This window comes from Neolamprologus brichardi, chromosome 9, assembly GCF_056152115.1.
Source record: "Neolamprologus brichardi isolate AB-2024 chromosome 9, ASM5615211v1, whole genome shotgun sequence".
NCBI lineage: Eukaryota > Metazoa > Chordata > Actinopteri > Cichliformes > Cichlidae > Neolamprologus > Neolamprologus brichardi.
Window position 1 is genome coordinate 39,514,824 of NC_142112.1, and position 71,845 is coordinate 39,586,668.

General features: G+C 45.1%; 3 protein-coding genes across 3 annotated transcripts; all 3 read right to left on the minus strand.

Annotated features, from left to right (window-relative positions):
• Window positions 1–8,488: 8,488 nt before the first annotated feature.
• dipk1c (divergent protein kinase domain 1C) lies at window positions 8,489–52,432 on the minus strand. The gene is made up of 9 exons (XM_087846650.1): window positions 51,784–52,432; window positions 48,247–49,058; window positions 21,043–21,246; window positions 20,913–20,966; window positions 20,660–20,841; window positions 17,655–17,964; window positions 13,915–14,079; window positions 9,966–10,040; window positions 8,489–9,509 (listed from the first exon to the last, which is right to left on the minus strand). The coding sequence occupies exons 2-9, from the start codon at window positions 48,466–48,468 to the stop codon at window positions 9,285–9,287; spliced, it is 1,437 nt and encodes a 478-aa protein (XP_087702776.1). The 5' UTR covers window positions 48,469–49,058; window positions 51,784–52,432; the 3' UTR covers window positions 8,489–9,284.
• Window positions 52,433–59,762: 7,330 nt separating this feature from the next.
• On the minus strand, window positions 59,763–64,873 carry tubb6 (tubulin, beta 6 class V). Its single transcript, XM_087846651.1, has 6 exons — window positions 64,316–64,873; window positions 62,138–62,246; window positions 61,922–62,032; window positions 61,429–61,544; window positions 60,761–60,889; window positions 59,763–60,642 (listed from the first exon to the last, which is right to left on the minus strand). The coding sequence occupies exons 1-6, from the start codon at window positions 64,370–64,372 to the stop codon at window positions 59,824–59,826; spliced, it is 1,341 nt and encodes a 446-aa protein (XP_087702777.1). The 5' UTR covers window positions 64,373–64,873; the 3' UTR covers window positions 59,763–59,823.
• Window positions 64,874–66,067: 1,194 nt separating this feature from the next.
• On the minus strand, window positions 66,068–70,437 carry hus1 (HUS1 checkpoint clamp component). The gene is made up of 8 exons (XM_087846653.1): window positions 70,302–70,437; window positions 69,557–69,684; window positions 69,281–69,457; window positions 68,877–68,984; window positions 68,727–68,801; window positions 66,786–66,885; window positions 66,454–66,588; window positions 66,068–66,362 (listed from the first exon to the last, which is right to left on the minus strand). Exons 1-8 carry the CDS (start codon window positions 70,351–70,353, stop codon window positions 66,280–66,282), a joined length of 858 nt encoding a protein of 285 aa, XP_087702779.1. The 5' UTR covers window positions 70,354–70,437; the 3' UTR covers window positions 66,068–66,279.
• Between the last annotated feature and the right edge of the window lie 1,408 nt (window positions 70,438–71,845).

The window sequence follows — 71,845 nt, forward strand, 5'->3', positions numbered from 1 at the left end:
CTGATCTAAAGCGTCCAACACGTATGATTGGATATAAAGAGAAAACTGATTAATTCTAACAATCTGGAGGCCGTCGCGGGCTCAGCAGCGTGACAAACATCCTCCTCTCGTCTGAATGTTCCCGGCTCAGCTGAGTAATGAAAAAGCCGGCAGGAAGCTGAACTCTGCTGCTGGAGTTTGATTAATCAAGAGGAGCGAGCAGATGAAAGTGGAGGCCCGAGGCTTGCTCTGGATCCTCCGCAATTAAACCTTTTCTGTGGATCCGAGGAGCCACCGCTCTCCTCCTTCAGAGGACACCATTATTGCCACGTTCACCAGGAAGTGCTTCAAATCACAAACTGTGGTTTGACCTCAGGTGTCTGCATCTGACCTACACGTTTTGTCTCCGCCATGAGCCTTTGGGTGTGTAAGAGGCCTCCTTTAGACCTGGGCAGGCCTTCAGAGGACTTCCTGGTCTGTGCACAGGCGCCGGCTGCTCTGGCTGGATGCTTGGTCTCGTCATCCTGCAGCAGAATAAATCTGGGAGGAACACAAGTCTTAGTTGTGTAGTTGGTGTTACAGCTTTAAACTTTATGTGAGGGGAGGCCGAGAGCCGAGTTAACTGAAGCAGTTATGTCTGAACATATATCTCTATAAAGTCTGTAAGAAGACTCCTGGTTTCCATCTGCAGCGTGCTCCTGAGAGAGATTGCATTTGCCAAACTGTAGTTGTGAAACCATCTTTTCATTTTGATCTGAGATATCTGACATCCTGACTCCACCAGAAGCTTCAGTTCTCAGTCCAGCTGGCCTCAGTTTGAGGCTCAGCTTTATTTCCTCTCAGCGATGCAGTTAAATCCCTAAAAACATCCAGTTTAAGTCCAACAAGGAAATTTTAACTTCTGCATGGAAAAAACCCTGAAGATCTGAAGTAAAAGTTCTGCTTAAGTTTCCACCGGAGACACACACACACACACACTTAACCGCTGCAGCAGGCGTAGTCTGCAGAGTTCAATGAGCCGATCAGTGGATGGTGTCTGATGTAAGAACACAAATGGATCTCTGAGGGAGGAGCGAGCGCGACCAGGCTCAGTGTTCTCTTAGTTCTGACTGGATCCTCTGAAAGACGAGCACAAAGTCGTCACACGGAGCAAAAGCTCTTCAAAGCCGTTCAGAATCAGGTTGTTTCTGTTGCATGAAGCTGAAATCGTCTCTCCTGAGCTCATGAAATAAACATGGCGTGCACATGTTTCTGCAGGCTCTGTTGTTCATGGCTTTTAGCAAAACTTTCTTCTTGAAAATTCGTGATAATAAAAATCTTGTCGTGGATCTTGTTGACTCCATCGGGGTAAAGTGTGACTCTCTCAGGGCCTCGGTGTGGGTCAGGTGGGGAGCTACAGCCCGAGGCGGCTGTAATATTACACCAACTGTTAGTTTGACCTTCTGGCTTTAAAGGGTCAGGAGTCCCACAAACCACTGTGGGAACTTTGAGGGCCAAGACGCTGGCATCCATGCGCTTGAAGAGCCGAATGATTAGAAATCAAAACAAACGCTGCTGCCTACTGCTGAGCGTACAGCTGTAACCTCCAAACATCTGTAAAGTGGAAACCATCAGCCTATTTCTTCACTGGGAAGTCTGTATCAGCATCAGGCCTCGCCGTCACCAATCACCCTGCACTGATTTCAGAAACATCTGGAGGCATCGTGGACATCAAGGGAAGAAGGACAGATGAGAAGTGATGTGAAAAGGTGGCTGAAATAAAGCAGACTGTAGTGCTGCAGGCGTGCTCAGTTAAACCCTCACCTTTTTAAATTCTGGCTTCTTCCCCAAAAACCTCCAAACTGATGTTTGAACATGAACTCGCCCAAACTGCACCTCAGATATCTGACAGGAAGCGCTGAGCAGCGGTCTACATGTAACAGTGTAGGTCTCACTGCAGCAGGAAACAACCTCTGGATGTGCGAGGACATCACGTCTGCCTCAGCTGCTCCTGTCAAAGCTCTGGGTAAATCTGATCGTTGCAGTATGCGAGTAAAGCAGGACGCAGTGGCTCACAGTCGGTTTGCTTTGGGAGATCTGGAATCATCCTGTTCTGCATCGTGGATGATCTGTGCATGAATGTGAAATCAGAGCAGCAGCTGGTTTGAGTCAGCTGCAGGAAAAATCAATTAGTGATGGAGAACGTGATGCATGCTTGTGTTTCATGGTGCAAATACACATGCATGTGTAACTGCATGTTAATGTGTGCTAACGTACAGGTGTAACTGTGAGGCTGTTCCTGTGCAGGTGGACACATCCTACAGATTTCTGTCCTTCATACTTTAGTCTTTATTTTGCATTCTTCCCGTGCTTCTCTCCACTCTCTGAACCGTCACCTTCAAATAGAAACGACAGCAGATATGAACAGCCGGCTCAACTTTCTAATGAAGTCCAGAATCCATAAGAACACCTTAACATCTGTGAACCTACATGAGCTTTTACCCAGATCATCATTTTTCAGCCTGCAGGCTCTTCATCAGCTCACACACTTTAAACAAGGAAAATATGGGGCCAGTGAGGGGTGGGAAACTTCTCCAGAGAGAGGCCCTTTGGGTGCATCCATCCATCCACAGTCTGAGCCACGGAGGTGGCTTTAGCCATAAGCTGAAACAGGTTAGACCAAAGGCAGGTCATCAAACCGTCACAGGGCTAATACAGGGAGACAAACACCTCCTACATCCACGCCTACGACCAGTTTGGCTTCATCAGTTCACCCACACAGCCACAGGGGGACATGACAGCACCACACATGTCTTAGCTACCTGCTCACAGCAGTCTGCACTTCATCTTATTGCGTACGAACATCCTCCAGACAAAGTGTGCCGATCAGGTCTGAACTCATTGAACATTTCCTGAGATCACGAGAACTCACGCGTGTTCCTGAATACATCAGTTTATCTGTGCAATAAGCACAGGTTACAGAAACTCCACCTGAGACCCCAAAACCAGCAGAGAGAAACCACGAGGTCCAAAACCAGTTTGAGTCCTTACTGGAGTCTGAAGACGAGCACAGCTTCAGTAACTCTTTAAACGCTTCAATGTTCGGAATAATTTGTGCCTTAAACAGGAAGCACATGTTGGACAGATTTAATACACTGATATCAAACAGGCTGATCAGTGAGGCAGGTCGTTACCGCGGTAACCCACATCCCAGCACAGCTGTTCTGTAGTTTCAGACGAAGAACAACTCTGTGACGTTTTCTCTCTTTTCCTCTTTCAGCTTCTCTTCCTCAGTGAAAGAAGCTGAAACAGTTTTCAGTGACGCTCCGTGCAGATGACGCCGGACACGGTGAGCAGCTTTAATGTTTCACCGCTCGCCCGCCCTCCTCTTCATCACAGCTCAGAGGGTTTCTGGCTCCCAGCTCAGACCTAACGCGCTGTGAAATGAACTCGTGTAGAACAGAAGCAACGCTGTTATCAGCTTTTATCTCGTCAGCTTTAATTGAACGCGAGCAGAGCAGCCAGACTTCATGATTGGTGAATTAAAGGCACACAGTGATGCAGAGCACGCAGAGTGGAAACGTGTGGGGCGGCCATGGTGGGCCTAACAGACTGTACACGAAGGATGGACACCACCTCTGAGCTGAGAGTTCATCTTTGCTTCAAACCAAAACGTCCATTTGATTTGAAGACGTGGTAACGAGCAGATGTTGAACTCCACAGATGTTTGAGCTTTCCTTACTTCAGCTCTCCGTCAGCTGCTCTGCTGTGATTGATGTCTCCGTGATCGTTTCCTCCTCTGTCGGTCTGCTCACTCGAACTCGTCTCTCTCGTGTCACTAAACTGATTTTGTTGTTATTAAAGCCCAGGCGTGGCTCCTCTCTGGGATAATGAAGACCAGTTTGGTGGCTGCTGGAAACATTAGATATGAGCAAAGTGGATGCAGATGACTTCCCTGAAACCGTGCGGGCTCTTTCAGGCCAAACTGGCTCACATTTCTTCTTTTATTTCCACTGAAAGTGAAATCCCATCTGGGGCTGCAGCTACGTCCTGACCCGGTGATGGAAACAGATCACATCAAATATCATTGATTAGAAATCTAAAGAGGAGCCAAGAATCCTTTTAAAACAGGACGTCAGAGCTCATCTCTGTTCAGACGTTTGGAGACGCTGAACGAAGCCCGAGGACTGAAACAGTAAAGCTCTCACAAACAGCTGGACCAACACTCCCACTGGAGGCTTTGCTGCGCTTAGTTTGTCTCCATGTGGGGAAAACATCCAAAAATCCAACATGAGACACTAAAAATCCCACAAACATAAATCTGTTATGATCTCGTGCTGTTAAAGAGAAATCTTTCTTTGGCAAACAGCCGGAGTTGCAGCAGCACCGAGCTGCACGTCTGCACCCTGCATGGACGTCTTCGTCTTGCTGCTCTCCTTCCTGGCTGAAGAACGTTTGCTGTTATCTATTACAGCTCAAAATGATTCGAACCCAAGAAGCAATAAAACTATGAAAACAGCTCCATGCACACAAATCTGTATCTGTGATGTCTGAATATAAAGCTGCTGCCTCTCAGCAGCCTTTGGAGACGCACACGCTCGTGAGACGGAGACATAAAGCTGGGTGACCTTAGTTCACCTGGTCAAAGGAGCTTGCAAAGAAAAGCGTCTGGACTTCTTTAAGTTGCTTGAAGACGTTTCACCTTCATCTGAGAAGCTTCAAATGGTGTTAGTTCACCTGCAACTATTGGCTATTTTTGCAAAACTACACACAAATAAGAAAACTCTTCACCCAATCAGCAAAACATTGTAGTTTCTTGTAAAAGCGAATAACCCTGCTTAACTCTCCACACCTTTGTAAAAATGGTATTTTCGTATCCAACAGTTAACACAAGCCATCACATTAATAAGCACACAATGCACCAACTACACACTGATGGTATGAATAAAAAACACATCTGGCTTTTGCTTCCTCTGTGCACAAGGTAGGCCATGTCAGTTTGAGCTCATACTTTTGTCATAGATCCGTAAGCATAGAGGAATCCAAACTTCAAGTCCTGGTGTTTATTCACACACATCAAAACAAACACAAGTGTTTATTTCCAAGTATAGGATTATTTGCAATCACCATGTTGACTATATGGGTTTCTTGGTCTGCAGTGAACATGCGTCCTCTGCCCCCAGCATCTGCTCGTCTAGCAACGCTGTAAAGTAACAATTTCAGTATTTTTACATCTATGGTATTGTTGTGTTTCTCATTAGCATACAGCAGTGCTACAGATCTTAGTGCAAAGTGACTGTGCTAACCGATTCTCATTTCTAAATGTCCTCATGATGCTACAGTGTAGCAGCTCGAGTTAGGCTGAACCCGTCGGCCAGCTTCCCTCAGGGTCACTCCACGGTTGATTACATGGTCCACTATTGTAGCTCTGATGTCATCAGCAATTCTATTTCTTACTCTTCTTACCCTTCCTCTCCCCCCTCCTCGTCCTCCTCTTGCTCCTCCTTGTCCTTGTCGTCCTCTTCATCCTACTACTTCACCTCCACGTCCTCTTCCTCGGCCTCCTCTACTTCTCACTCTTCCTGCTCCCTCCATTGTTCTCCACACACAGAGCTTACCTGTATTATAGAGCTTGGGCTGACTGCAAAGTGAACTAATTATCTAAAACAGTTTTCACATGTGACAGTGTGCCAGACAGTTGTGGTGTAAATAATGGCCATAAACGTGTATAGTTTTGTTAGGAGTGTGTTGATCATTTGGAAATTGAGTGTAAAGCAGTGAGTTGTGTTTACAGTTGTGCTGTGCAGTGGATTGTAGCTACAGGTTTGCAAAGTGTGTGTTACAAAATGGCAAACTGAGTGCAAAGCAATGTTTGTGCTTTTAGCTTTGCAAACTTGCTATAAGTTGCTATAAGTATTAATGGTTTTAGAAATTGTGCTGTAAGAATCACAGTTAGGGTTTAAGCTGTAATATCAGTCTGCACATGCTCCAGAGAGCTTCTCTTCAAATTCCTTCATTCTCACTCGCTTTTGCAACTTTTGTGTCCATCTTTTGTGTTACTCGCAGCAACAACTCCACCTCATTGTTAGTCCATTTAACAAACTCGCTGCTTTTCCTCAACATTCTGCTGCAACGACTCAAAGACCCGGGAAGTAAATAAGCTGCAGACAGAAATGAGGCTGAATCTTCTTGTGTTTCACGCATGTGCAGGACTGGAACGTAAGATGAACAACTGTTCATAAAACACTGAAAATGAGTGTAGACGAAGATTTTTAACCTTTGAAAGGATGAAAGGCTGCTGGGTGACGCCCACACCGGTCATGATGACTGGCCTGAGGCAGCGCTGCTAACAGGAGGTGGCAGCAGAAAAAGGCTTTCAGGTGTGCAGCGTTTCTTCAGATCAGGTCCATCATGTGTGCGTCACCATCCAGTTTGTTTTAATGAGTTCTGATTAACACAGCGGTCTTCTCGGGTGTCTGGACCTCCTGCACTGCTTCATCAATTTTAATAAATGAAAAGTTGTGTAGACAGGGTGAAATAAAACGCCTCCTCTGATCTGCTGTGAAATAAAACTGTGAACAAGACAAACCGGCGTGTTGCCAGAAGGAGAATATGAACTTAAAGCAGCAGCTTAAGCAGCTTTGCATGCCGGCAGCACAAACACAGCGTGTGGCCCAGTGTTTAGCAGCGCCACGGTCGGTGTGCTGCTCGACTTAAATACCCACAAGTCTGTGCTTCCACCACAGGGAGGCCTGTGGTGTTTGATATGACAGGAAGGAGATCAGCGTTTGAATCTGCAGCACACATCATGCTCTCCGCTCTGCTTTCCAGTGAAGTCTCTGGAGCGTTTTCAGCGTGAGGTTTGGAGCTTTTGGTTCGAAGAAGTGAAAGAGTGGAAAGCTGCCAGGCTGAGCTCTGGAAGCTCTCCAGCTGAGTCCTCTCCATAAAGCTGCTGTGGTGACACGTCCAGGAAGCCGACTGCAGTGGAATTAAAACACGCCAGGGACGCATCAGCAGCTCGCTCACATTTCTACACCTGTAACATAAGGCCTCAGGCGCCTGATGAAAGAAGCTGCAGGGATTCAGTTTGTTAGCCTGGAATCGTCTCTCTGGGGCTCCGAGTTAAAAGAGTCAAACAAAGAAGGAGTTTCCTGCCAGAAGGACCGAATCCCAGCTCGGAGATCTGTGTGTGGACAGTCTGGGCGGTTAGTGTTACAAGCTCTTAACATGAGGTCATCAAGTTTGCAGATAGATGCATGACAGCTTTCCACAGTTGGTGCATGATTTATCTGGCATCAAGCCGGCACTGCTGGCTGACTTCTGGCATGATAAGATGTATTTCATCCAGATGTGGTCCATGCCTGGCATAGATGGCACTGTCTATGTGATGGCATGCCACATCTGGCTCGATTGGAGTTTGGTTTATGTGGCCCAGGCCCATAGCAAACAGGTCTGGCCTGGATCTGGCATCAAGCTGGCACTTCTGACTGACTGGTGTCATGGCAGGGTGTGAGCCAGATGTGGGCCAGGTCTGGCAATGAGGCACTATTTATGTTCCTATTTTCCTATTTTAGTCAGAAGCCCCAAATGCCATGTTGCAATACTATACTGCTATGATAGCCAATGTTTCAAATGCAGGTTTGACAGGTTTGTGAGTGTACACTTTATCCAAACCTAGTGAGGGTTTACTCATCTTTGCCAGTGGGTGGCTGTAGCTCAGGAGGTAGAGCAGGTCACCCGCTGATCGGAAGGTTAGTGGTTCAATCCCTGGCTCCTCCAGTCAGCATGTCAAGAGTATGAATGTAGTTAGGAAGCACTCAGTTTAGAGAAAGTGTGTGATTGGGTGAATGTGGCATGTTGTATAGAGCACTATGAGTAATCTGGGAGAGTCGAAAAGCGCTATATAAGAATCAGTCCATTCACTGTCTGAACAGAGTTTCATCATGTTACTTTTGCACCATTATGTTCCAGCACATGTTGTTATTACATGGCTTGATTAAGGTACACATTAGGCTGACATCTGGGCCAGCACAGGGCCAGCAGTGTGTCTGCAGCTGGCCCATGTGTGGGCCAGCACAAGGCCAACTGCAGACACACTGCTGGCCTTGTGCTGGCCCATGTGTGGGCCACCTCTGGCAAACCAGATCTGGGCCACCAAAGGGCCGTCATTCTTTGCAGTATGTGGGCCATGTGTTAGCACATTGTGTGGGCCATACCCATTTTGCTAGGTTACTATAGTAACAGACCTTCCAAAAAGTCCGAGCCCAGGTTTGGTGGGAGAAATTCAAGAATTTTTACTGGATGTTGCATAGTAGTAATAAGCAGGTGTTTGTGACTGCTGAGGCTCATATTGGTCTTGTTAAACAAAGAAACTTCCCGGAGGCCTCGGCAGGCCACAAATGTCTTCTTCACAAAGACATTTGACCAAACTATCAGTACATTTGTCAAAATCTGTTATTTTAATACAACATGGAACAGTACATTGTGTTTTGTGAGACAGACGTTCTGTACAAATCAAACACACTTTGGATGGATGATATATGTTTTATTGGTATCTGTCTTTGGAACCTGAAAACAGTCGACGACGGGACAAAAACATGTCAAATAAACCATTAAAAACCTTTAAAAGAGGCCAAGAGTTCATTCAGCTGTGAATCAAACATCATTAGTCATACATGTTACATTGTATCCCAGCATTTATCATTCAAACACATTTATTTTCTACAGTTTCTCTTCAAATGAGAGAGCTTCTTTTGAAAAATCTCACTGAGACTAACCAGTTACGTGAAAGGATAATAAATCTGCGAGGATCTGCCCACACTGGATCCCTGGTTCTGTGACGAGAAGACATGTGAGGCTGAATGTTTCCACGCTCGCTGTGACCCAATCAAACGTTCCCAAACGAGCACCTGGACACTCGTGAGCTAAAGGTGATGGATGGAGCTCAAGTTGTTCCACAGCAAACCAGTTCTTAGATCAAAGTTCTCTTTATTGGAGGCAAAGTTGGACCTTTCCTGAACTCCACGTTAAGTTCTGCTTAAATTTTACAAACTGGGTAGGATGAAACGTCCGTCACTGGGAGCGTGGCAGCGAGAAAGTCTCACTGTTGTGAGTCTTTGAGATGGGACCTGCTGAAGGAGTCACTTTAAGTTACAGGAGTGGCTCAAACTGTGGTTCTGGACCCAAAAATGTGTCGGTGGATGAGTCCCATCAGTGAGTGGCCAGTCTTACCTGGGGTCTCTGCCCATGAAGAGACCTGTTGATAGTTTTAAAACATTCTCTGGTTTTCTGAGATGCTCCGCCCACATCGACCTTCTCATTACAGCTCAAAAGTTCAGCGCAGTGTGGGCGTGGCCTTTCCCCTCCCATGCCTCTCCGCTTTCATCTGAAGCCCCTCCCTCCTGGATGAGGCGCTTCAGGACACTGAAGAGGCGCTGATGGACGCCCCTGCCTCCTCCTCCTCCTCCACCACCACCACCTCCATCCTCCTCTGACTCCTCCACGCCCCCTTCAGTCGCTGAACACTCCTGCAGAGCTCGCTGCAGCTCCACCTGATGGAAAAAGACAATTTCAACACCAACATCACGTCTTAAACTCTCTAATCCACAAAACTCAGGACTTTAACTGCTGTCCTACATTAGATCATTTGCAGTTCATCAGTGTTTGCAGGAAAGCTGGGATTAAAGTCAGCTCGGAGTCGGATTTGAAACCAAATTATTATCCCTCCGTCACTGGAATTCCCGAATGATGCTGGTGCCAGTTTCCCTTTCACGTTGGAGCTTCCTGGCTGAGGTTGTATTAAATCTCTGAATCTACAGAAACACTACTGGCTGCTTTGATTGACAGGAGTCCTCCACATGTAACTGTAATTAACCCGGACCTCTGCACTGTGGATGCGCTGGAGCATTTTTAATGGCTTGGTGTGGAGCTGAGAAGGTTCACAGACACAGGAGGACATGCTGGCGTGGGGTGAGATGGACCTCTGAAGATGTTTTCAGATACATTACCTGCAGAGGGAGCGCTGCTTTGGCCCCAAGCAACGTGGGAGAAAACCACGGTCTAAAAATCTTCTCACAGATCACCTGAAGACGAAGAGGAAAAAGTCACAAATTACACATCGGACTCTCGAATTAGATGAAAAAATAATAATAAGAAGAAATCTGCAAAAAACAGGGAAAGTTTCCAAGTAAAGAAAAGTGAAGAAGAAGAAGAAGAAGAGCGCATCAGGTAATCACAGAGGAGGAGGAGCAGTGAGTCTGGGCAGCACCTGATTGGTTTATCGGTATGCAGACGACATCTCACACACACACACACACACACACACACACACACACACACACACACACACACACACACACACACACAATGACTTCTTTCTCTCCGGAGATGATTGGCAGGTCGAGGGTCATTGCTGGGTGCGCCCAAGAGACACCTGTGGAGCCTCACTTTGGCCAATAGCAGAGCAGCATGTTGTCAGCATGTCATCATCACTCATCTTCATCTTCTCCTTTCTTCTTCGTCTCTTTGTTCTTCGCCTCCTTTCTTCAGTTTTGGTTCCGTTGTCAGTTCATCTGTTTTTTCTCCTCTTTTGTCTCTTTGTTCCTTTGTCTTCATCACCTGACCTCGTTCCCACTTCCTTCCTCTCTGCTCTGACTTACTCTTATTTATGGTGAGAATTGATTTTGTTCTGTCTCTGGTTCCTGTTACTTTCCTTTAAATTTCAGCTTCCTGTCCTCTCTCCTGTGATCCGTCCACTCCGTTAGTTTCTAAGGTCCCCGCCTCGGACACCGCCGTGTTTGCGCCTCCGGTCGTCACCTGTTAGAGAAACAGTTTCCGTCCGTCTCATATTTAAACGTCCTCTTTTGGTGGATGAATGCAGGTATCGCGTATCACGAGTCATGTGATACGGGGCGATGAGAGTCTGTCCTGGTGTTGTCACGGCGATGGCGATGGTGACAGAAACGTCGGCTCAGCTTCTTGTGTCCTTTGTCCTCTGAGTTTGACGGGCTGATGAGTCAAAACAACTTCAAGCTAACACAGATCATCATAATACTACTACTGGTAATAATATGATATGATATAATATGATATGATATGATATAATATAATATAATATAATATAATATAATATAATATAATATAATATAATATAATGTAATATAATATAATATAATGTAATATAATATGATATGATATGATATGATATAATATAATATAATATAATATAATATAATATAATATAATATAATGTAATGTAATGTAATGTAATGTAATATAATGTAATATAATATGATATGATATGATATGATATAATATAATATAATATGATATGATATGATATGATATGATATAATATAATATAATATAATATACTATAATATAATATAATATAATGTAATATAATATGATATGATATGATATGATATAATATAATATAATATAATATAATATGATATGATATGATATGATATGATATAATATAATATAATATAATATGATATGATATGATATGATATGATATGATATGATATGATATAATATAATATAATATAATATAATATAATATAATATAATATGATATGATATGATATGATATAATATAATATAATATAATATAATATAATGTAATATAATATGATATGATATGATATGATATGATATAATATAATATAATGTAATATAATATAATGTAATATAATATGATATGATATGATATAATATAATATAATATAATATGATATAATATAATATCATATATTATAATATAATATAATGTAATATAATATTATATGATATGATATAATATAATATAATGTAATATAATATAATGTAATATAATATGATATGATATGATATAATATAATATAATATAATATAATATGATATGATATGATATGATATAATATAATATAATATAATATAATGTAATATAATATGATATGATATGATATAATATAATATAATATAATATAATATAATATAATATAATATAATATAATATAATATAATATAATATAATATGATATGATATAATATGATATAATATAATATGAGATGATATGACATAATATGATATAATATAATATAATATAATATAATATGATATGATATAATATGATATGATATGATATAATATGATATAATATAATATAATATAATATGATATAATATGATATAATATGATATAATATAATATAATATAATATAATATAATATAATATGATATGATATAATATAATATGATATGATATAATATGATATAATATAATATAATATAATATGATATAATATGATATGATATGATATAATATAATATAATATAATATAATATAATATGATATGATATAATATAATATGATATGATATAATATGATATAATATAATATAATATAATATGATATAATATGATATAATATAATATGATATGATATAATATGATATAATATGATATGATATAATATAATATTAGAATTGGCTTTAATTTTGTGATTATAATTTAATTTAAAAACAATTTAAAGGTAAAAGTAATTTATTAAAAGTAATTTATTAAAAGTAATTGTAAATGATTTAGAGAAATTCTCGAGGTTATTTCACTTTTTCGTTTCTTGCTTTAATTCTTTAATATTATAAATAATAAAAATACTTTCCTAACATCTTCAGTTTAATAATAAAATAATTTTGAACAGCAATGAAACAACAATAACAACAATAATCATAATTCTGTAAATAAGTAAAGAAAGAGAGGAACCACAGCACAGAAACTGCTGGAATAATAAAGATGACAAATATTTTAATCCGAGCCTAAATCATGACTTCGTGCTGTAACTAATTTTGTGTTTTTGTTTCCAAGCAGATGACAAATGTAACTTTTTTAGAGAATAAAAATGTGTCCAATGTGAAGCTGCAGAGCGATGAGCCAGAATCCAAATTTATGCAGAAGTTTAGATTAAAAATGGACTTTTGATGTGAAATACAATCAGATGAAATATTAAGAACATAAATATTTTATTCCCATCAGAGGATCTCAGACATGTGAGAGCAAAGGTCACGACCCCCACACCTCACCGCTCTTTAACGATCATAAACAATAAAAAAGTGAATGAATTCATAATTAAAGTAATAAACTCTGCATGAATCGTGTCGACTCTTCAGGTTTAATTTGATGCAGAAATAAAATCGACAGAAATGAAAATGAATTTTTCAGTATAAAACTTTTTTCTTTAAAAGTTCTTTTATTGATCAAATATACGAAATGCATTTTAAAAAGAGAGAAAATCGTTTCCTCGGCAGCAGCGAGCGTGCAGACAAAATCACCTGCACAGGTAAATAAACAGGTTGAAACTCTGCCTGTCAGCAGGATCAGGCCGGTCAGTAATTATCATTCCACACTTTTCCACACGTGTAATTAGAAGTTGTGGACGATCGACGGTGGAAGAGGAGAAACAGACCAACCCTGTAATTTGCTGCAGAGCGAGCCGACGGCTCAGCGCCGCTCCGACGAATCAAAAACATCCACACAGGTGGAAAAAAGACTCGGAGAGGAACAAAGACACTTTTAATTTTAGACGCTTTTGTTTCTCTGCTTAATTAAACAAAATGATTTTTATTGATTATAAAACAGTTTATTTTCTCTGCAGACTGAAAGTTTTATTATTCACTATTATTTTACAAAAACACAAAACTCGTCTAAAACCTGATCATTGTGTGCAGTAAATAGATAAACATAAATAAATACATATGTAATAATATTAATAATAATAATAATTTCATAGGAGGGAAAAATAAAAGTGTTAAACTGAACGGACTGGCGATGGTTTAGTCATGTGACCGCTGCATTTGAGAGAATAAAATCACACCAAATTAAAGTGTCACAATAAAACACATTTTCAGCAGATTTTTACAAAATAAAAGCCCAAAGCTGAAAGTGTCACAGTGAGGTCACAGGGCCTCGCTTACCTGCAGGTTGCTGTTGCTGCGGCGCGGGCTGCACCTGCGTTTGCTCAGGTTACACCTGGACGAGCAGTCGAAGAAGTTGCAGTCGTCGTCGCTGCTGCAGTTCTGTTCCAGGATGTCCCTCATCTTCGGCTCGAAGAACGCCATGTCCACGTCGATCGCCACCACCTGCAGGACACACCAGAGGACACCCGCCCTGTGTGAGCCCATCCCGCAGGATCATCCACACCTTATATTTGGTTTCATGACACACAGCCTGGATGTGCTCACGCCACCTCAGCACACTACATAAATAAAAAACGTCCCACATGACGAGCTCAGATCTGCCTGAAATTCTGCCCTCGAGCTCAGAAAGCTTCAGGCGCTGCGGCTCTATGAACACGGACTCTGTGGGCTGAACACAAACACAGTGATGCCTGAAGTTCAAATATTTGGATGTGTGAGCTGATACGGCAGATTTGGAGCTCTGTGGAAACAAAAAACTGAAGTGAAATCCTGTAACAACCTGTGACTGATGCACAGAAAGTGTTTCACACAGTTACACACAGTGAAGTGGGTTTGTTTAAATGTTTACACATCATGAAATTATTGTAACATTTTAAACTAATCAGAATTTTAATTTGCTACAAAAGAGACGAGAATCCAATAAAAACGAGCCACTGACAATAAACTCCACTAAATTTGATCCAGTTTTTAGGAATCAAAATAAAAGAAAGCTTCTGATAAAAAACTACAAAAAGACTCTTTTCATCTTTATTATTTATTATTGATCAGACTTTTGCAGCTGATCAAACACACAAACCCACACATGTGCAATAAGACTGCTATATGTGCAATTCTTCTGACGAAGTTGTATTTTTGTATTTTCCTACTTAGTTGTATGTTTGTATTTCTATTTTATTCTATTGTATATAGATAGAATAATTTTATTGTTGACTTACAAAGCCCTGAATGGACAGGCTCCCGGGTATTTATCTGAACTCCTGCAGACTTATACCCCCTTTAGATCTCTTAGATCAAGTGATCTTTTGCTTTTAGCCGTACCAAGGTCGAGGCCGGTTCATAGAGGTGATCGAGCATTTGCAGTCGTAGCGCCCAAGCTGTGGAATAATTTACCCCTACACATCAGACAGGCTCCCACTGTCAATCTTTTTAAATCTTATCTTGAAACGCATTTTTATTTACTGGCTTTTAATACAGAGAGTTATTTGTCAATTCGTATTTGGTGTTTGCTTTTAATACTCTAAGTTGTTTTATTATGTATGTTGTATTCTTGTACAGCACTTTGGTCAACGCTCTTGTTGTAATTAAATGTGCTATATAAATAATTATTTATAATTATAATAATAACTATTAACTATATAGTATTTGTATTTCTATTTTATTCTATTGTATTTTATTGCATTCCAGTGTTTTCTAATTTCTGCTACATAACTTTGCACTTTTGCTGTAACAAAACAAATTTCCCACCTGTGGCTCTAATAAAGGTCATCTTATCTTATTCATATGAGACGTTGCAGAGATTCTCTTGTGGAGGAAAAGTGAAAGGAGTTTTAAAGGCCAAATGTCCTCCAGCAGTAAAATATGAAAACATGTTTTTCAGACTTTAAAATCAATCAGACGAGTGATAAAAATCTCACACAGTTTAAATGTGTGTGTGCGCCTCACTCCACCGTTCACGTTTCCTGCAATGAGTGTTTTTCGTGCACATTCACGACTTCATCGTCTCAAACTCTTTCTCTCCCGAGCTCGTGAGATTTTTATATTTATGACGTCAAACTGAAGTTTGGTTTTCTTGGAGTAATAATCTGCTGGTCTGAATTATTTAAATCAGCCCTGACGCAGGACAGACGCACTGACAGGGCGCTCGTTTGTTTTTGGCCCGACAGAGATGAAGATCTTCCACAGGCAGTTTCATTTTTCACAAACAGCTTTGATCATCTGGAACTATTTTCTGCGGTGGATTAATCGTCACGCCGTGCTGTGTGTGTGGATTATGTTACCAGTTTGTAAGCAGCAGCTTGTCTCTGTGGCTCAGAGCCTGGCGGTGCTCGGGAGGTCCGCTGGAAATAATCTGCAGATAAAAATCTCTTTAACGAGATGAAATGAGTCCACTCACACCTGGAGTGAACGAGCGCAGGCTGCACGGTGGTTTTACGGCGCTGGCGTTATTAAGTGAGGGCAGTTAAACATGTTCCATGTCAGCACTTTGACAGGAAAAACATTAATCCTGCGAAGCCGGGAGAACAATTGTGAGCCTCTGCTTTACTTGACTTTTGTTGGCGCTACAAACGCCTCATTTTTTCCCTTTAACTGCTCATTTTCCAGCGATCAGGGGGCCGAACAATGAGAGATAAAATAGCTTAGGCTGAGCTGTGATTGTTGGCTGGAGTCCAGCGCCGACCTGAAGTGCTGCTGATTTAACGACAAACCATAAAAGCTTCAGATAACGCTGAGAAAACAAACCCTGCTCGGCTCCCTCCATCCCCGGCTCTGATTTATGACCGCAGGAAAAACACCAAAGTCCACTTCTCATTCTAGAGTAAGCAAGCTTACACTTTTAATTTTAACATTACAGATATTAATAAAGACGGATGAGAAGTTTGATCACGGGGTGATTAATGGGGACTTGGAGATGAGGACGTCTGGCTCCAGCTCATGGAAAACTTTATTTTTAGTCTTTCGTGTGACTGATGGGCCGACGATCCATCAGAGGTGACAGGAGAACGAGAACAAAGATGCTGAGATTATTGCATCTTTCTCAGAGTTCAGGGATCTTGTTGGGTTTGAGGGTTGAATGAATGAACAATCATCAAAAATCATCAACAGTCCAAAAACTCCACCCTCCAAGGTCTCCGTGTCCTCGTTCATATCTGGCTTCCAGGCTGGTGCCCGTTCCTGGAAATCCGCTCTGATCCTTTCCCTCTGTGAGGCTGTGAGGCCTTCACTCAGGCAAAGCCATGACCTGGTGTCCGTCAAGTTGCAGGGCGGTAAATCTCAGCCTTCATACAGGAACAGACTGCCGCACACTGTGCTCTAAAATCATCGGCCTGCCTGTCAGAACTCCGGCAGGTTTTCAGCCAACAGGCCCTCAGACAGGCAGCCAAAATCATCAACGACCCCTCTCACATTCCCCTCTGGGCGACGCCTCCGCTGCATTTCCTGCAGGACTGGGAGGAGGAGGAGCGCCACCTTTGTCCCCAAAGCAGCTCTGCTTTTTAACTCTTGCCGATAAGAACATTTCCTACACCAGAAACATAAACGACTCTCTTTTTATACTGCTGACACTTTACTCACTTACAGTTATTTATTCACCTTTCTGTCACTTTTGTGTATATACTGTATATTCTGTGTATCTTAATTGCCCCTTAAATAAAGTCTTTCTGATTCTGATTCTGCGTGAACGTCCTCACAAAGACAGAAGTACCCAGGTGTGTGTTTGCACAATGACCTTCTCTCCCCAGCAGCAGCGTCACATCTTCTTCCTTTAGCTAAAAAAATATCTGTTCAAGAAAAACCTCACGTAATCCGCCGTCCAGCATCTGATTTCCATCTTTGCTCTAATAGCTTTCTAAAAACACGTCCCTTTTATCTCTTTTCTCGCAGCTCCCTGCTCTGCTTTCATCCTTCTTACGTTCATTATATCCTCAGCCAGCATTAAGGCCATTCAGCCCTCCTCCGTGGTGAGTCACTGCGAGGACAAAGCAGAGCGAGCGTGTTCAAAGTCACACCCGAGGACTTACCGTGAGGTCCTTCCTGATGGCAAAGTTCTCCGGTTTGATGTCGCAGAGGTGTAGCTTGTGGGTGAAGTCATTGTCAAAGTGCCACACCATGTCCAGGAAGCTCAGCGCGATGCGGTGCATCATCTCTCGGGCCGTCCACCTGGCTCGGTCTCCGCCTTCACCCTGATCCTGACCTTCAGAAATGGCCACGTCATGCAGGGAAAAAATGTTCTGGTCCCAGGCGTGCCCGGCTGAGAGGTACTCCACAGCGTAGAAGTGACCACAGGAGCCCAGCACCTTGGCCACGTGGGTGCTGAGGTCCTGCAGGACTCTGGGGACCAGAAGGAACAGAAAGCAGATACAATGAGGCCAAAGTGATGTCACAGGAAGTCATCATCAGGACAAACATGGAGACAATGAGCTGAAAACTGATAAAACAAGTGTCTTTACTCAGAAGAAGGTTCAAGCTCCAGAGAAGAGTCAGTACTGGAGCTGTTACACTGATCTGTGGACCAGACTCTACCAGAGATATCATGAAGTCTTTCTTCATAACTAAACTCTGAGGTGTTCTGGCAGTATCGGGGTCATTCCTAAATCCCAGTTCTTTTGATTTATATATATTATGTTTGTTCCATCATTTATCTGTGAGCGCCACGCTACGTTCTCAGTTTGTGTTTGTGATGGATGGATGGATGTTGGATGGATGGATGGACAGATGTTGGATGGATGGAGGAATTTGAATAGATGGATGGATGTATGGATGGATGGACACATGGATGGACACATGGATGGACAGATGTTGGATGGATGGATTAATAAATGGATGGATGGCCACATGTTGGATGGATGGATGGACACGTGGATGGAAAGATGTTGGATGGATGGATGCATGGATGGATGGATGAATTGATGTTGGATGTATGGATGGATTAATGGATGGATGGATGGATGGATGGATGGACACATGGATGGACAGATGTTGGTTGGATGGATGCATGGATGGATGGATGGTTGGATGGATGGATACATGGATGGACAGATGTTGGTTGGATGGATGGATGGATGGATACATGGATGGACAGATGTTGGTTGGATGGATGGATGGATGTTGGTTGGATGGATGGATGGATGGATGGATGGATGGATGTTGGTTGGATGGATGGATGGATGGATGGATGGATGCATGGATCGATGGATACATGGATGGACAGATGTTGGTTGGATGGATGGATGGATGGATGGATACATGGATGGATGGATGGATGGATACATGGATGGACAGATGTTGGTTGGATGGATGGATGGATGGACAGATGTTTGTTGGATGGATGGATGGATGGATGGATGGATGTTGGTTGGATGGATGGATGGATGTTGGTTGGATGGATGCATGGATGGATGGATGGATGGATACATGGATGGACAGATGTTGGTTGGATGGATGGATGGATGAATTGATGCATGGATGGATGGATGGACAGATGTTGGTTGGATGGATGGATGGATGGATGGATGCATAGATACATGGATGGACAGATGTTGGTTGGATGGATGGATGTGTCACGTCGGCTGCATGTAGCTTACCGGCCGCCAAAGTTTGTATCGACATTCGTTTGAGTCATCATTAAGTATGTGAAGACTGTGAAAGAGTGTCTCAGTAATAAAATAATAAGTGAATTTTAAAATAAAAAATAAAAGTAAAACTGAATTAAAGGTGTGTCTTTAACTTCTAAACATATTCCAGTGTCTTTCTCACTGCCATCGTCACTTACAGTCTGATTTCTCTGCACTATCTTCACTGCAGTGAGTTTCTCTTTGTCGCTCTTCTTTTTCTTGATTTTGAATTTTTTTTTTATATCAGCTTTGACGAGCAAACCTTTTTATTTCCCCCTGAGTCACAGAGAGAGTCTCGGGGGAAACGATATTCAAAAGCTGTGGCTTCCTCCTCAAACACTACTGTCTCTGCTTCTTCAGATTACACTTGTTTCTTTACACAGAGAAATGCTGCTGTGCTGCATGTAGATTGGATAAGCCTGCTGGGTCACACACACGTGATGGTCCAGTGTTCATGCTTCTGTTTTTGGTGCAGAGTGAGAACTCTGTGCATGAACGCAGCTCCACCAGTCTAAGTGGAAATGTGCAACCTCGCTCATCTGTGCTTTTGTACCCCTTCACAGAGGTCTGTGCACACAGCGGTTTGCACATTTCCAGCAGTGGATGCGTCTTTGTGGACCGAGCAGCTTTGGTTCGTTACCTTCTGGTAACTTGAGTTCTTGAACTTGAAGGAATCGTCACGGATGAAAATCTGGAGACCACACAGGTGTTTTTATCTGATCTCGTTTATGAGCCATTACTTGACTTCCTGTCTGTTTGTTCCCTCCTGCTCAGTGAAGGTGAACAGAGCTCAGACACCAAAACACTTGACTGTGAACACATTTGTACCAGTGATGTAAAATAATGTTCTCTATAAAACAGCCGGTGATGAATGAGTTCTTCTTCAGGTGGGGATAAAATGTGGAGCTCCAGCTCCATGAGAGCTGATATCAGACTCTGTTGTGTCTGACCTGCAAAGCTCCACATTCACACAGCTGCTTTCCTCCATTTGTCACTGCAGCAGCACAGGTCACCTCCACTCGCTGCTTTTATTTTGGGATGCCAGCCTGCCGGTGTCTGAACGTCTGTGCTGTCAGACTGAAGCTAATTTCACTCGTTTTCTTTTTGTTCTCCAGTTGTGCTCATGAAAAATCAGACAAGTGAAATGTGAACAAAGAAGCCACTAAAACGTCAGCTGCTTCACAGGAAAAATCACAAAGTGTTTTACTTTGAAAGTAAACTTTGGCAGTAATCCTGTCTGTGCTGTCAGGTTCTCAGGTAAAGCCCTGAACCTCGAACTCGATTTAAACCCTCGATTAAACAGGCGAGCATCGATCTTCAATAAATGCATCTGTTTATTGGAGCATCTCAGAACCTCAGGAAGAGCTAAACCTACTGACACCATCCAAATCCTCCACCCGTTCAGGGTTTACCTGAGGAAGGTGTACTCCTCCTGCTGCAGCAGGGCCCAGAGCGAGGCCAGCTCCGCTCTGGAGTAACTCATCTCTCTGTTTTTCAGCTTTTTGCCCAAAAGTCTGGCCAGGGAGCTGTTGTTCACTCCTCCTCCTCTGTCTTCATCCTCGTTCTCCTCAGCCAGTCCCAGGGAGTTTCGTACCTGAGGTGACAGGAAGTGAAGTTTGACTCATAGAAACTTTGACTCGTCAGCACCAAACTGAAGCCGCTTACCTCCAGAGTGGCGTAAAAGACGACATCGAGCGGGGAGAGCTCTTCGGCTGCGTCCTGTGGGGGCAAGGACAAGCAGGAGAGTTATTTTAAAACAAGCTTCCCGAGGTGGGCACGAGGGTGGTGACATCACCTGGTAGTCCAGAATTCCCAGAGGCTCGTAGGAGGAGAAGTTCTCCAGCTTGGACTTGAGGATGATGGGGCTTCCTCTCCAGCGCGCCTCGATCACCTTCTTCCCGTTCTCGTAGTAGAGGCAGCGCTTGTACTCGACCAGGCCGAGCACGCACAGGTCCTCGCACATGTCGCCCGTCACCGAGCCCTCGCTGAACTCCAGACACTGAGACACAGAGCAGAGGTCAAAGGTCACTCGGCAACATCTTTTCATTCAGTCTGATAAAGTTCCTTTCAGCAGCTCCGAGGTTTCCCCTGCAGCGAGCACGCTAAAAACCAGCTGTCAGCAGGTTTTACAATGAAAATATTAAAACCCTGAATATTTATTCATGTTAACTAAGACTTTTTATTTATTCATGAACTTAAATTTATGACTTTAATCTCAGAAAACATAAGATTTGTTTCTGCTCTCTTAGAAAATCTAATTTTTCCTCAAATATTTATGACTTTAATCACACATGATGTCATATTTTGTCCTAATAACTTCTCAGATTCTCTGAACTTCAGCTTTACTTCAACTTTCTGCTGCAGGATTTCAAAGTAATCTGACTGAACTGTGATGACAGTTGACTTTAACCCTTTAAGACCTACCATAGAACCAAGTCCGCCAGAGCTTATATTATATGTTTACATGCTGTGGAGCCATTTTTGGGAGCATTTCAAGTTGCTATGCATCAATACAACCATTATAGCCCAGATTTTAATAATATGTCTGCATTAAGTGCGTAGTAATTACATAAATTGCAAAAAAGTGCAATAAACTACAAAAAAATTGAAAATCGTTTTTGTTTTTTAACATATATTTCTAGTTAGAGAAATTTAAGAGGCTTATCCCTCAAAACTGTAAATACAAAAAAGTTGCACAAAATAGTTTCCCACCACAGGAAATTTATTTTGAGTGTCTTCATAGTTTTATTTTTGAAATACACCAATTTTTATATACTGCAGGAAAAACGAAAATAAATATTATGATGCAAATTTGCAAAAAAGCAGCATATGCATCAAAATAAACTATTTCCAGCAGTGCAATATGAGTCCTAAGCATCCCAGAAACCACACAGAAAGTCATAAAGTCAAACATAACTTTTAAAAACACCAGTATAGGCTCATGAGGCCCTGATGGCAAAAAACTGCATTTCCGCAAAATGACGTCACTTCCGGTGTCGGGCAGGTCATGGCGGACATGTGATAGTTCGCGCTGATGGACGTAGGAAGTGTTACAAACAGCTGATCGGATCGGCAAAGCGTGTTTCTGGAATATTATGTTTGTGTTGCTGCAAGTGCTTTTTATGCAGTTTTTGCAAAGCTATATGTGGAAGGAAACTGTGACCGAGGACAAGCTGATGGCATAAGATGTAAGTACAACTCCTCCGGTTTCATATGCAAAAACAATTATTGCGCTAGCTTACGTGGTTGCAGAGCTACCGGGATTTAAAAATAGTTACGCAAAACGGAGCGTGCTGCTCTGACCGGCTTTAAAGGGTTAAAGATCAAAGAAAATAAAGTTCATGGCAGCAAATCGCTTTTTTGCTCCTCATCTTCCCTCCAGCTCCTGATTTTCTTTTTCCTAATCTCTGAAATCCTGCAGGAGACGATCTCACATCTGAGTGAGAGAAATGACACACACACACATGCACACACACACACACACACGCACACACACACACTGTGTCTGAGCAGCTCCGTGTCCGGAGGTGTGAGCGTCGGGTTGTTCTTCTCGGGGATTAGGCGCTTAATCCTCTCTGCTCACATTCCAACACAAACATCAGTCGGTAAGAAGCTCAGACCGACTTCACAATCACACACCTGCACCTGTCGCTGCCCGCCGTGCCATAACTCTTACTCTTACATTACCTGCGCTTTAAAACCCAACTTTAACCCTTAAGGACCCACAGTGACACTGGTGTCACCGCCCCTTTACACTTAGAGAAAAACTATTTATAATGGTTTAACTTTGACTTTTAACTAATAAAGTCCCTAAGTGGCGTCTACTGCACAAACTAGTTCAGTCATGTGACAAGTGAGGCATTCTGGGTGTTCAAGACACCATTTTCAAAGTCTTGGTCCACCTGGTTAGCTAATGAGACCACTACGCTAATTTTAAAAACTTTCTTTTCTTTTTGCAAAGGTAAGCTTTTACTCATTTAGCAATTCTAAACTTTAGATAAGATGTTATAGGTCACTTGTAACCTAGTTTGGTAATATTTCTGAAACAATTTGATCTAGAATCAGTTTGTTAAATATCGCTGTGACAAATATGTCACATCGGGCATTAAACTCCAAATTTTCTTAAAAAAACTGATGTGACATATTTAGCACAAAAAGACAAAAACTGATCATTTGCTTAGTCAGTTTAGCTCATTCAGTTATTTTAAGAAAATGTATTCTTTGTTGTTAATTCTCAGTCATATTTAACTAAATTCAAGCATAACTAATTTATTAAATTACCTAAATTTGTGATGGAACTTTACTTTAGCTTTGTCGAGGCACTTTTCAGTTACCCCCCATTTTTTTTTTATCATTTTCACTCTTTTGTAGAATGGATAAAAAGAAAAAATTTAGTGTTCAAGATGCGCTGGAGTTTATCACTGCAGAGGACAGTGAGTATGAGGGATGTGAAAGTAGCTCAGATGAAGATTCTGAAGACCCTAATTACATCCCCCACAAAGACGTGGAGAGTGATGAATCAAGTGAATCCAGTGATTCAGACAGTTGTGATTCAAGTGATTTAGAGACAGAGCCACATTCAAGCCATATGGACACTGGGCAGCCCAAGGCAGCTATCAAAGGACAAAAATTCTCCTGGAGAAAGAAAATGTTCGAAACCCCTGAGACCACATTCAAGGGACCCTGTGCCAAACCTCCAGATGAGATCCACACTCCACTGGAGTACTTCAAAAACTTCATCACAGATGATATGCTGCTGTTGTTAATGGAACAAACAAATTTATACAGTGTACAAAAATCCAACCATCTGAGAAATGTAAATACCACTGTTAAAGAACTAGAAATACTCATTGGTCTCTATCTGAGGATGGGTCTATGCCAAATGCCTGGAAATCGAGCATACTGGGAAAATGACACCAGGTGTCCTATGGTAGCAGATAACATGTCCCGCAACCGATTTCAAACCCTGTTGGGATCTCTACATTTCACTGACAATACAGATTTATTACACAGAGATGCAGAAGACAAGTGCTGGAAGATCCGTCCATGGCTTGAAATGTTTCGCAAACAATGCCTGGATATCGTCCCAGAGGAGTACAACTCTGTTGATGAGCAAATGGTACCCTTCAAGGGGACACACAGCCCAATAAGGCAGTATGTGAAGGGAAAGCCCCACCCCTGGGGATTGAAAATCTGGGCCCGGTGCTCATCCTCTGGTATGCTCCATGATTTTGTTGTTTATCAAGGTGGTACTGGGAAGAAGACTTTACTTGGGATTGGAGGAGATGTTGTGGTGAAGTTGTGTGAAACTCTGCCAGCTGAGCAAAACTACAAAGTTTTTGCTGATAACTTCTTCTCCTCAGCCCCACTTGTGCTCACACTTCTTCAGCGACAGATCTACTTTGTAGGAACACTTCGTGGAAATCGCTTAGCAGGTTGTCAGCTTGAAGATGAAAAAAGTCTTGCCCAGAGAGGCAGAGGATCTGTTGATGCCAGGGTGAATAAGGAGGAGAGCATGGTTATTGTGAAGTGGTATGACAACAAATCTGTTACCCTCATCTCATCCTATTGTGCAACTGAGCCTCAAGATACAGTCCGTCGCTGGAGCAAATCGGGCAAGGCATTCGTTGAGGTCAAAAGGCCACACATTGTGAAGGAGTACAACACATTCATGGGGGGTATTGACCTGCTTGACGCCTGCATTGCAAGGTACAAGTACCACATGAAGTCACGGAGGTGGTATCTCTACCTGTTCTGGCAAACCATCATGCTCGGTGTTGTCAACGCATGGTTGATTTACCGTCGTGACTGCAAGCTACTTGGTGTCCAAAAGCCACTGAAACAAAGAAGCTTCCAGGCAGAAGTTGCCACAAGCCTGATCCTTTTGAAATCACACAGGGGGCGCCCATCACAGAACATCTCATCACCACCTCCACCACCCAAGAGAGTTCGTGTTGGAGTTCCAGAAGATGTCCGGACTGATGAGGTTGCACATTGGCCTGTAAAATGTGAAAAGCGAGGTCGGTGCAAAAATTGCAAGGTGAATGCAACTACCACCCTCTGTGAAAAATGTGATGTACGTCTTTGTTTCACAGAGGAAAGAAATTGCTTCAAAAGTTACCATTACCAAAGGTAAACTTCTAACAACTGTAATGAAAAAAGCCATTTGAGCAAGTTATTGACTTCATGTAACATTCTTTTCTATTTTGGCACAATGTTTTATATGCTCATGTTTTTAGTTCATTACACCTCTCTAATGTTAATGTTTTTTCAGTGACATTTTCAATTGTACCTCCAACATTGGGCTGATTTATTTGATTTTTTTTCCAAAATGCTTGTTAAAGTAAACCAAGAAGTGTTACCATCAGTATCCATGTTAAGAAGTTAAAAATAAAAAGGAAATTCTGTTTTTAAAAGCAAGAAAGTGTTTACAGAATTACTTTCTAAATATGGAACAAATGTACCTTGTATGCCCAATGTGACGCATATTTGACATTTCAGATCTGGGGCAGTGGGCGGAGCTATTACAAAAAAAACTTCAGAAATGTGTTATATATGATTCATTTGATATAACTTACAACCCCCATAATTTTCATGAAAGTAGAAATAGGTCTGGGTTCTTAAGGGTTAATAAATCAAATCCTCACATCACTTCGCACAGGGACGAGAAATTTATGCTCCTAGAGGAGCCACAATCAGAGACTCTCTGTTTAATGCTTCTGCACGATGCTGCTGTCTGATACCTGTCAGTGACAAATCCATTTATTTTGATTTATAAACTCTTGGTCTTGCATATCTCCTGTGTTCCTCTCAATAAACAAAGAGGTTTCCATCATGAAGTGATGCTTAACATTCAGCAGAAGTTGAAGTGAGGGATGCTCAGGAATAGTTAATAGTTATTTATCTCCTGCTGGACCACGGCGCTGTGCAGCTGAATAAAAAATAAAAGTATGAAAATGAAGCTGAGACGGTAACGTGAGTCGTGTTAGGGAGGCAGGAAGTGCAGGAGACAGAAAAGCGGAGGACGAGATAGCGCAGGAGGACAGATAAGGCGGGCAGGTATGCAGACGGGTTAATTGGCCCGGGAGAGAGAGGCCCTGATAACGGCTGATGACAGCAGAGCGATGATGAACGAGCCTTCATCCTCTCAGCGTCCCACGGTTAACGTGCTGAAGGGGAGAGTTTAGATAACAGGATGTTCAGCCCTTCGTCTGTTTCCTGACTCATAAACATCTGCACATGGTTCATAAATCCCGATGATGGTGACGTCTCTGTGAGGTGCTTGGCTCAAAGTGACACTGAGCAGGCTGTTAGAGACCGGAGTCAGCTGCTTTCACACCGACCGTGGGAAAAGCAGCACACACAGGGATTTAAAGGATGTGAAGCTTCCAGGAATAAAACCTCAGAGAAGACGGCCTTCATGCTGGATGGGAGTCGCTGACATTTTAGCTTTGAAATCTTTCTGCTTCAACACGCCAGAATTCAAAGGTGTCACTCAGTTTTAATATCACCAGAGATGGTTACTGCCCATTACAGTAATTACAATTACAGATTACATATAATTAAATTTTTGCTTGATGCATAAAGTTAAAAGATTAAAACTAATAAAACAAATTTTAAAAAGAGACTTTTCCATTTGATTACATTTTGTATGATGGATTATGCAGAAAAAGTAGAATTGGGCTGAAAGATCTATCACTTTATCACCTATTCAGGTTGTAAATCATGTTTTTAAAAGGTAACTAAGTAACAAATTACTTTTGAAAATAAGTAATCAGTAAAGTAACAGGATTACTTTTTGGTGGAAGTAATTAGTTGCTGATTATTTTCATTTTCAAGTAACTTGACAACACTGAATATCACAGCCACAAACTCTGAAGTCCACGAAAATGTACAAAACACTCAAAGCAAGCTGTGCTCAGACTATTTTCACATCACTCTTATTCCCAAAGATGTTGGATGTTGGATGGATGGGTGGATGGATGGAAGGACAGATGGATGGATGGATGTATGGATGTTGGATGGATGGATGTTGGATGGATGGATGGATGGGTGGATGGATGGATGGAATGATGGATGGATGGATGGATGGATGGATTGAATGATGGATGGATGTTGGATGGATGGGTGGATGATGGAGGGTGAATGGATGTTGGATGGATGGATGGATGGATGGATGGAATGATGGATGGATGTTGGATGGATGGGTGGATGGATGGAGGGTGAATGGATGGATCGATGGATGTTGGATGGATGGACGGATGGATGGATGGATGGGTGGATGGATGGAATGATGGATGGATGTTGGATGGATGGATGGATGGATGGGTGGATGGATGGAATGATGGATGGATGTTGGATAGATGGATGGATGGATGTTGGATGGATGGATGTTGGATGGATGGATGATGGATGGAATGATGGATGGATGTTTGATGGATGGGTGGATGGATGGAGGGTGAATGGATGTTGGATGGATGGTATGATGGATGGATGTTGGATGGATGGGTGGATGGATGGAGGGTGAATGGATGGATCGATGGATGTTGGATGGATGGACGGATGGATGGATGGATGGGTGGATGGATGGGATGATGGATGGATGTTGGATTGATGGATGGATGGGTGGATGGATGGATGGAATGATGGATGGATGTTGGATGGATGGATGGATGGATGGATGGAATGATGGATGGATTTTGGATGGATGGATGGATGGATGGATGGAATGATGGATGGATGTTGGATGGATGGGTGGATGGATGGAGGGTGAATGGATGGATCGATGGATGTTGGATGGATGGATGGATGGGTGGATGGATGGTGGATGTTGGGTGGATGGATGGATGGAGGGTGAATGGATGGATCGATGGATGTTGGATGGATGGATGGATGGATGGGTGGATGGATGGATGGAATGATGGATGGATGTTGGATGGATGGATGGATGGATGGATGGATGGAATGATGGATGGATGTTGGATGGATGGGTGGATGGATGGAGGGTGAATGGATGTTGGATGGATGGATGGATGGATGGATGGAATGATGGATGGATGTTGGATGGATGGGTGGATGGATTGAGGGTGAATGGATGGATCGATGGATGTTGGATGGATGGACGGATGGATGGATGGATGGGTGGATGGATGGAATGATGGATGGATGTTGGATGGATGGATGGATGGATGGGTGGATGGATGGATGGAATGATGGATGGATGTTGGATGGATGGATGGATGGATGTTGGATGGATGGATGTTGGATGGATGGATGATGGATGGAATGATGGATGGATGTTGGATGGATGGGTGGATGGAAGCAGGGTGAATGGATGTTGGATGGATGGATGGATGGATGGATGGATGGAATGATGGATGGATGTTGGATGGATGGGTGGATGGATGGAGGGTGAATGGATGGATCGATGGATGTTGGATGGATGGACGGATGGATGGATGGATGGGTGGATGGATGGAATGATGGATGGATGTTGGATGGATGGATGGATGGATGGATGGAATGATGGATGGATGTTGGATGGATGGATGGATGGATGTTGGATGGATGGATGTTGGATGGATGGATGGATGGATGGATGGATGGAATGATGGATGGATGTTGGATGGATGGATGGATGGATGGAATGATGGATGGATGTTGGATGGATGGGTGGATGGATGGAGGGTGAATGGATGGATCGATGGATGTTGGATGGATGGATGGATGGGTGGATGGATGGTGGATGTTGGGTGGATGGATGGATGGAGGGTGAATGGATGGATCGATGGATGTTTGATGGATGGATGGATGGGTGGATGTATGGATGGAATGATGGATGGATGTTGGATGGATGTTGGATGGATGGATGGATGGAATGATGGATGGATGTTGGATGGATGGGTGGATGGATGGAGGGTGAATGGATGTTGGATGGATCGATGGATGTTGGATGGGTGGATGGATGGGTGGATGGATGGATGGAATGATGGATGAATGTTGATGGATGGATGGATGGAATGATGGATGGATGTTGGATGGATGGGTGGATGGATGGATGGGTGCATGTTGGCTGGCTGGCTGGATAAACAGATGGATGGATGTTGGATGTTGGATGTTGGATGGATGGATGGATGGATGGATGTTGGATGGACAGATGTTGGATGTTGAATGGGTGGATGGATGGATTAATGGATGGATGGATGGATGATGGATGGATGGACATCAGGTGTGAATTTAAACTCAGACCAGGATCTTCTCACAAACCTGACCGAGCTGTGTTTAGTGCCAACTGACAGCAAAATAAAAAAGTGAATCATGCAGTGGAGAAAAGCTAAACTGAGTTAAACACATCCAGCTCCTCACACGATCCAAACTGCTGCCTGCTGCAGTCACACGTAAGCTTACAGTCTCTGAACAGGACGATTATGTGACTGCACAGAGCAGCATCAGAGCGCCAGGAGACGAGGTCGTTATGATGTTAGTCTTCTCTGTGTTGCAGAGATCTCAGAAACGAGATTCATGTCAGAAACAAACTGAGATACTGCTGCACAAACAGCAGCTCCAGCTCAGCTCGAACTTTCAGACTCATTTTATTTTATGTTTGTAATTCATAACTAACCTGCAGTGAGATCAGTAAACAGTTTTATGGAGAACACAGAGTTTCTGATGCTGAGGCAGCAGAAGCATGAATTGTAAAACTGAGACCTCAGAGACTCAAACAAACACGATTTCATCGATTCTGAGAAAAAATTCATGAGACGCTGCAGCTGGAGCTGACTCTGTAAGCGTCCTGCATACCTGAAATATCCACAGCACCTCCCCCGCCTCACCTGCAACCCTCAGCTGCTACTCAGATAAAAGCTGTGTGTGTGTGTCTGTGTGTGTCAGTGTGTGTCTGTGTGTGTGTGTTGATGGACTCAACAGGTGTGGGAGGGGAGCTGTTGAGAGTCAAAGGAGGCTCAGCAATTATCGCCCCCCTCCTCCCTTTTTAGTTCCTGCTGCCTCTCTTCACTGTGAATGATAACCACTGTGTGTGTGTGTGTGTGTGTGTGTGTGTGTGTGTGTGACAGACGGAGGGTAAACTGCTGATGTGTGAAATCACAGATGTAATGTTTGCTGCACGCTGACGGGTTGCTCTGCATCGGTCATTAGAAACACTCACACAGGTGTGTGTGGACACCTGTCAGAGCGCCCTCGGTAACACAAACACATCCAGCCTGATGTCGTGGAGCAGACGTCAGATATGATCCATTTGTTTGTTTTGCTTTAAAATCATTTATTTTCATTGACAGTGCTTTTTATGAACTTTTACTGTCACTGTCTTCACCCAGGCCCCCTCTCAGCTTCCAAACATGTGGTTGAAAGAGCGACTGCAGCCTGAACCCTGATCCTTCTGCTGAAGCTGACCAATCACAGGAAAGGAAACTGAAAAATGAGAATAAAACTACGTGTTTGCTCATGAGCTGGAAACCCGAGGGGACAGAGTGGTGTGTGCTGGTGGATCAGGGGCTCCAGCTTTAACACTGTTTTTTTAGGATGACTTCCCACTGGGCACATTGCCATGGTAACCTGTGCTGCAGATAACCACCACCCACTGACAGAGCGGCTTCCTGGAAAACTGCAGCCTCCCTGCTGGGAGAGCCTGAGCACCTCGAGGTGCATGCTGGAGACACGAGCGCACGTGTGTGTTTGAACGATGCTTCTCCACACGAAGCTCTGAGATGCTGCAGCGCTCGGAGCGAGTCATCTTCCCATCAGGAAGGGAAGGCCTTCAGAGTCCTATGAGACCATCTGAGTGCAGCGAGCTTTAAATACACAGTTTCTCCCTCTCTGGCTACAGCTCTGAACTCCTTTATGTGTTTACAGTTTAACACGAGGCTGAAATCATCTCACACACTGGAAGAAAACATCCAATCAAAGCAAAATGCTGACTGTCATCTTTCACCTCGCACAGTCGCTCAGGTGCTCTGCTGATGGTAGAGCTGTGTCCTGTGAGCGTGACTCGTCATGATGATGACCACTTCCTGTGCCTGCACAGCCAGATCTCAGAGCAACTGAAGCCAGATCACAGAAACACAGAGCGTGCTCAGTGATGGTCATCCTGTCAGTCCACCATCGTCAGACAGTCAGAGCTAACTGCCCGGGTAAATCTGAGAGTCATTTGCTACAACAACACACACAACATCTCCAACATCGCACCCTGAAGGTCTACCAGGAGGTGATCAAATGAGAAGCTTCCCACAGCCGGGATGAGTGTGACCGATTGTTTCTCTCACTATGACAAACTGTTCCTTCAGAGAATCAGCTGCTTTATGTCCGCCATGTTTTTACACTCGCCAATTAGTCGCCAGCCTGGAAGTATTCAAGAACATGGCTCAAATTTCAACCAGTGAAAAGGTTTTTTCCAGGTGAAGTCATGAAATTTTAGCCTCTGTAGTCTTACTGCCTCGCAGACACATAAATACTTCTTGTTATAATCGTGCCACACAGCGCCCTCCATGGAGGCTCTTAACTCCTTCAGACCTCTGTCAGCTGTGTCCTTGGATTCAATTTCAGGTTCGCACTCAAAGCAGAGCCAGAAAAGCTCTTGGACATACAACGAGAAAGCAATTACCATGGCAACAGCCCCAAACCGCCCCCATTTGTAGTAATAATGGAAGCACTTAAACTCAAAGGGTGATCGTGAGGTTCCTTCCTGCCTCGCCGGCCTTACTCTCACAAAACCAGAGATTTGAAAACAGGTCGATGGGACCCTGAGCGGGACAAGGATCCCTGAGCCGAGGAATACCCCCCCACTCGGACATCTGGTCCCTCTGCTCTTATATCCGCTCTAATTCCCTGGATTTCCTCCACCCTACATCAGCCAACACTCTCCAGCTGCCTACAGACCTTCCTGCCCAGTTTAGAGGATCAGATTCCCTCCAAGTGTGAAGAGAAACGTGACTCCTGGAGTGAAAACGAGACCCAGATTCCACTTTTTAAATCGAAGCAGTTATTTAGCCCCATGTTTGAGGTGCACGATCAAACAAATGTATATGACTGTGACGTGAGCTGCTTTAGAAATACTTGAGAATATGTTGATTATACTGCTTTAACCTAAAGTACTTTTACTGCAGGGTGTCTCCCTCTGTAAAAGCATTCGTACCGACGGTTTAGAGTCTGTGAGGTGGATTTTGGGCCTCGGCACTGAAATCTGTCTTCACCTGAAACGACTTGTCCTCCTCGTTGTGAACAGCGCCCTCGGGTACACATTTCCCTCATCTTCATCATTAACCAGAGCAGCGTGTGTGCGAGCTGACACACGCGTGCGGTCGCCCACCAACCAGCCGCGGTCTTTAGTGCTCCACTCAGTCAGCACCTATAAAAACACTCACCTGCTCGTTGGCTAATTACGGAGGCTAACCGCTGCCAAACACTCGCACTGTTAGCGTTAGTGTTAATGGCTCGGGGTGTGTACCTGTAAGTGTGTGGTGGGCGTTTATAGCGTGTTGTGGCCTGCGGCTGCTGGCTCATCGGCTGCGAGATCAGCCTACGCTTCCAGCGAGCTGACCCCGAGGTCAGCGGCTCCGCCCACGCCGCGCGCATGCATCCGTGCCGCGCGCTCGCAGCGGTGAATACGAGCCATTCAGCCCACACCGCGCTCACCCTGCAGGCTGCAAAAGTCACACCATTGTTCTCGGAGTGGTCAGCGTGCTCAGCACAACAGGAGGTGCTGCTTTACACCGCCAGCCTGTGGGGATACTGTACCGACCTCTGACCTCCTGTCACCAGTGATAAATCGCTCGCTGACGCCTTTTTGAGAGCTTTTTCTTTTTTATACGGCATCAGCATGGGAAGCTTCCTCTTTCTGATGTACCACGGTTCAGAGGTCGCGGTTTGCTGCTGGTTTGCTCAGTGTTGCTCAGAGGCTCTGGTGCATATAACAGAAACCCAGCACAGATTATCAGGGACTTCCTGATCACTCAAACGTGTGTTTAGTTAACCGAGCACACTGATCTCAGCTGTCACACCTTTGTGGAAGGACCAAAACGCTCATCCTTAAGTTTGCTCGATCACTTCACTTCTGCAGAATCTTTTTAATTTGTTCCAACAGTTTCCACTTAAGCGCTCCGGGCTCCTGATTCTTCAAAAACCTTGACAACCTCTGCAAGTTCAGGCAGAAAAAGCTCCAGCGCGACGCGCTCGGCCCGTCACGGCCTCTGGGCTGAATAAACATAGGAATGTCATTAAAGCCTTTTAATGTTCCTCGTGTGTTCGGGCTTCGCTGTTATGGAATGTAATGGTGAGAGCGCAACAACAAAGACCTCCTTTCACTAGAAACGAGACCAGAAACTTCTCGTCTTTCTCCGACTGCTCGCCAATGTCACACGAAGCGGAGGCGGAAAGGCAGAATTAACCCAGTGTAGAGTACTGCGCTCACAGCACAACAACAACACATGAAAGCTGGAAAACGCTGCAGAGATGTGAGGAGGAAACATCTGCACTTTCCTCCTCAGTTTAATCAGGTTTTAATCAGGTATTAAAACCTGATTAAACACCCTTTAAACAGGTAGCATTAGTTACTGTATCATTAAAGTCTTTAAGTGTTATTATAATGACAGTTTTGCTTTTATAGCTGTGCAGCTAAACGAAACACGGCCAGAACAGGGAAAGAAGGAAGAAGATCCGAGCTAGAAATGAAAGAAAAAGACAAAGAACTGAAAATTAAAATGTTGACCATGGCTGTTTATCTCAGGAGGAATCCATAAATTAAGAGGAGTAAAAATTAAATAAAGATCTTGGAAGTTCAAACTAGAAGTAAAAGCCTGCAGTGACATTTAAAACCTCGCCGGCAGACCCCAAGTTCATTAATGATTCTTAATGATTCAGTCTGGAGCTCATTTACCTTCCGTACTCATTTATTTCTGTCATTAGCTCGACACGAGGCGCCACATCAGCTGCCTGGACCGCTCTGCTGCTCGCTGGCTCGGTTCACCTGCTCTGGCGCTACATAAACAAGGATGAGATTCAGACGACAGCGACCGACGGGCTAATTGAAGCCAGCTGCAGCTTGGAGGGGAGCTGAGAGCTGGAAGCTTCCTGAACAGCCACATGTGAACATTGGTACACATACAGCAGCTGAATTCAACAAAAACCAAACTACCAGAAGAATACCAGACCTGCTCCCAGATACCAGCAGATCCACTGAGATTTAGTGTAATACTGGTGAACACGCATCGTGGTTCTGGCCTGTAATTTCAGTACATCACACACTGCAGTGTTCAAAAGTTGAGTACTTTTTTGGGCTTTATTTTGGTCCTTTTGTAACTTTGCAGCTGCAGGTTTGAAACCATTTCTCGTGGTGCTAACGTGCGCAGGCAGAGGTTGGACGCTCAGCGGTGATGGTCGCCTGCTCTGACCGATAAACCAACGGTCCATTGAAGCTCGGCACCGTGACGCTGTCTGTATATTTCTCTCAGTCTGACAGCCTCGTTAAGCTCTCTGAAGTGCCTGTGGTCGCACAGCATGTCGAGACTCACTCCAAGTGTCAGGGTGCTTATCGCGAACCCGAAGGCACAAAACTCAGAGCTCACCCTGCCGGAGCGTGCCTGAATGTAAACAAATCCAATTAAAGCAGACTCGCCGCTGCCAGGACGCCTGCACAGAAACACACTGAACGTACACAGCGTGCACGTCTTCTTGGCTGCCACCTCTGCCTGCAGGCATCGCCTCGCATTTGAAGTACGGAGAAAATACCGAACACCAATTACAGAAATATGTCTGAAGGGTGTTTCTCTCTTCAGATGAAATATTGTTGACGAGAACAATGACTGTTCCAGATTACACCATCGCACTGATCTGACTCTAAGTTCAGCAGTGTCTAAAAAAACGGAGTAAACTTCAGGTAGTTTTGAATGTTCTGCCCGTTGCATACACGTTTTAGATCACAGAGCTCCATCTTCCAAATAATAAAGTCTGTTTTTAGACTGATTTCTTCTCGTCTTTCTCTCAGTCAGCAGCTGGCTTTAGGTCATCGGCTCCCCTGAAAATCAACTTGCGGAGACTTGAAATCTCTGATGAGGATTTCCTTGTTTTTGTCAAACATATCGGAGCACGGGCATGTTGCAGCAGGCGACTGTTATTAAGACCTCTTCCTCTTTTCTTCAGTTATATGTTGAACTCCTGAGGTGTCTGATTTGTGCCACTTTCATCAACGACTCTTCAAGTTTCCTGGCTGCATACCAACACCCACTGTCCTTTATATACGACGGACTCTTAAAGGAAATCTGATCTCACCTTGAGATCAAATTCTCCTTCAGTTTTCTCCCAGCTGTACACACCTGGATCACCTCACCCAGGAGTGCAGGAGGTCTGGTGTAGAACCATTTAAACTGACTGTTTTAAATATAGAGAACTGGTGCCTCCACTCTGAGCTCCTTCTGATTGACCAAGCGCTTCACAGGAAACTATAGAAGTTCAATGACATTTAGCAACTTAAAGTGAAGGTGGGTGAAAACCTCTGTTTACAAAAAGTTAAACTGTTCAGAGAAGAACGACTTATTGTTGTGGTCACTACCCCACAGGTCGTAGCCACTGGTAAAGGTAGGACCACAGATCCACTGGTAAACTGAGAGCTTCATTGCTACGCTCTTTACAACAGACCAGTACTATGAGACCAATCTTTGCCATTGACAGACCTGTATGAAGGTTAAAATTAGCTATTTAAAAGCAGAAACTTCGTAGTTCTGATAGATCTGGTATTTATACCCACAGGGTACTGCATGTCTTGGCCTTCCAGTAGCCCTGGAATGGTTCAGATGGCACTCAAGTTCAAGCTCTCATCTATTTTCTGTTACCTTTCTCTCAGAGCACATTTGTTTAATATTGGGATCTCCATTCTTCTTGTCCTTAGTGGGCAACCAGCGGCGGTGGTCTGCCGCGCAACCAGTACGCTGCTGTAGGTGCCGCAGGTTTTCTTGCTTGACCAACGATTATCTTCCACGCTTTTCGATCTAAGGCGATGGTTCTTGCCTGCTCGAGGTCAAGTCGAAGGGCCTTCAAATCATCCTAGATTTGTTTCATCCATGTCTTCTTTGGTGCATTTCGATGCACCCTCCAAATGGTGGGGCAGGTCAACCAGAGTAGGCCATGAGGGTAGCGGCTCGGGTCCATTTGACAAATGTGGCCAAACCAACGGAGTCGGCGGCGCTGGATTAGGTCGCCCATCGACGGTTGGCTGCCGCAGCTGGTGAGGATTGTGTCATTCGAATGACGGTCGCGAAGGGAAACGCAGAGAATGCATCTAATTCAACGCATTTGGAAAACTTCGAGCTGGCTCAGGTCGTGTTTGAGCACTCCATTAGCATTAGCATTAGCCTTAGCTATTCTTCCAAAAGAAAGCTGATAAGGCAGTAACCACAGTCTGCATTAGACACAGCATTCATACAACAAGTTATTTTAATAAATGTTAGTTTAATTGTTTGGAGTTTGAAAGCATCTTAAACAGAGATCAGCGAGATAAAAGATTTAATGTAATAGAAATCCTCTTAAAACTCATTTTACCTGCTGACATAGAGCTGGGATACTCGACTGTTCACACCTACATTTGTTGGCTGGATTTTGGGTAACGGTGAAAACAAATAAACCTTTAACGGTTAACATCAATCACATGACTGGATGACAGTCATGTGATTGATGGTAAAATATTATAGCAGTTGGTGCATCAAAGCAGCGGTTCCAGAGAATACATCATATGCGTTTGATACAACCGCATAAAGGTTACGTCCTGGGAATAAGAACAAGTTGGACCGGCTCCTCTTCTCCACTAACGGCTGTGAACGTCACGCTACACCCGTCTCTAAATTTTGTTGAGGCGTTTACACATGCTCCGTGGTGTTGTGGTAAGAAAACAAGCGGCGACCTCAGGGGTTAAAAAATCACTTTGAAATGAAGCACCAAAGAGCTGCAGTTCCTCTAACGTCCAGCAGAGGCTCCAGCAGTGAGTCGGTCTCCACAGCCTCCCAAACAGAACAGTTTGGTATTTATAGATAATTTACCTTCATGATAACTGTACAGATATTTGCCCTTAATTCATCCTAATTTAATATATCAAAGTTTGCATTATTAGGGGCGTGGCCTTTGGTGACACAGGCGGCTGTAGCTGCTAGCGTCACCTGAATTGGACCTCTGGGCTGTGTCTGTGCTGTTGGAGCCTTTCAGAGGCCAGTCAGAGCCTCATAGATTCTTTCAAAAATAGTGATGTAGTTGCTGCAGGCTGGCAGTTTCACTGCAAAATGACACATGTGCTCAGCAACCTTGGTTTTATACAGAAATACAACCAGTTGGGCTAGTTAGCACAGACCAACTTTGCCAATGACGTTCGGAGACTTTTTGCCTCCCACCGTGTGTGCGATCACCTTGTGACCAAAACTGGTCCAGTACGGGTGTTACAGGTGTTGCATGGTTAACCCCAGCTGGTTGCCACAACTACTGGCAATCAGTTGCTGAATGCAAGAAAGTGCAATGCAATCACCAGGTAACCACCAATTTCAGTTGTAAGTGATAATTTTAATATTGAGTGACAGAAAATAATTAGACCCCTGTGCTTTTGAGGGTTTGCAGTCCAGCTGTGAGAGCAGGTATGATTTTAAGCTAAATCACCGAAGGAAGTGTTTCAGATCATTGTTGCTTTTGAAACAGGAGCCGATGCTCTTCAGACTGGAAGGGCTCAGTTGGGTTCATGTTCTCGCGGTGATTTCAGCCAGCAGCTAACTGAAAGCAGACTGAGGCTACGCCGCCGCAGTCTCTCCAGCCTCAGACCCATTTCTGCCTGCACGACTGTTAACCACGGCTATGTCATACGTCATGGCTGCATCATCTGAAAGACCATTTTTTGAAGTTTCAGTTTCCACAAGTTCGTCTGACTCCTTCATAATAAGAATCTTCTGTCTACCTAAACGCTGGACTATTAAGATCACTGGAAAATGTTTTAGGATCCGTCCAAAGAGTGAACCTCAAACTTTGCACTGAAATGTGAAATTAACCCTCTTCAGGGAAATGCTCTAACATGACTCAGCAGCTTTAACAGTTTTGCATTTCTGAACATGAAGAATAAGAAATGAATGAAATCCAGTGAAAAAAAAGACTCAGAATACAAAAAAAAGATGCATTTGAATCTTTTAATGAGACTCTGAAGAGGAATTCATCAGATCCTGAATCGACGACGAGGATCAGAACTTCAGAGCTGATCAAATGCCTGCCAGAGTCTTTTATTCTGAAAATCTCACTTGCTTTGATGCTGAACTGCAGATCAGAAAACTTGTTAGTGTGGATATTGTCAGGCGTGATCAGAGCGTGACACGTTCAAGTTCAGAGGCAGCGCCGGCGTTTGAACCGCCGTCGTTAGTTGCGGTGTTGGGCCAGCGCCGGCTTCAGAGAGAATGGCTGAGCCGCCGCCGTGCTGATGCGGTTCGGGCGGCTTTGTTGGGACCCTGCAGGCCTCCTCGTTGGTATGCGGCGCTAGTCTCCCGCTGAGCTGCTTTCTTTTTAAAGTGTCTGTTCTCTGCTTATCGCCTCCCCCACCCTCTCTACCCCCCTCCGACCCTCTGTTCTCCCTCCTTCTTCTTCTTCTGCACATGAGCCTGAATACAGATCAAGAAACCGCCGCGCTGCTTCTCCATTGAGCCCAGGACAAACACGTCCTCTCATCACACAGTTAAAGGTGTGCAGACATGCACAGCACATCACGTTTGTGCTAAATGTAAGTGAGGAAAAGTGCGTCAGATTTATTTTAGTCACCAACACTCGTTAACTTTAGTTGGTCGTCCTCCACCTGCTGCTTTCCACACGTGTCCAGCGCTCGCTCAGGGAGACGCTAACCTGGTTATTTTATTCTCACTACAATTTACACATGTCCCCAGAAGATTAACTTCCTGTTGGGAATATGGCGGGTGCAAGGATGCTCCCTGTGTGTGTTTCTGTAGAACCGATCATCCAAACCACACAACTGTTACATGATATCAAAGAAACCAACAGAGTGACGACAGTTTGTAAAAGCTTAAACTTCTGGGTCACTCAGAGTCCTGTTTGAGGGGTAAGACGGGCTTTTAGGGGTAAAGTTAGCACACTGTTCAGGTTTGATGCTTTTATAGCACTTTTCTACTAACTGAGCACTAAAAGCCACATTCATCGCTTCAGACAGCGCTTAGCGCTACTGCAGCCGCTAAGTGCTTTCTGTCTCTGTGTGTATCGGAGGAAAACCAGGTTTGAGTGCAATCAGCTAGCTGGCTCCTCCAGTCTGCATGCCAAATATCCTTGGGTAAGATACTAACCCCAAGTTTCTCTGCATCCATCGGAGTATGAATGTAGAAAGCACAGTACAGAGAAAGTGCTTGTAAGATTGGGTGAATGTTGTATAGAGCGCTTTGAGTACTCTGGGAGAGTAGAAAAGCGCTCTGTAAGAATCAGACCAGTTACGATTATATTTCAGTTTCCTCGGTGGTGCAGCGAGGGCCACACGTCTCTGACAGCAGCTGGAGTCATCTGACAGCGCGAGCCGGACCAAGGAACAGAGCTGATTAAATTAGCAGTGATGCTAACCGAAGGTTAAACACATTCGTTTTCTGCTCTAACAGCTGCTAACTGCACACCGGGCCTCTACATCCACCCCCACTTTAATCATCATACATCATGTAGGAGCGACGGAGAGTCAGGAGAACAGGCTGAAGTGCAGATATTACAGGAGGTGACAGTGATCAACGCTGCTCCTATTAAACCTATGAAAAGCAGCCGTGATGAATTTGTCTGAAGACGTATAAATCACCTGAGCCTGAGGATTTACTGCGTCCGTTAGCTAATTACTCTGCTGCAGTGAGCTGACGAGCCTCCTGAAAAGTCTTCGGCATTGAAACCTGTGCGGTGTTTACGGCTGTGCTGCAGCTCCCTGATGATGCTTCTGAGTCACACAGAAAGTTTTTGTTTCATATCAAACGCCCACTGACTGCAGATCAGTTCAGACCAGGCTGACAGGAAGCTCATTAGCAAAGAGAAGCTGAACCAGAGTAATTATCTCGGGCTCTGAAGCCAGTATGAAAGCAGTCTGCTTTATTATAACCAGGTGACATCATCATTCTTCACGTCTTTGCTGCTTTTGTATCAGGAACCACTAAAAACCTTCCATTATGGATGGGATGAAGCGACCTGTGAGGCTCCTTGTGACCACACACCCGGCCAATCACACCTCAGATGATGTCATTAAAAAGGGTAAACAGTACAAATACGGTCCCAAGGTCCAGCTCCACCTGTATCACCATCCAACTGTCAGTCAAAGAGGCCACGCCCCCAGAAATGCAAACTTTAAACCTTAAACATGTCTGTTTTAACATGGGAGTCATGGGCACTGACTCACTGCTGCCTCTGCTGGACGTTAGAGGAACTTATGTTAGACATGCCAGGATGTTGAGGATGCTCGGTGTAACCGTGCAGGTACCAGCACGCGCCTCGAGTCTTCACCTGATTTAAAAACATAAAATCAGGTCTTAGTGTGTGTGTGTGTGTGTGTGTGTGTGTGTGTGTGTGTGTGTTTGTGTGTGTGCGTGTGTGTGTGTGTCATCTCCTGAGCCATTCTGGTGATTACACAGGAAGCGTGTGATGGTTTTTGGTGAATAACAATCAGTTTTCTCGCTGATTTACGAGGATTTATCTGCAGGAGCTCGTGAGCTTCTTTCTCATCAGGTTCCATTTAAAACACATTTTCTTTCCTCTCGTCTGTTTTTCCTCTGACATTCAGCTTCTTTGCGCTCCCTGCTCATCAGTTTTTGGTTGATTTAGCTCCTTCGTGCAGGCTTTGGTTCGTTTTCATGCACTGACTTGAATATTTGATAAATATTTGACTATAAATTTTTTTAACAAGTCAAATCAAGTGAATTAAATTTTCCCTGTTCAAATGAAGAACAGAGTAAAATTTAAACGACTGGACTGCTCAAAGACTCATCTCTCCACAGCGGTGGCTCCCCAATGTTGTGCTTTGATGCAAGTCCAGCTGGGCTGCAGGATGCTGTACGCGGGGACACGAAACCATCTTCCTGATTCAAGGTGAACAAATGAACAAACAAAAGCCGGGCTATAGACTAGAGTCTGAGTCTCCTGCATGGAAACATGCACACCATGATCGCACTGGCACAGAGCACAGTTCAGCTGGACTCGGGCACATCTGGCACAGCTGCCGACCACACAGAACGTCACTGAGCTGAAGCTGCTGTTTGAGGCCATTAACAAAGATCTAGAAGGTCTGTGAGCATCCAGAGTCTGTGTGAGCGAGTCATACATGAACACACTTCTGATTCACGCTGTGAAGAACCGGGTTATGATTTCAAGCCTGGTTTCTCTGAACTGACACTAAATCAAAGCCCCGTGTTCAGCACACGAGTCCCTCTGATCCCACACATGGGACCTCCTGCTCTCTGCCGAGTGTTTCCTCTCGCTCCAGCATAACGTGCAGCTTAAACCGAATCCACAGCAAATGATCTCATCGGTGTCCTCCATATTTTCCATCCCTCTCTTGAACCGACGACCTGAACCTGTTCGTCATCTCTCTCTGTGGGGAGTTCAGCCTCCACTCAGAGGAAACCTTTCCAAACCAAATCAAACCTGAAGCCTGCAGCTGTAAATCACCTGGACGGAGAACCAGGCCCGGGACTGACCCGCTGATTTATCAGCTGCTGGCTCCAACATCTGCACCTCCACAGCTGAAGCCGACGTCTCACATCTTCATCATTTATTATTCTTTGTGTTTTAAAAACAGTTTCACCCGGAGTTCACACCCTAAGCGCTCCTCCACCCTTCACACAAACACCTTCCTGTGCTTTCACACCTGCCATCAGCCCACTGTGCCTGCACACGTTGGACGTGGCTGTCCTTGCTCTTCAGCCTCAGGCTTGTTTCACACAAACGGACTCATCCACGTTTCATAACTGAGTCCGTATCGGAACAAAAGAAAAGGCTAACATCTCTGGGATGTACTCTCACAGAAACGGGAATCAAAGGGATTCAACTTTCCTCTCAGAGACTTTGTTGCCTTTTTCCAACCTGGTTTAATTGATTAAATGTGAGGAATGCTGAGAAACGCCCGGGTTTAGACTTGGCTGTTACTTCTGCAGTTTCATTTTTATCTTAAAGTGGCCAAAACAATAAATGTATAACATCAGAACTCATCCAAGCTCTACAGAAATAAAGGGTCGGAGCACCAACAGCCGCTGTGAGATCATCACGGCTGTGTGAAGCTGCTGCTCAGCGAGATCACAGAAACACGTCAGCACGTCTGACAGAGGGAGCGTCTGACAGAGGGAGCGTCTGCACACGTTCGTCTGTTTGGACCTTTTCATTCCTGCGCTCCACCACAGGAGCTCCCAGTTAGTGTGGCCGACTGGATCTGGCCTGGAGACGACCACGCTGTGCCTAGCAGGCAGCCAGCATCCAGACTAAGAGGCCACGCCCCCGTACCGCTGTGTGTCAGGCTGTGAACGTGTTTATTTCTGCTGTAGATTTGTGCACTGACTCTGCAGAGGAACTGATGCTGTTGGTGCTTCAGCGTAGCTTCATGTCCGGTCCTGCTGTAGATGAGCCATGCAAACACTGAACCCTTCAACCTGGAGTCTGACTGATCAGAGGGTCGGGGGTGCGTCCCACAGCGCTGCAGCCGCCGCTTCTCTCACCCCTCGAGCCTCATCATCTCTCAGCTGCATTACTGCAGCCATCGTGTCCACCACAGGACACCTGGTGCCTCAGGAGGCATCTGACAAGGCCGCATTAAATTCTACCCGAGGATGAGATCATGTTGACTTATTAATCACCTGCAGTCCAGAAAGATTCCTGTGCAGCCAACAGCCAGTGACAGACGGGACGTTTGACCGGACAGGACGAGCTAAGATGTTAAAACAAACACAGCTGAGGAGGTCGTGACCTTTAACACTCAGTTGTTATTTGACAGATGAAGAAATGATCCAGCACTCACAGGTCAAAGTGTGCAACATGGAGTACGATATCAGGTTGGATTTGTGATATTGCAGCTGGAGATGGTGCAAAACAAGCATAAGTTAACATGTTTGTTTATCGAGTGTTTGAGAAGAAACCTGCACGTAAACCTTCTCTCTTAATTCCCCGTTAAGCAGCAGCTGAATTAAAAAAGTGAGACAGGCCATAAAACATGTGACGTCAGGTCATAAATAGGCCGAGGAATGCCAGAGACATGCGAGGACACGGTTAGACGGAGCAGCCGATCCGCCTTTAGACTATAAATACTCGAAGGATCAACTGAAAGTTTCCTCCTTCAACACCACAGAGCCGATGTTCACCCGAGACTCGAGCGAGCAGACAGTTTGTTTCTCCAGGTTCATCAGGTCTGTCTCATAGTTACTGATGTCTGGAGAAACCGGACTTCTTCTACAGCGAAGATGAAAGTTGTCATCGGTTAATTCAGATTGTTATGAATTTGAGTGTTTTTGTCATCTTTACACTCAAAGCCTGAACGTTGAAGAAATCCTGTTTTCAGAAACCTGCCAGAAATAAAAACGATGCAGATCGACTCTGATGTCAATGTTGCATCATAACTGATGTTGTTCTGTTAATACAGGTGGGAGGCGGGCAGGTGAGGGGGGGTTCCTGTTTGCTCTGCAGCAGGATCGATGATGGAGAGGACTTCATGGAAAGTTGAGTCTGTGATGAAACGATGCTTTTCTAAACCCCACAGGCAGGTCACGTCCTGCAGTAGGACGTCTTAGGACAGCAGACGGAGGAGTTTCCCATCGACATGGATGGAATTGCTGCAGGATCCCAAAATAAGAGCGTTTGTTTCCAGACTGAATGCCTCTGAGACGAGTTTCCCAAGAGTGTATTTTTATCTCTGCTGTCCCAGGATGTCGGACACAAACCGTCCACGCTGCTGAATCCTGCGCTGACCGGGCGAGTTATCTTCTCAGGATCTTTAATGATCCTCTAACCCTTCATTATAATCCAGAGACACGTGCTGCTGATACCCGGCAGCATCAGGACATCTTCAAGTTTCCTTTACATTCATCACAACACGCGTTCCTCTTTTAACCTTTATTTAATCAGGAAGTGACACGCTGAAGGTGAACAGCGTCGCCGGTGAGCGTGTCCCAGGTTAGGGTGCACCTTAAAAACTAAACCCTCACTGAGTTTGCAGCAAAGCACAATAATCACACAGAGCGTAATGTGGTGCTGATGTAGTCGGGTGGAGGTCAGGGTGGAGAGGTTCTGTCTACATCCTGAACTGCTCTTTATCTGTTATTTATTTCACAAACACATGCGGATGTTTTGTGTATCAAGACATGAAATAATCCAGCAATCAGCGTCCATGCTGGAGCAGCTCCACCATCAAAGACCAGAGGAGATAACCGTGTGTGCGGTGGAGTCACTGATGGTCACTGATGCTCAGATCGCGGTTTGGAGCTGTGTTTACCTCAGAGGTTTGAGGTTCGAGGTCTCGAGGTCTCTGCTGAACAGCAGCTTCAGCACCGTCTGCTGTTGATCTGCTGCTCCAGTGGCCGGCGGAGAGGTTTGAGCCACAGGAAGGAAGATGAGGGGGCAGATGTTTGTTCAGGTTCCTACAACACCTGAAGCCTGTAAGCCTGAGCCGGAGAAATCCAGCAGAAACTTCCAGCAGAAACTTCCAGCAGCATCAGGATTAGTGGGTCAGAGGAAAACAGCCGAGCTGCATCTGTGCTGCATTAGCAGCCCAACGAGCTTCTGGAAACACGAAACCTCTCGTTGCTTCCAGTCAGCTTGTTATTGGAGCCGCTCGCTGAACCTCGAAGACTTTTCAAACAGCATGATGGATGGAGCAAAAGTGCTGCGTTGTTTGTTGACTCTGACTCTGCATTTATTCGGGATTTCATCAGTTTCCACTTTGGATCTCTGAGAGGTTTACAATCAGGCGGGAGGCGGGGCTGACGTCCCGCCTGACTCTCTGCGTGAGTTTGATTAAATGACTCCGACAGTAAAAACTGTGTTGGCACGATGTCGTAGGGTTAAAAAATAAAGTTATAGTTTGCAGAAGTTCTGTTACTGACAGAGAGTCAGTAAGAGGACGAGCTGCAGATTAAAGTGAACTGCTTTCCAATGATGTTCACAGAAAAGATGATGAAAGCTTCAGTTAACGAGCTCAGCGTTGAACCACCTCATCCCTGTGAGCCTCACACTTCTCTCTGCTCTGCGATCTTTATGATGTCAAACAGAGCAGATCTCCTAAGCCCCGCCCACTAGCTGTCACAACCCCATATTTCCAAGCAGCAGCCAGAAAACTGTGATGAGTGTTTGGATCCCAGCTTTCAGCTCTCAGTGTTAGAGACTGTGGCCATGTTTGGACCTGATATACGACCAGTGTTGGGGAGTAACGGAATACATGTACCGCCGTTACGTATTGAAAATACAAAATATGAGTAACTGTATTCCGTTACAGTTACCGTTTAAAAAGGTGGTATTTAGAATACAGTTACTTTGTTGAAATAAATGGATTACACAAAGTAACCTTCCCAACACTGCATACGACAGGAAACATGGAAAACAAACTGGTATTTTAGCTGCTCCTGAAAGCTGCTCCTGTGGAGCTCTGTGGAGAAACACCAGCAACCATCAGTCACTCAGCCGTGACAGGAAAACACATGTGTGGTGTTTAAGCAGTGACAGAAAGATTCGTGAGCCAGAGGACAGGGTGGGAGGACGTGGGCGTGTTATTATGAGTGTTTACCCACAGCAGCAGCAGACGATCAGGACATTAAAGTTATTGATCGCTGACCGTTTATCTCACACGTCTGCTCCCTGTACAGGAGAGAGACGAGCAGCAGAGACACTCAGAGACACGTCGATGTGAGTCTGTGAGAGTCCTCCAGACCGTAAATACTGAGACTGCAGAGTGCATATGCTACACACACACACACAGACACACACACACACACAGCCACACACACACACACAGCCACACACACACACACACAGCCACACACAGCCACACACAGCCACACACACACACACACAGCCACACACAGACACACACACACACACACACACAGCCACACACAGCCACACACAGCCACACACACACACACACAGACACACACACACACACTCTGGAATAACTTAAACTTCTTGCCAAGAGCTGATTGGTCAAAATGAAAAATGTTATTGTTGTAAGCTGCTGATGATTTAAGGACACTTACATCAAGTAAGTAAAAGAAGGTGCCAGAATGCAAACAGCTGATCAATCATGTGACCCAATGAAGGCGGAGCCAATTTACAGTCGTTGGTGGTTTATGAAAACAACTTTATCTTTACAGCCACTGGTTCATTTTCTAGATTCAGGAGTGACCTCGAAAACTGTGACTCGGTAATCAACCTGAATCACACACGTATGAAACCGGAGCTCCGCCTCCTTGGGCGATTTGTTACCACAGTAACCTCACAACAGCCATATTATTGGTCACATGATGCCATTAAAAATGCTCCAAAAGGGTCCAACAGCAAAAACATGTCCCGAGGTCCAGTTCAGGTGAAGCTAGCAGCTACAGCCGCCTGTGTCACCATCCACCTGTCAGTCACAGAGGCCACGCCCCTAAAACTGCAAACTTAACTTTTTGAGATTATTATTATTGTTATTGTTATTGTTATTGGTGTTATTGTTATTGGTGTTATTGTTATTGTTATTGTTATTATTGGTGTTATTGTTATTATTATTGTTATTGTTATTATTATTGTTGTTGTTATTGTTATTGTTATTGTTGTTGTTGTTATTGTTATTGTTATTGGTGTTATTGTTATTGTTATTGTTATTATTATTATTGGTGTTATTGTTATTGTTATTGTTATTATTATTATTGTTATTGTTATTGGTGTTTTTGTTATTGTTATTATTATTGTTATTGTTATTGTTATTATTATTGTTATTGTTGTTGTTGTTGTTATTGGTGTTATTGTTATTGTTATTGTTATTATTATTGTTATTGTTGTTGTTGTTGTTATTGGTGTTATTGTTATTGTTATTGTTATTATTATTATTGTTATTGTTGTTGTTGTTGTTATTGGTGTTATTGTTATTGTTATTATTGTTATTGTTATTGTTATTGTTATTGTTATTGTTATTGTTATTATTATTGTTATTGTTATTATTGTTATTGTTATTGGTGTTATTGTTATTGTTATTGTTATTGTTATTATTGTTATTGTTATTGTTATTGTTATTATCATTATCATTGTTATTGTTATTGTTATTGTTATTGTTATTTTTATGACTCTGTAATGTCTCTGCAAACAGGATCGTAGTGATTCTGATCACAGTCACATTTAAAACAAACCCATCAATCTAATCTCAGGTGTGCTTCAGTCATCAGGTACAAACTACAAACTAAATCTGCTCGACGTTTTCTTTAAAATAAATCAGACTCACAAGGAAGGAAGCAGAAAATCCCAGAGCTGAGCTGACTTTTGTGAAATTATTCTAACTTTTCATTTTCCAGGAAGCTCACAGCGGGACGAGCTAACAGTGCTGGGCAGAAGGCAAACGCGTCACATTTAAATCCAGCTCACAGTAATGTAGTGTCCTTGTGTACTCACATATTCTCTGTTATTCTACCCGGCGACAGCCTTTGTGTGTCAGTAACGAGGTATTCGACCTTTTTTTGAACCATATCTGACAATTTTAGCACCACTTTACATCCTGTTTCCTTCTGTGTGGAAAAAAAGAAACAAAGAGAAAAACTCTGTTTCCCAGTGTGCACTGCTGCTGCTCTGTGGTCCCCCCCCCCCCCCAGAAGAAAAAGCTTAAGACACATCATTGAACCTTCATAAACCTGCATCCACACCTCAGGAGCAGCTCAGGCTTCAGCACCACCAACCTCCCAATCACAGACCTGCTCCATCTCCTGAGCCACACACAGGTGAGCACGCCGACTCATCCACCCAACCCCACCACAAAAACCAGACTCCTGTGCTAACTGGACTGACTCACCAGTCTCTGTAGGATCCTCTTGCTCTTGTCGTCGGTGCAGAAGTCAGACAGGATGGTCCTGTGGACCAGAACCAGGCCGTTCAGGAACAACCAGGACCCGAACCAGAGCAGAGCGAAGACCAGTGTCCCCCGACGAGACCACAGCCTGAGGCCCAGCCACCGGAGCAGGCACAGGCCGCCGCCACGACCCCCTCCGCCGGACGCCAGCCCTCCTGGGAGCATGGCGGTGGATGCTGCAGGGCGCCGTCAGTCAGAAACGATACTCAAAGCGTCCTCTGGATATTCAGCTAGGAACAGATTCTGAAACATCCGAATGTTTCGTAATGTTGAATATTCCCTTTAAAAGTTCAAGTGAGACAAACTCTGTGTCACTGGCGTGTTTCAGTCCTCAAACAGGAAGCAGGTGTTCGCTGGCGTCCTTTCAGAGCTTCAGCTCTGTGAAGGTCCAGAGCGTTGCTGGACACTCAGTGACCGACAAGTTTGGCCTGAAAGAGCCTGAAAACGACACAACAGTCTGTGCTCATCACAGACACACAGCCCAGCTCTGCAGGAAGTATCTGAAGCTTTGTGTGCGCTCGATGCCGTTGTGTTGTTTCATATCCAACCTGCTGATTTACTTTCCACTCACAGAGTCAGCGAGAGAAACCCGAGGAGTCGCCTTCGAGCTGCGTGACACGGGCTCGTCTGCAGCGCCGTGTGGCATCTGCACGCACACACAGTCCCACAGAGCTGCGTCTCCACTGTCCTCGCGTCACCTCCTCGTGGCGTCGGCAGCTCTTGTGGTCGTCTCGCTGTCGAGCTGAAAAATGTCCCTGAAAAACATTCAGAGAGAAAAGAGTTGAACAGACGGCAGCTCTGGATTCTGGAGACGAGGATTTAACGAGAGGAAAAACAGAAACTGAATTTATACAAAGAAACAACAGTGAGGAAGACCCCGATGAAGCTGAGAGAGGAGGGGTTTGAATCTAAAGAAAGGACAGCAGGCGGCATTCGAGGAAGTTCCCAGAATCAAACATTCAATTTCAGGAGCTTTTAAAAAGTCTCCAGAACGTTTAAAAGGAAACCAATGAAAGCTTCTCTCCACCGACGAGCTCAGCAGGGCCGGCTCAGATGTTTCTGTAGACAAAGCTCATGAACGCGTCTTCTTCATCTGCTTGAGGAAGCCTGCTCGCCTGGTTTCATGCGCTTCCTGCTCAGTGACAGAGCAGCGCCTTCGTTTTTAAACGCTGGAGAAATGTTGCAGAGACTCATTAAAGCTTGTGGCTGCGGTCGCTCTCTCTGAAGCATCCGGAGCATGAAGTGGGAGAAACCCGACTGCAGAAACACAAACATGTTTGTGAGTCAGGCGGTCAGCAGAGCTCGCTGCGATCAGAAGTCCAGATGATGAGCACCATCCAGGTCTTGTTGGAAGCTGGGTGGAGGAGAGGACAGAGCAGCTGATACCTGCTCCGCTGGCGGGTGGATGTTGGAGTTCTCGGAGTTTGGTTTTGAACATTGATGCACTTCGAGCCACTTTTCTGAATTAAAGCAGCGTCTCTGAAGTAAACCGACCCTGCCAGAGCGTAAACACCTCCATAAATCATGAAGCGCTTTAATGAGGCTGCGTAACAAACCACCGCAGTTCTCAGCAGAGGTTTTACAGCTCAGGCGTGGATCTGCTCCGAGATGCAACGTCCTCCTCAGAGGGGCCGCCCTCATGTTCCACCAGTAAATATTTTACCGATACTTGACTTCACTGCGTTAGCATGTATTTCACACGCTACACAAACAGCTTGTGTCTGTATGTTTGCAAAGGTTTTCACTTGGACTCAAACTGTGGACAAATGAAACGCTCCGATGACGACAGCTTTACGACACACACAGGTCGTGTCCAAATTCATGGGCTGCATCCTCCTGAGGACCCGGCCTTCGCGGTCTACGTGGGCCGGGTCCTCAGGAGGTCGGGTAGGCCGGAAGTAAACGGCTGTGGAATTGGACGGTCTAGCCTTCTCGATCTACTCCCGCCCTTAATTCAGAGTATTTCCGGTTGTCAGCGCCACAGCACGAAAATCGAAAATGGACCTGAAATCTTTCTCCGTTATTGTGTTCATTTTTAATTATCAACGAGCTAACCCACATTCTCGCCTGAAAATATGTTTAAAGTTTATTTTGTGGCCCAGAAAGATTAATAAGAGTAATATTAAAACTTAGTAGCGGCCGCCATTGCCGGAAACTGGAGTTTGGCTGGGCCGCGCTATGAATTCTGGGATATGGTGGACCAAGAAGGACACACCGACCCATCCTTCAGATTCGGGGAAAAGGAGGACGCATTTGTCGGCTGCATTCGGAGGAGTCTACGAATTTGGACAGCCTTCGGCGCGTCGCTGTGACGTAATTGGTCTACAAATGCGTCCTCAGGAGGAAGCAGCCCATGAATTTGGACACGACCACAGAATTCCCAACGGCGGCGACTGTGGGGAGGAAGAACTCCATTTTAACAGGAAGAGACATCTGGCCGAGCAACATCTGCAATAACTGGTTAAAGGGTGAGAGGAAATAGAAAGAGTGCTTAGTGCATCATGGGAAGTCCCACAGCAGGCCGACGTCATTAGCCAAACAATGCACTGTTTGTCCATCACCGTGGAAACAGATGAAGACAGAAAACTAACCAGCAGCTTGTTTCCAGTTGAGAGGCCGACAACAGCCACAAAGGATTCCTGTGGCTTCTTTATATTAAATAAAAGAAGATTTGAAGCTTTGAAAGGACGCAGAGACACGCTGACACTTCGTCACATAGCGAGCAGAAAGCAGCGTGACTGAGCAGGATTCAGGAACAACCAGCGAGCCTGCGGCACTCTGATAGGGTGATACGGTAGCGTGAGGCCATTGAGATGAGAGGCCTGATTATTGTTAATCGTTTTTTCTTGGATGTATTTGACACACAGAGTCTGAAAAGCTTAAACTGATGGTGAACGTGACACCAGAACCTGATTGATATTCGAAGGAAATCCAAGGAAGCTGGAAGAAGTTGCATCACTAGATTCACCAAGCATAAAGTTCATTTTAACGCGAGGAGCAGAGCACAGCCAACTCTGGAGGTGGCTGATAGATCCCAGTGTGGATCAAATTTATAACTGAGCACATTGAAGCTGAAATCTTCCTTTTCCTTCACCATGACGACTGATACAAACAACAGATTCATTAAGAAATCATTCTGCTTCAGCTGGAGCTCGCAGCAGGTCTGTCGATGCAACAGGTGCTGAAGCTCTGCTGCCCTGCAGACCACCGTCCCTCACAGAGAGCGCCCGCTGGAGCTGCTCTCACAAACGTGTGAATGTGTTTGAGCAGCAGCTGTTCGAGCGTCGCTGCACTTCTCACGATGATAACAGCGCGTTTGCTTTCCTGTTGTTCTCACTGAAACACTGAAGCAGCTCCAGGTCTGTGACGGAGCACAAACAGCACTTTTACTGGGCGTGTCTGAAGTCTGAACTGATGCAGTGACCTTGATTTACACCGAAAGAGAAACAAACAGAGACGATATGAAATCTTGCCGCTCACCGTTAAACTGTTGTGTCGACGCTCAGGAAGCTCAGCAGCCAGGTTGAACTCACGAGAGCTTTTCTTCCAGATGATTAAACCAAATTGGCACTTCTTCTGGTGTTTCTTCTCGCCCCCTCAGGTGATGATGATTATCTCTTTTCCCTCTCTGAAAAGAAAAGTCTTCTTATTTAAACACTGAAATAATCCCAAAGTTTTCCTCTGAGCCGATGAGGCTCCAAAACGTGCAGCAGCTGCTGAAATGATCCAGAGGAAAACTGATGGTTTGTCCAGAGGAATGAGCCAGCAGACCGTGAGCCTGAGGTCTGCAGCTCCTCCACTCTTCTGTGCTTCAGCACAAACTCTCGGCTGTGTCTCTGAGAGCAGCAGGAGGTGCAGGTTTCTGCTGCACCTGGAGGGTCTGTGAGCCCTGAGTCCGGTCTGACAGGCAGCCGCCGCTCCGGCACTCCTCCGCTGCTCCAGAGCCTCTGGTTCCTCCTCAGAGCGCTGCTCCTCCTGCTCCTCCTCGCTCTCTCAGTGTGCCGCTCCAGAGAGAGAGAGAGAGAGAGAGAGAGAGAGAGAGAGAGAGAGAGAGAGAGAGAGAGAGAGAGAGAGAGAGAGAGAGAGAGAGAGAGAGAGAGAGAGAGAGAGAGAGAGAGTGTGTGTGTGTGTGTGTGTGTGTGTGCGTGTGTGCGTGTGTGTGCGTGTGTGTGTGTGTGTGTGTGTGCGCGTGTGTGTGTGTGTGTGTGTGTGTGTGTGTGCGTGTGTGTGTGTGTGTGTGTGTGTGTGTGTGTGTGTGTGTGTGTGTGTGTGCGTGTGTGTGTGTGTGTGTGTGTCTCAGGCTTGTTCGTTCAGCCTCCCTTCCTTCCTCTCCTCAGTCGGCTTCCTCTCTTTATTCCTCAGCTGTGTTTGCTCGTGTTGTGGGGACAAAAAAAGTCCCCTGAAGCTTTAAAGCAGCTCCTCCTCCTCCTCACCCCCCTTCTCTTAAATACTCTTATACTCCCCCTCCCTCTCTTCTGCAGCTCTACCGAGGCTCGCCAAATTAAAAGCTCTCCCCCCATTTATCTCACTCTCCTTTTCCGCCCTCCTCCCTCCCTCTGCTGGGGCGCAGCTCAGAGCCTCGCGGCGTGTTCGTAATTGCCTCATTTGTAAAAAAGCCAATAAAGTTGTGCAAACATAAGAAGAGGGCAGCAGCAGCTCGATGCTTTGTTTGACGCCTCAGGGTCCAAAATTAAAGGTGCATTTAGTTATTTGTGGCCACTAGAGGGCAGAAAAGCCCAAACATGCTGATGGATAAACAGATCTGATAGTTACAGGTGTTGGTTTTTATTATCTTTACTCAGATTCCCTCTGACATGTGTGGAAATGCAGATATGTCAAAATACAACGTGAAGCACAGACCTTCACACACCTGTGAGCTGCATTCACGCCCAGCGTTTGCTCCTCACAGCATTTAGTTTCAGTTCTTTGCATGTTTCTGTGATTCATTGAAGGATAATCGATGTTTAAAGACAAAATTCAGAAGTGGAGACGTTTCTTCTTTATAACGTCTGCAGGTCTGTGCAGCTGAACATCTATCTGAGCCAACAGCTCCACGCTGATCACAGGTTTCTGCTTTAAGCTCTGACCAAAAACATCCTCGATGACCAGCCTCTCCCACAGATCCAGGAGCGTTCTGGACTCTGTGCGTTTTCCAGCCTGATGGAGCGCCGCGTCTCCACGCTAAACTCAACACTAAATGGCTCTGAGATCAGAAAATTAACAGTTTGTATCCGAGGACAGGAAACTCCCCGGTCTGAGAATCTGTTCAGTCCTTAAAAGGTGACTAGAAAAGTCTGCAAACTGATCATCTGGGTTTTCTGATGAAGCAGGAGTGGATCCAGCAAACCAGAAGATGTGAGGCCACGAACGTGGGAGGCTGCTGGAGCGCCGCTGGAGCGCCGCTGGAGCGCCGCTGGAGCGCCGCTGGAGCTGACAGAACTATCACAGAACAGAACTATCTGTTATAAACTTAACAGAGCTGCAGCTGAGAGTTTTTAGCAGACTCAGCTTCATCCTGTGACTGGTTATAAACTCTCACCTGCACCATAAGGAGCTGACGTAGACGTTCAACAGTCTTTTTATTCCATTTACAGTTATTCATATTTTCCAGGTTCACTTCCTGCCTGCTCAGAGCAAAGCGAGCGTCAGCAGGAGATCAGAAACCATTAAAGGGGAGGTGGGTGGAGGTGGACGTGGTTGCAGAGCAGCAGCACCTGCATACAGGCTGAAGAAGGTGAACCTGAAACACACAATAAAGAAAGCTGAGCTGCTGTAAGACGACACCGAGAGGCTCCGGTGATTTATGCTTCGTATTTTTATAAAGCACAACCACCAACAGAAAGAGAGGAGACAGGGCTGAAGATACTGGGACCATCAGTCCATCAGAGGGAGAGAGTCAGACAGGCTGAGGTGGAGGACGGTGAAGATGGAGCTGCCAGGCAGGAGGAAATGCTGTCAAAGCTAAACGACGAACTGTTCAGTGAGTGACAAAGTAAATCTGTGATGTTTGATGTTTGGGGGATTGTAGTTCGTGTTGTTGCTCCTTTAAGGCAGCTTGTTCAGTTTAACTGAACTATCATATATTTCCTGAACTGAGTTTGCAAACTAACCTGAAGTATCACTGAGATCTTCATCATTCGTGGCGCAATCTGAATGTGAAGAAGATCTGATTTAAACCAGGTGACACATTATATCAGGTAAATCCTCCAATCAGGACACAGAAAGAGTTCTGATGTCAGACTGAATGATCACTGCAGTCTGACTCAGAGCTGAGGGGAGAATTAAACTCACTTCTATCAGAAACTGATGCTGAAAGCTGAAAGCTGGTGGCAGGTGTAGAAAGTGCAGCTCGTCACGCTCAGAGGAAACCTGACAAAACAAAAACTTTATCCCTACTGAACCTGCAGGAGAAGCCCAGCAGAGCTTCGCGTTGCTCTAATTGCCAATTAGAGCTCCAGGCTGTGCAGCCTCTGGCGCTCCGTCTCAGCTGAGCCTCCTCATTAACTGCAGCGATTACCCGAGGCCAGCTCATTAGGCCCAGCTTCTTAACTCACAGGTACGTCCTTAAAAAGTTCCTGTGTCAGCACATTTGAACCTTCAGGTTCAGGTTTTGTTTTGCAGGAGAGAAGACAAAGAGGAAGTAGCCACGCTGTTTAATCAGGAGGGACGTGGAATAATCTGCTTCACCTCCTGCAGCTGAATGCATCACTGACATCATCTCCATCTACACCTTGGACAGGTCGCCTGCTGGTTACTGCAGATACAGATGTTGTGTTGCAGCACCTCCTATTGGTCAGATGTGTCAGTCACAGGAGTCTGCATCCATATTCAGAACGATTCTCCAAGTTCACCTACAAATATCATCAAAGAGCTCGAAACCTTTCCCTGTGTGAGAGTGTGGGTTAAATGTCAGGATTAAAATGCTGTTTAATAACAAATACACCTGTGATCAGTGTGAATGCAGTGATTCACCCAGTGCTGGCTCACCTGAGCAGCAGTTTGTTCCTCAGCTGTGATTGGATGCTCTTCATGGAGAGGATCCTGCAGATTATATATTACTGTTATAACCTGGCTAAACTTTAACCTGAAATGATTGAAAACACCTGAAATATCTAAAAATACTAGAAGATTCTGACCTTACAAAGCAAAAGTACAAACAGATGAATGTCTTTTCTCAGCTGCATCATCCGTTCACTCAGACTCTGGGTGTCTCCATCACTGTGAGTCAGCTGCTCTCACAGCCTGTTCTTATCATCAGAACTTATCTGATTCCTTAAATATTATCCCAACAACCCTCCTCCTCCTCCTCCTCCTCGTGATATAAAAGTAACAAAAACGAAACAAAACCAGCTCTTACATTCATTTACCTTCTGCAGGCAGTAACAGAGGAAACCGCTCAGCTTTTATAGATGAAGAAACCGCCGTCACTCTTATTTATTAGATCCATCTGCTGGTGAAGGTCAGACTCATCACTGCTGCCAAACACCTGCACTGTTATTGGACCAGAGACGTCCTGTGGCCACGTTTAAAGTTTCCACGTTAAATAAATACAAAGAAAAAACTAAAGTGTTGGATTTCAGCTGCAGCAGCAGAAATATTCAATTCAGTTTTATTTATATAGCGCCAAATCACAACAAATGTCGCCTCAAGGCGCTTCATAGATACAGAGAAAAACCCAACAATCATATGACCCCCTATGAGCAGCACTTTGGTGACAGTGGGAAGGAAAAACTCCCTTTAACAGGAAGAAACCTCCAGCAGAACCAGGCTCAGGGAGGGGCGGGGCCATCTGCTGTGATTGGTTGGGGTGAGAGAAGGAAGACAGGATAAAGACATGCTGTGGAAGAGAGACAGAGGTTAATAACAGATATGATTCAATACAGAGAGGTCTGTTAACACATAGTGAGTGAGAAAGGTGACTGGAAAGGAAAAACTCAATGCATCATGGGAATCCCCCGGCAGCCTACGTCTATTGCAGCATAACTAAGGGAGGATTCAGGGTCACCTGGTCCAGCCCTAACTATATGCTTTAGCAAAAAGGAAAGTTTGAAGCCTAATCTTGAAAGTAGAGATAGTGTCTGTCTCCTGAATCCAAACTGGAAGCTGGTTCCACAGAAGAGGGGCCTGAAAACTGAAGGCTCTGCCTCCCATTCTACTTTTAAATACTCTAGGATGCTCTATTCCACACCATCAAAGATCCACAAACAACACATTGTGTGTTTACATTTACTCTTATTATAAACTCTCAAAACAAACACAGATGCAAAGGCATGTCTTTGAAAATGTCCACGGAGGTGTGAGGAGCTCCTCCCCCTCACAGGCACAGGTAGGTGCAGCAGGGCGGTCTCTACAGTCTCCTGGGTGTTGTCATGAATGATTGAGCAGAGCTCCAGGCTCAGTGCAAACTGCTCACAGATGATCTCAGCACGCTGATGTTTCAGGTGACCCGCCGACTCTGCTGAAACCCGGTGCAGACAAAGAGCTGCAGATCCACAGACACGAAGCCTCTTTGTGGCCGAGCGCACACGGGCGCGGCGGCTCTGCGAGCACAAACAGAAGTGCTGGGAAATCAAGTCTCGCACACAGAGCGCCGGCCCCGGAGATTAACCGGCTCATCTGTGTTTGTCTGCACGGCGAGGCCCGCTCAGGTCCTGAAACAGCGACGCGCACAGTTTTGGAAACAACAGCTGAGCGAACCATCACTGATGCATCACACACTTTAAAACAGGCACCAGCGCCGTCCTGCTCTTTTTAAATCGACAGATGTTCATATTTTATGTAGAAATGTGTCAAATGTCATTTTTGGTGAAAAGATAAACTCGCCCTTCACTTCACCCCGGGCCTGTTCAGGTTCTGCTCCTGGATCCAGGACCTGCAGCAGGTCGGTACCCAGAGAACCCAACAGGGACTGGATTTGAGTCTTCCAGTTTAATCGTTCTCGTTTAGCATGTGGCTAAAATGACATCTAACCACGAAGGGCTCACTAGTGTTTATTTTATGCACCCACTGAAACTATTAGAATTTAAAAATAAATCATGTAAAATGGTGATTTGGTGCTTTATAAATATTTCAAATAGGACAAAATGCTGATTTTACAGCAGCAACATTGTATCTCTGAAGTTTAAACATTTAAGAAACTTTGTGTTTGCAAAGAGCAGATCAAACAAATTGAATCATCATAAATACTTTATATTGATTACTTTATTCTCATTACTTTATTATTATAGCACCAGGAATACATGATAAGGGGAGTATAAACTTGTGGCTGTAGTATAAACAGTATTCTGGAGAAGGTACAAACTGTCACTGTGTGCGTGTAGATTTTTAAAAATGATTACTGATGATATAACTTTGTGCTGTAAGGACATGAGGAGGAAACAGCAGCTGTGTGAGGCTGGATTAAAAAGAGGTCTCAGTAACAGGTTGTTGCATTAAGGTGTTCAAGGATAAAAACAACACAGCTGCAATGTTCTATAACATTTTTCTCTTATAACTTTATTTTGGATTAGGTGCAAGAGTTATTAAATAATACTTTAACGCAATAGTAAACTGTGCCTTGTTCTCAGACGTGGAGAGTGATAGATGAGCTGAGGAGACGAAGGAGGAAGAGTCTTTATAATGACAGAGCACAGAGAAAAGTACTAAACTGAATCAATTTCAGCTTTCGTTTCTCATGATGTATATTGTATTAATAATTAAATTTCATTATCTGTAGCTTTACCACACATTTGCCACACAGGTGTAGATACTGTAGGTTCAGTGAATGCTTACATTGCACTGATTAGAATATACTGGACATTCAAAGCTAAGATTCAGCGCACTGTGTTACAGGCTGGGGTTTGATGACTTCATCATATATACAGCCTTTGATCATCGTTTGTGTCCAGTTGAGAATCTGTGCTCTCACATGTTAAATGAGCTGAAATCAGTAGTGTGATCTCCAGTCTTTATATGCTGAATGAGAGAACTGACAGCTGTTATTTTAATCAGCCTGTCTCAGTTGTTTTAACACTTAGGCTACGTTCACACTGCAGGCGAAAGCGCATCAAATCTGATTTTTTTGACCCTCTGTGACCCATATCTGATCGTGCTATGACAGTGTGAACGGCACAAATCCGATATTTTCAAATCCGATCTGGGTCACTTTCGTATGTGGTCCTGAATCTGATACATATCTGATGTTTCAGAAAGCTGCTGTTTGATGGTCAAGTCACATTAAATCCGTCTTTTACGTCACTGACACAAGACAGACGCCGATTATCAGCTCTGGAGAAGACATCGTGAACGCTTCCTGTCCATCCGGTGAAACTGCTGGAAAGACAACGTTGGAGAAACGTGAACATTTTATTTGTACTGTATAATCTGCAGATTCTGACAGAAATCTGCAACTATCCTTTGAAGCAGCGCTCCTCTAAAACAGCAATAAGGATCATTATTAGGTTATTTACATTATTATGTAAATAACAAAATAACTTAAAGCAAAAATTGGGAAACATAAAGTCTGAAGTCTTTATATTAAGACCATCAGTCAAACATACTGTTGGTCTGGGTCTAAACAGAGCGCGTTGTGTGTGACGTCTTCTTTTGCGCATGCGGCCGCTTTGAGCGTTCACACTAGAGCACGTTTGCTGTCACATTTAATTTGTAGTGTGAACGAGCAGACAAAAAAGTCGGATTTGATCAAAAAATCAGAATTGAGCATCAAGACCTGCAGAGTGAACGTAGCCTTAGTACCATAGAGTAATGTGGTAACATCTGGACTGACGAGTTTACTGTCAGCATTTTAATCGCTAGTTTAAAGGCTGTAGGCTGCAGCCGTTGCTCTAACACTGTATAAATGTAACAGGCCTCAGTGCTGGTTCTAATAGTCTGAGCTGCTTCCAGCTTTATTTGTGAAGAGCACAGCAGCTTACAAAACACGTAGCTAGCTCGTACAGCTGCGACGTCAAACTTTCATAAGCTAAGATGACCTTAAAATAACGGCTACGTGTGGTGATGCTAGCGTTAGCCACGTTAGCACGTTACCTTCACAGGTGGTCAGGCGGAGTAAACAGGTGCACACTGGGAGGTCCAGCTCTACGTTTCACTTCACTCTTCACATATCCGCGTGGAGCCGAGTGTGAATCCCGGGGCTGAACGACCTTTGTACAAACACGACGAGTGGAATCGCCTTTTTACACGCCAGAAACCGTTTAACTCGTTTCTCTTTTTGTGTTTTAACAAACATCTGGAACATCTGTTTTTAATAGGAATTCAAAAATGGTTTTTGTGATGGTTTCAATGTTTAATTCTTTTTTAAGCATTTATTAATGGATTAATAATTCTTTTTAAAAATATATTTAAAATAATGTTTTTATTTAAAATAAAAGTATTGAATAAGAAATTACTTTAGTGATGTTGGAATAAATAATGTAAAAAATCATAAATGAATTTACAAATGCAGAATTTATTGTACAATTCATTATTTAAGCACAGATTTCTTCATTTCGATACGTGCGGCTCTTGTGGTCCTCCACACTCTTACTCGTTGATCTCATCCTCCTCGTCCTCAAAGTTCTCCTCGCCGTCGTTGGCGGTGGCTTCCTGGTACTGCTGGTACTCGGACACCAGGTCGTTCATGTTGCTTTCCGCCTCCGTGAACTCCATCTCGTCCATGCCCTCGCCGGTGAACCAGTGCAGAAACGCCTTCCGGCGGAACATGGCCGAGAACTGCTCGGAGATCCGCTTGAACAGCTCCTGGATGGCGGTGCTGTTGCCGATGAAGGTGGCGGCCATCTTTAGCCCTCGGGGAGCGATGTCGCAGACGGCCACCTTCACGTTGTTGGGGATCCACTCCACGAAGTAGCTGCTGTTCTTGTTCTGGATATTCAGCATCTGCTCGTCCACCTCCTTCATGGACATGGGTCCCCGGAAGACGGTGGCCACGGTCAGATAGCGTCCGTGGCGAGGATCGCAAGCCGCCATCATGTTCCTGGCGTCAAACATCTGCTGGGTGAGCTCGGGAACAGTGAGCGCGCGATACTGCTGGCTGCCCCGCGCTGTCAGAGGAGCGAACCCCGGCATGAAGAAGTGCAGCCTGGGGAAAGGAACCATGTTCACGGCCAGCTTGCGGAGATCTGCGTTGAGCTGCCCGGGGAAACGGAGCGAGGTCGTCACGCCGCTCATGGTGGCTGACACCAGGTGGTTGAGGTCGCCGTAGGTGGGGGTGGTGAGTTTAAGAGTGCGGAAGCAGATGTCGTAAAGGGCCTCGTTGTCGATGCAGTAGGTCTCATCGGTGTTTTCTACCAGCTGGTGGACCGACAGGGTGGCGTTGTAAGGCTCCACCACTGTGTCCGACACCTGACGGAGCAAAGACAGACGGGCGCGAGAAGAGGCGAGTCGGTGTTTATGTTTATGAAGGATCCGAACGAACACGTTGGGAAATGTGGGACAGACGGACAAAATTTCCTCGTCCTACCTTCGGTGAGGGCATGACGCTGAAGGTGTTCATGATCCGGTCGGGGTACTCCTCCCGGATCTTGCTGATCAGCAGGGTGCCCATCCCCGAGCCGGTGCCCCCTCCCAGAGAGTGGGTCAGCTGGAAGCCCTGCAAGAGAAGTAAACGGTGAGGAGACAGAAACCGGTGCAAGGATGAAGCTCAGTGAACAAACATGCTGTTTACAGTTTATCCTAAAGGCACCATCACATGACATTCTTAAACAACCCCGCAAGTCAGTCCACGTTACCAAAATTTCACTAATGAGAACACGGATGGTGTCCTGGGGGGCGTCCTCGCAGATCAGGACATCACTGAACTCCTGCACAGTCTGAGGTGACCTGGCAGCGTCCCAAAGGTCTGTACTTTATATTTATGATGAAGAACTGAGACTGGATACAATGTTTCCAACATCAAACAACATGAGTCCACATAGATTTGTTAGCATGTAGCGCTAACGTGAGTCCAAATCATAAACGTGAATCTGCCAGTGAGGAAAAACACAATCGAGAGAAAACTTTAGTGATGATCCTGCATCTTGTTGTTCAACGAATCTTAAAAACTAAAGCAGAAGAAGAAAAAGTTTAGCTCCACCCACTGAGGTTAAACTCAGCCAATAAGGCTGCGTCGGTCACATAAAGATGACTCACCTGGAGACAGTCGCAGTGCTCGCACTCCTTCCTCACTATGTCCAGGACAGAGTCCACAAGCTCCGCCCCTTCCGTGTAGTGACCTTTGGCCCAGTTGTTCCCTGCACCTGTCTGACCTGCAGACAGCCAATCAGAAAGGGGGAAAATGCATCTGTGAAATGTAAACTGATCACTGTGACAGATGGACACACACAGTTGCTGGTGGCGACCCATTTCTCAGCTAGTGGACAGTAGGAGTGTGTGTGTGTGTGTGTGTGTCTGCTTCATCTTCTGCTCAGACATAGTTTATAAAGAGACGCTGCAGACGCGTCCGTCTGTTTACTCGGACGATTTAATGCTGGAAAGTTTCCCTGCAGCTCACCGAGCAGGAATTCTGTGCTCGGCCTCGTCCGGTGGGTCAAACACTGCTGCTAAACGCAGCTCTGCAGGATCAGGATAAAGGATGAGACTACACTACTCTATGGCGTGTTCTGATCGTGTCTGCTGAGGTTACCGAAGATGAAGTTATCTGGTCTGAAGAGTTGTCCGAAGGCTCCCGAGCGCACGCTGTCCATGGTTCCCGGTTCCAGGTCGACCAGCACGGCCCGGGGGACGTATTTATGCGCTGCACACAGAGGGGAATGGTTACCTTTGTGCACCAACGTTGAGCAGGAGTCTAAGTGATCTCATCACCCTGAACGAGTGGTGACTCACTCTCCTCTGCACTTACAGGAGGCCTCGTTGTAGTAAACGTTGACTCTGTCCAGCTGCAGACTTGAGTCACCCACATAGTTCCCTGCGGGGTCGATGCCGTGTTCGTCACTGATCACTTCCCAGAACTAGAGCGAGTGAGCGAGTCACAGAGAGAGAAAAGCATTGGTGATTCAGCAACTTCCTGCCTCTGTGGTGCGTTCACTGACTCACCGATGTCCAAGGTTAAATGTTTGCTCTACAACCTTCACAGCTTCCTCCTGAAGGCCAAAAAGTTTAAGAAACAGACTCTCCCACATTTTACTGAAGCCTGAATGCAGCATGCGTCACCCCTGATTTTAACCATTTCTGTAAATTAAACGGACTTGATCTGACACCTCATACTGTAGCGTGTGAAAACCATCGCAGCTAACTCAGAGCTCTGTTCAACGGGAAGACGGTGGCTGAGGATGTTTCAAGGACTCCAATTTAATTTAATTTGTACAGCACCAAATCACAACAACAGTCGCCTCAAGTGCTTTATATTGTACAGTAGATCCTATAATAATACATGCAGAGAAAACCCAACAGTCATATGACCCCCTATGAGCAGCACTTTGGCGACAGTGGGAAGGAAAAACTCCCTTTTAACAGGAAGAAACCTCCGGCAAAACCAGGCTCAGGGAGGGGCGGGGCCATCTGCTGTGATTGGTTGGGGTGAGAGAAGGAAGACAGGATAAAGACATGCTGTGGAAGAGAGACAGAGATTAATAACAGATATGATTCAATGCAGAGAGGTCTGTTAACACATAGTGAGTGAAGAAGAAACTCCCAGTGCATCATGGGAATCCCCCGGCAGCCTACATCTATTGCAGCATAACTAAGGGAGGATTCAGGGTCACCTGGTCCAGCCCTAACTATATGCTTTAGCAAAAAGGAAAGTTTGAAGCCTAATCTTGAAAGTACAAATAACATTAAAATAAATCTTTACTTATAAATGAGCACAGGCTGTGTCGATACCTCTCACCTAATGAGCTTTGTTTAATCAGTCTGAGGTTCTCTGTAGGTTTTATTAGTGTTTGCTTTCTATGCACTAAAAAACCCACTAACTCAATCTGAGGGACGAGTTACTCCCTCAGTGGGTCTGATGGTGATTCTGATGGAGGCTAAAAGCTCGGGTGGCAACAGGGAAGGAAAGTGTGAGAAAATGAAAGAACCAGTAAATTCTAAGGAAACTGGGAGATTTTAGAGTTGAGTGGCTGCACTGAGGCGAGAGGCTCACGCGTTTAATCTGTTTTCAGTGATTCTTTTTGAAATATTTTCTGTGGTTGCTGTCAGAGCTGCCATCGTTGCATTTAAATTACAGAGTGTAACCCTGCTCTACTCCAGGACAGTTTATTTTGTTCATTCGAGGCCAAAGTGTCAGACACGTTGTAGCGTCGAAGCTGCCGTTCTTTGAGTTACAACCCTGGACACCTCGTCAGTAAGCTTACACAGAGGTGGAGGCTTTGCTCCGTTATTGCACCAACACCACCCGGTTACACACCAGTGTCTGTGCTAACAGGAAGGAGGCACCAGCGTGTTGCAATAAACGAACAAAATCAACCAGGAAGAACCACAAAAACTCCACAATTTACCCTCCACAGTTTAATGAAAAGAAAAACGATCTGTGTGTTCATCTCTGACTTCCAGCCCAGAGGAGAGTGTGTGTCTGTGTGTGTGTGTGTGTGTGCGTGTGTTAGTGTGTGTGTGTGTGTGTTAGTGTGTCTGTGTGTGTGTGTGTCTGTGTCTGTGTGTGTGTGGATTCCTTGAATAGTCTCTGGGTGGCTCACAGAGTTCACTTCTCTCTCCCTCACCACATGTACTCTAGATGAACTTTTATTATTCCCTCTGTACTCTACTCTGTACTCTACTCTGTACTCTACTCTGTACTCTACTGCAGCGGGTTCTCTCTCGTTGCTACGTTGAAATATTTTACTTAAATAAAAAGTAACGGGTCTGATCCACGTCTCCTCTGCTGTTCCCGCACTAACTCTAACCCCACGGTAGTGATAATGTGCGTGAAGCACTCGCGGTGTCTGATTGGTGTGTTCACGTTCGTTGATGACGCCCCGCAGGTGTGAAGCGGACTCTCGGTGTTTGAAATGAACTTTCGCGTTGTTGAAAATCTCCGACAGACAGGAAGCTGTGAACCCGAGCCGCGTGACGCGGTCCCTACCTTGGTCCCGATCTGGTTCCCGCACTGTCCCGCTTGGATGTGAACGATCTCCCTCATGGTTCCTCCGCGTGTGTCCGCTGAAGCTCTGCTGGATCCTGCTGTGAGTCTGCGAAGCGGGAGCGCGCGTCCTGCTTCATCTTCTCCTCCTGTCAGGCGCGTTCACGTCACCACGCCCTGGGGGGGAGGAGTGGGGGTCGCGGTCCAGTTTGTCCCAGTCAGCATGAACCTGTCCAGCAGTGAGCTCACACTCACGGCAGAGCCCACTGCCACTCACTGCGTTTAAAACACCACCTGTCAGGTAAACCACGCGGACGCTTTCAGGCAGGCTGTGATCACTGTGGACAGTCTGCGTGGAACAGCTGGAGTGACGGAGGCTCCTCGTGGTTGTTCAAAAGAACAGCTGATGGAGGGGAAAGAATTGAAACTCACTACAAAATAAATGGCAGGAATTTATTTTGAAAATCCGACACTTTAACGCATTCTTGCGCATCTCTGTAAACTGCGGCTTTTATTTTGTAACTCCTACAATCTGATCACCGGTGAAGTACGTGGATGATTTCATCCGGATATCCTGACATTTAAAATCATTTTTTAAATTGTTTTTTATTGTGAAACTCTGACGCGGCTGTGCAGATGAAGTACAATTATTTTGAAAATCTGATATATGTTCAACTTTAACATGTATCAGATTTTCAAAATAATTGCTTTAACAGTTAAAGCACTCGTGAGTAAACAGGTGTCCGCGCAGCTGAAAGCTGATTGAGAGACATTCTCGCTCCTCTCTGAGCATGCGCAGACCGTCCCTCAGAGTGGGATGATGATGATGAAGCACGCTCAGCTGTTGCTGAGGCCAGCAGCAGTGTCAGTTTACAGCAAAGGCTGTAAAACAGGAGCTTTGCTCTGACTGATCCTCCTTCAGACACGGCGGCGGGGAGGAAGAGGAGGCGTGAACGACGTCACTCAGGAACCTGCAGCCAAATATGAAACAAAGAAAAGTGTCTGAATAACTGTCTGCGCCACACATCCAACTCTGAAGGTCTCCTCCAGCCAACATGAGGCGCTGAGGTTTGGGTGTGCTGCCCCCTGCTGGAGGCCTCGGAGAAACACAGGGAGCAGAATTAGCAACAGGAGACATTTTCTACACCCTTTACCAAAGTAAAGCTGTATAAATTAACACAATAAAGCCAAGACAACAACTGGAGTTCCTCTGACGTCCAGCGGAGGCAGCAGTGAGCCGGTCCTCATAGACTGTTAAACCTTTACAGCAGAATCAAACATGTTTACAGCCTGATACACAAACTGTCCCCTTTAACACCTGTGCAGTTCGAATGCTTTAATAACTCACCTGTTTAAATCTGAGTTTGCATTATTAGGGGCGTGGCAGCTTGATAACCAGTTCACCAGTGTTACATCACCTCTGACTCTTTGTGGAGGATCAACTTCTCCTTCTGAAATGCGTCTGGTGAGATTTGAAGCTCTGTGGACTTTGGAACAAACCTGATCAGGGACAAGCAGATTTCTCCTGGACTCCACCCACTGATGCACTTAAAACAAGCCAAACTGTAATAAAACGATGGAGGTTTCAGGCTGCAGCTGAACATCCATCACAGCTTCAGTCTGACTGCAGAGGCTTTCAGGACATCCAGACTAAGATGTTTATACTTCAGTTTTTATTTTATTGTCACTTTTAAAAAAAGAACTTACATATTCAAACGTTTTTATTCTCAAACAGTTTTAATCAAAAACCGTCGAAACATCTCACAAACAGACTCTTTATCTCAGCGGTCCAAAGCTCCTCCGTCCTCCTGCGACACCGTCACCGGTCAGAGAGGAGAGCCTGTGAGCTCCACTCGGAGCCTCCGTCAGACGGAGCACGGGCGCGCTCAGCTTTGTCTCCATGTGACGAAACACCTGAAACCGTTTAGTCCAGCTTTACTTCCTCAGACTGGCGCCGAGCAGAACGTCTACGCCACGGCGGGGATAAAGTACTGCAGCGACATGTCTTCATGCAGCAGAATCAGGTGGAGGACGCTCTGATGGACGATGTCTGAGGAGGACGAGAGAGAAATGTGTTAGACTGTGACGTGGATTAAACTCCGGTGGGTTTTGAGTGTGAACACGTGAGGGGGGGGACTCACTGCACATGGCCTTGCTGGGGTTGACCTGCTGCCCCACCAGGAACTGCTGCAGCCTCCTGATGTCCACCCTGGCCTCCACCAGGCTCTCCGGGTCCCTGCTCTGAGACGGGCCGCCATCCTGGGAGGCGTCATCGCCTGGAGGGACGGAGGAGCGAGGTATGAAAAGTATGGCCCACAGACCGGCTGATAGACTGACCGTCAGTAATTATCAAATATAGACGAGGCGTGAGACTTTAGGCCCCGCCCCCCAAAATTAACTGGTTACAGGGATGTGACGTGATGACTGAACTCATCCGTCAGCAGGTGGAGCTGCTCGTAAAACGTGTTTTTACCCCACGCAGGGTTTCCCAGGTCTCTGAAGTGAGTTGTCACGGAAACCAGATCCGTCTCAATCTTCAGGTTCATCTCTCCACTCAGGTTGGCTTCGATTACCTGACACACACACACACACACACACACACACACACACACACACACACACACACACACACACACACACACACACACAATAATGTTCAGGCGTTGGTTGTTCTCCTGAAGATTCATACTTCTCTCTTTAAAGGAGATTCAGACTCAATTCATTCAATAATTTTTTAATTAGAATCTCATCTCTGATCTTTGCGGATGATGTGGTTCTGTTGGCTTCATCGGGTGAGGGCCTCCAGCTCGCACTGGAGCGGTTCGCAGCCGAGTGTGAAGCAGCGGGAATGAGGATCAGCACCTCCAAATCTGAGGCCATGGTTCTCAGCCGGAAAAGGGTGGAGTGCCCACTCCGGGTCGGGGATGAGTTCCTGCCCCAAGTGGAGGAGTTCAAGTATCTCGGGGTCTTGTTCACAAGTGATGGGAGAAGGGAGCCGGAGATCGACAGACGGATTGGGGCGGCGGCTGCAGTGATGCGGACGCTGCACCGGTCCGTCGTGGTGAAGAGGGAGCTGAGTGTAAAAGCGAAGCTCTCAATTTACCGGTCGATCTACGTCCCTACCCTCACCTATGGCCACGAGCTGTGGGTAGTGACCGAAAGAACGAGATCGCGGATACAAGCGGCGGAAATGAGCTTCCTCCGAAGGGTGGCTGGCCTCTCCCTTAGAGATAGGGTGAGAAGTTCGGCCATCCGGGAGGGGCTCAGAGTAGAGCCGCTGCTCCTCCACATCGAAAGGAGCCAGCTGAGGTGGTTCGGGCATCTGACAAGGATGCCTCCTGGGCGCCTCCTGGGTGAGGTGTTCCAGGCATGTCCCACCGGGAGGAGGCCCCGGGGCAGACCCAGGACACGCTGGAGAGATTATATCTCTCGGCTGGCCTGGGAATGCCTTGGTGTTCCCCCGGATAAGCTGGAGGAGGTGGCTGGGGAGAGGGAGGTCTGGGCCTCTTTGCTTAGGCTGCTGCCCCCGCGACCCGGCCTCGGATAAAGCGGATGAAGATGGATGGATGTCTTCATCCAGTTTTGGAAGAAAGAAAGTGTTTATTGATCTGATTGATTTGGTTTCATTCTATAATAATGGACTCAGTTTTCTATGAAGGTTTGAACTTTGTTTAAACGAGAGAAAAGTGTGTAGAGTTTTACAGCCATAAACATCTATAATAATTCACTGCTACTTCACAGATTTCACCTGTCACAGGTTATTTTTAGATCGTAGCTCCCACGATAAACGAGGGACAGCTGTATATCATTCATTTCAGCGCACAAACACTAGGTGGCAGTGTTTTGCTCTTGGAGTTGACTCTCAGTGAGTCACTGCTGGAGGTGTTTATGAAAGCTGAAATGAGGCTTCTTGAAAAGTTCACATTGGTCACAGCGAGGATTTACCACAGAGCTCTAACGCCTGGTGAAGTGTTAACTTCACTTCCTGTCCGACTGCAAGAGATGAAAACGCTTCACATATTTCAGCATATTTCATCTAAACATCTAAAGCGACACAAGGCTTCAGGTTGTGTGTGATCACCTGTGGCAGGTAACACAAGTTTAAATATGTCATTATTTTATCTGCATTGTTGAAACAAATGTCTGAATCTGACATCTTGGCTCCTCAGGAAAAGATGACATAAACATCGTGTTCACATTCAATATTTGTCCTCCAACATCGAGCCGGGCGGAGCGCTGAAATACAGGAAGACGCCTTTTTCACGCATTTCAAAATAAAGGAGTTTACTGTTATGCTAAAAAAATGCCGTTTGTTACACAAACGCGGCGACAAACGTTACTGAAATGACCCAAATCCAGAGAAATGAAGCTGCAGCTCTTCTCTGCATGAGTCTGAACATGTTTAACCTCCTACCAGGAAGTTGGAGAGGTTCTTCATCCTGTCCACGATGTTCTTCATGGTCTTCAGGGGAGGCAGGTAGATGCTGACCTGCAGTGACACAACCGTGATGAAAAACAAAGCTCTCATAAAAAGGATGATTTGGTGTTCGGAAGCTTCACTTACATCAAAGTCCGGCATGCTCGGCTCTTTGAACTCATGCCACAGTCTCCGGGGGATGACGTCAACGGGGACGTCGTGAGTGACGACTCGACTGACGCTGGACAGCGTGGGCTGGAAGAGGAAGAGGGCTCAAGTTTCTCAGATTCAAGGTTCAAATGAGTTAAACCAATTTTAAAAGCAGCTAAAAATGAGCCAGTATGAGCTGCTTCAGTTCTGCGTCTATATTTGACTCGTGTTTAGTTTCCTCTCAGCGTTTGGTCGACACCTCGGCCTTGGTTCACACTGGAGCGCCACGTTATGTTATGAATAATAGGCTAAAATTAAACATGTGATTCGAGCTGTGGCAGAGACAAAGACTTCTCAGGTGAACTTGTTGCTGACTGCGACTTGTTCTCAGACGCTCTCACCAGCTCGGCGGCGATGGTGAGGCAGGGGCAGTGCTTCTTGGTCAGTTTGACTTTGACCGCCTTGGCGTTCTGGACCGTCTTCAGGGCTCTGGACAGATTCTCCGGAGTCACCTCCAGACAGATCTCGTTGTCCTCGGAGGACACGCCCTCCATCTGGTACTCGTCGAAGAAGTTGGCCTGCGCGAGGAAGGACAGGATCAGGGTCATTTATTACGCTCCTGATCATCTCAGACTCTTATTTTCTCAGCAGCTGGAAGCCGGAGCGTCGTCTCTCACCTGTGACAGCTCACACCACATGCTGACGCCGCCGTTGGCCACTTTACCGGACAGAACGAAGAACAGGTTGTCCGGCGTCAGCCGCAGGACGCACATCTTTGTCAGCTTTGAGATGGTGGTGACGACTCCTGGTGAGAGAGATCAGAGGTGTGAACCGGGAGGAATATTTAATCAGTCACACGCAGACTCGGTTATAATAATAATAGTTTACTTTAATCAGATCTCTGATCTGCACTTCTGAAAAACTTGATCGTGATAAACACACTAAAAACAATAAATCTACAGTTAACATTACAACTGTTGGAAACTAAGTAAAACTAAACATTTTAACAGTAAAACTGACTTTAAACAACAAACATTAGCTGAAAACTTGAAGTGGAAAACTAGAGCAGATAGCTTTTTTACAGAGCCGGTAAATAACAGATTACTCACGCAGCATAAACTTATAGCTGATATTTTTGTGGTAATTAATCATGAATCAGTCCAAATGTGCACGCATAGGCCTGCACCAGACTCCATGTAGATTTTGTTAAATTTAGATAACAGTAATCAGTCTGCGGCTCTTTGAGCACATGCTGTAAACCGAACTACAGACTTTTCCTATTATGTCAGAAACGCTAAAGAAAGAACATCGGGAACTTTTAATTAGATGTCATTTTATTTTTTTACAGTTTCTGTGCAGCATTTGGAGGGAAGCTAACAGCTTAGCTTCGGCTCTCGGTACAAACAGATGTTTCAGACTCACGGGTGAAGTGGTTCAAACAGGCGATGTCGATGATTTTCCCCCGAAACTTCATTTTTTCGTCCCGACAGTAGAATTTAATCTTCCGCTTTGACTTCAGGCGGAGAACTTTTTGATTTGTTTGGTCCGTCTGTGTCTACGGTCCGGCGGAAACAATAGCCACCTGGAAGCTGTTAATTGTTCCGTCCAACGAAAGGAGAAAACAACCAGCAGTGGCCCGGGGACCAGAACAGAGGCAGAAAACTGTAGCAGAGTCACCGGTTCCTGGTGCGCTTTATATTTTTACTTACATACTGAAATCACACATTTTACGCTGTTCATCATCTTCATCATCAAAATAACTTCACAGGCATGTTTGGCAGCTTTCACTTAATTTCAGCTTTTTGGTGAAAACTTTCAAAATGTTTTTCACACAAAGATATGATGTCTCGTTTATTATTGGTTATTATATGTAACATTTATACACCCTCGTTGTAGACCAAATAAAACACAAAAAACCCTCAGAAATAGCAGCCTGTGCATGCTGTGGCTCCTTTTTACTTTGTGATGTAATATTAGGATCTTATCAAAAAATTATACTCAGACTGTAAAACACAGGCTTTGGAAGTTTAGCTTCCAAAAAAAAGTCAACAACTTTTAAAATCCTTATTTTGGGCCAATTGTTCTTAAAATAAATAAATAAATAAATAAATAAATAAAAAAATATATATATATATACCTGGGGATCCCACAGGCGAATGGGAACCATGAAGAGGCCACTAGGAAAGCTGCAACCACCAAGTACCTGCAGAGGGTCAGGCAAGTCTTGAGGAGTCAGTTGAACGGTAACAACAAGATCTGGGCTATCAACACCTACACCCTGCCCGTGATCAGGTACCCTGCTGGTATAATAAGTTGGCCAAAGGAGGAGATAGAAGCCACTGACATCAAGAAGAGAAAGCTCCTTACCATGCATGGAGGGTTTCACCCCAAGTCCAGCACCCTGAGGCTGTACGCTAAGTGGATGGAAGCGGGCCGGGGACTGGTGAGTGTCAGCACCACAGTCCAGGATGAGACAACAAACATCCAAGAATACATCACGAAGATGGCCCCAACTGACAGCGTGCTCAGTGAATACCTCAGGCAGCAGAAACCCAAGAAAGAGGAGGGAGACGAGGAACCATCATGGAAGGACAGGCCCCTGCACGGTATGTACCACCGGCAGATAGAGGAGGTGGCTGATATCCAGAAATCCTACCAGTGGCTGGACAAAGCTGGACTGAAAGACAGCACAGAGGCACTAATCATGGCAGCACAAGAACAAGCTCTGAGTACAAGATCCATAGAGGCTGGGGTCTATCACACCAGGCAAGACCCCAGGTGCAGGCTGTGTAAAGATGCCCCAGAGACAATCCAGCACATAACAGCAGGGTGCAAGATGCCAGCAGGCAAGGCATACATGGAACGCCATAACCAAGTGGCCGGCATAGCGTACAGGAACATCTGTGCTGAGTATAACCTGGAAGTCCTGAGGTCAAAATAGGAGACGCCCCCCTATATACGTGGAG

Bases quoted from the DNA above. Each gene is read 5' to 3' on its own strand.
- tubb6 (XM_087846651.1), bottom strand. From the start codon at position 64,372: ATGAGGGAGATCGTTCACATCCAAGCGGGACAGTGCGGGAACCAGATC. The intron at 62,247-64,315 runs GTAGGGACCGCG...CACTCGCTCTAG, and splicing joins GGAACCAGATCGGGACCAAG to TTCTGGGAAGTGATCAGTGA. The intron at 61,545-61,921 runs GTAACCTCAGCA...GGCTGTCTGCAG, and splicing joins ACCAGATAACTTCATCTTCG to GTCAGACAGGTGCAGGGAAC.
- dipk1c (XM_087846650.1), bottom strand. From the start codon at position 48,468: ATGCTCCCAGGAGGGCTGGCGTCCGGCGGAGGGGGTCGTGGCGGCGGC. The intron at 14,080-17,654 runs GTAAGTCCTCGG...TGTGTCCTGCAG, and splicing joins CCATCAGGAAGGACCTCACG to GTGGTGGCGATCGACGTGGA. The intron at 9,510-9,965 runs GTAATGTATCTG...TTTTTCCATCAG, and splicing joins AAGCAGCGCTCCCTCTGCAG to GTGGAGCTGCAGCGAGCTCT.
- hus1 (XM_087846653.1), bottom strand. From the start codon at position 70,353: ATGAAGTTTCGGGGGAAAATCATCGACATCGCCTGTTTGAACCACTTC. The intron at 68,985-69,280 runs GTGAGAGCGTCT...TTCCTCTTCCAG, and splicing joins TCACCATCGCCGCCGAGCTG to CCCACGCTGTCCAGCGTCAG. The intron at 66,886-68,726 runs GTAGGAGGTTAA...TGTGTGTGTCAG, and splicing joins AGAACCTCTCCAACTTCCTG to GTAATCGAAGCCAACCTGAG.